General features: G+C 54.7%; 1 protein-coding gene and 2 long non-coding RNA genes across 3 annotated transcripts; 2 read left to right on the top strand and 1 right to left on the bottom strand.

The window, feature by feature from the left end:
• Window positions 1-6,651: 6,651 nt before the first annotated feature.
• On the top strand, window positions 6,652-36,298 carry MAP2K3 (mitogen-activated protein kinase kinase 3). The gene is made up of 12 exons (XM_082707593.1): window positions 6,652-7,228; window positions 22,612-22,678; window positions 23,094-23,142; window positions 24,158-24,271; window positions 24,475-24,594; window positions 25,905-26,021; window positions 27,246-27,297; window positions 28,694-28,821; window positions 29,324-29,401; window positions 33,665-33,804; window positions 34,475-34,520; window positions 35,166-36,298. Exons 1-12 carry the CDS (start codon window positions 7,180-7,182, stop codon window positions 35,247-35,249), a joined length of 1,044 nt encoding a protein of 347 aa, XP_082563719.1. The 5' UTR covers window positions 6,652-7,179; the 3' UTR covers window positions 35,250-36,298.
• Window positions 36,299-38,840: 2,542 nt separating this feature from the next.
• LOC309852157 lies at window positions 38,841-46,141 on the bottom strand. The gene is made up of 3 exons (XR_014305108.1): window positions 45,927-46,141; window positions 40,477-40,925; window positions 38,841-38,930 (listed from the first exon to the last, which is right to left on the bottom strand). It is a non-coding gene; the product is annotated as an uncharacterized lncRNA (long non-coding RNA).
• A 5,756-nt stretch (window positions 46,142-51,897) lies between these two features.
• On the top strand, window positions 51,898-53,354 carry LOC309851474. The gene is made up of 3 exons (XR_014304796.1): window positions 51,898-52,412; window positions 52,504-52,593; window positions 53,137-53,354. It is a non-coding gene; the product is annotated as an uncharacterized lncRNA (long non-coding RNA).
• Window positions 53,355-60,694: the final 7,340 nt, after the last annotated feature.

Raw genomic sequence — 60,694 nt, 5'->3', positions numbered from 1 at the left:
CTGCAACCCTTTTAGCTCTTTCTTCCTTATTTCTCCATCACATGCTTTGATGGCCATTTCTGCCTTTCTTTTCGGTTTTAGACAGTATCTGATAGCTTCCCAGGCTGGAAGGTGAGGGCTCAGTTCTCTTAGACGCGGACCTCTGTGGCTCTCCTCCCCCAGGAGCCCAATCTCATGGCCCCAAACTGTGGGGCTACATCAGACTTTGGTGTTTACAATATTGTGATCATGGAAATGCTGTTTCCAGCCGAGCTGCGCAGTACTTTATGACTACGTTCTCTATTGTGTGTGTTTTGTTTTGCGGGGGGTTAACTACTGACTTTTGTCCTTTTTGTGTCAAGGTGGGCACTCAGGGGATCCTTCCAAACTGGAGGCTCATGACCTTTGTCTCTGGGAAGTTGGGAGGCATAGTTCACTGCTCCTTTTACAAACTCTTAACTCATTTTGTTTCCATGCCCGCCTGTCCCACCCTCCGGGGGACCTGGTGCCTCCCAGCTGAGTGTTTCTAAGGGTCTGTCAGGTCGGTGGTCTGGCCTGGGGTTGACTCCTCCTCCTCCAGACCTGATTTCACCTTTCTCTACTCTCTAAGTTGGTCACTGTTTGTCTGCTGATTTGCTAGCTTATTGTGTTGTGGATTCCTCTTATCCTATCCTTGTCTTTTTGTCCTTGTGTGTGTCCTAAAGATTTAATTTATTTATGTCATTTTTTAAAATTTATTTTTTTAAAAGATTTTCTTTATTTCTTTCTTTTTTAAGATTTTATTTATTTATTTGACAGAGAGAGATCACAAGTAGGCAGAGAGGCAGGCAGAGAGAGAGAGAGAGGAGGAAGCAGGCTCCCTGCTGAGCAGACTCGATCCCAGGACCCTGAGATCATGACCTGAGCCACCCAGGTGCCCTATTTATGTCACTTTAGAGGGGTTTTGGGAGGGAAGTCCCGTTCGGCTCCCTAAAGATCTATTTCATTTTATTATGTGTTCTAAAGATTTATTTTATTTTATTTATGTCATTTTAGAGGGGTTTGGGGAGGGAAGTCCCATGGTACAATGTCCCCATTCAGTTCAAGGTTACTCCAAGTCCCCTTTACGTTTTCCTCTGAGCACCTATTGTGTACCATGGACTATTTTAGGTCAGCTCCTACCCCCTTTCACATGACTCTTTTTTTTTTTATCCAAATCTGAGCTCAGACAATACTTCCTCCAGGAAGGCCTCCTTGACTACCCTGTTTAATGGTGCCTGTCTGCCACATCACCGTACTTTACTTTTGTTCATAGTCCTGACATTTTCAAAAGTATTCTATGGATTTATTGCCTTCCTTCTCAACCTATCCCAGAGGTTTGCTCCATAAGGCAGAGACCTTGTTCCTCAGTACTTAACATGGAGTCAGGCCAAAGTAGATGCTTAGGAAATAAACGTTGAATGGACGGATGGATTTGAGCTTGGGATCTCCAAGAGGCAAGCTTCAGCATGACCTCAGGAAGAAGCTGGTAATGGTCAGAGTTCCCTGGGAATGGAAGACTCTTCTAGGGAGGGAATGAGACCCTTATCATGGGAAGGATGGAAGTTAAGGCTTGGGGATGACTGAAAGGGTATAGAAGCACCGAAGAGAATGGATGCGGGAATCTCTGAGGCCTTGGCTCCAGGTTACTCTGCTACTTTCTAGGGAAGCCAGGTCACCTTTCAATCCGAAAACAGCTCTTTGCAGGCCGGTATCGGGGTGAGCTCCGGTCATGGAGTCAGCGCGATCTTGACGCACTTCCGCCTCTCTTCTCGGTGGTCTGGCTGGGCGACTTGTTTGTCTCCGTCATTGCACTTGGTGCAAACACCATATGATGGTGATAAGGACAAATCCGAGGTCCTGGATTCGTGATGACAAGCATGAGCCCTTTAGTGAGCTACTTGATATACAGTAGGCTGTTCTGATGATGTGGGTTAACACTCTGGTTTCATTCTTCCTGGCAGTGAGAACTTGGCTTGGGCCTCAGTTTCCTTGTCCGTGAGATGAGGCTCTGACCATGCTGACCTGACTGGGTCATGTGAAGTCTCAGCCTTGGAGTGTGACAGGTGTCAATCAACACCCATCCCTGCCTCTTTGGCAGGCAAGACCATGTGTGAGGACCTGGGGACAGAGAGCCTCTGGACTGGGCCCCTGGGCATGTTCCTGGGGGCAGCCTCAGGGTTTCTGAGCATATCCTTGCAGAATATCGGGCTGGACAGACCCAGGGGCTCCGTCCGAAACAAGGGCTTGGCATTGTTCCAGAAAGCAGTGGCAGGAGTGCAAGGACAGCTTGTTCTGCTCAAGGGAAGGATGTTGCAGATCATTCAATGGAAGCTCTGCAGAAAAAGGCAGGGAAAACTCTGTCTCTGTCTGTCAGTTTCAACAATAGTTCTGCCATGATTCACTGCTTTAGACATCTTTTTGGGCCTCAGTTTTCTTTTCTGTTAAATGGACACAGTAATATTGTTATGCCTCTTGCTGGGCTGTCGTGAGCCTTTCGCCACTCCACAACTGTGGAGTGCTGGGGACACTACAGGGACAAAGTGGTTACCTTCCTCATGCACCTGTATCATAGGGAATCCCCAAGATGATGTGTTTAGAGTAGGTGCCCTGCTTTGTTGGCAGAGTCATCAAGCTTGTATAAATTCACCCTTTATACTTGAGAATGGTGGCAATTTAAGTAAGGCAGGTGAGCCCCTGCCTTTCCTCTTGGTTTTCACCTCTGCACACCACGCCCTTGGAGCCCGAGCCCGAGGAGGAGGCACCCACCGACTGCCGTACTCTTCCCCGCATGCCTTCTGTAGCCTCGGTCCACGGCTTCCTGCCGGTCCAGTGCTGGGCCTGAAGAAACCAGCTCCAGCTCTGGTTTTGCAGGAGTACAGGTTAGACAGAGAGGCAGATAGGGGTGCAGCTGCCGGCAGAGCCGGGGTCCTCCATGAGAGGGCTGGGATGGAAGAATTGGGATTGTTTGTCAGGGAAAGCCTCTGCATTTTATTTCAGAACTGGGCCTTGAAGGAGGATAGGACTGAATCAGGTGGAGAAGGCAGGGAGGGCATTCCCGGCTAAGGGAACGGCCTTTGCAAACAAAGGTTCAGGGAGGAAAGCTTGGGCTGGGAGTGGCTGCAGTGGGATGGCACCTGGGTTAGCTCCCCGCTTAGGGAGCCCTGGCAGGGTTTGGAGCGTGGCCAGTGCTGTATTTTGGAAGGCTCTCTCTGGCTGCAGTGTGGAGGAACTGGGGGCAGGAAGCAGAGAGAGGAGGGGGAAGGAGTAGAGGCGATGGCTGATTCTGCCCAGGCCTAAAGTGTCCCGCTCATGTCCAGCCACCATGCCAGAGATGGTCACCAGAGGGCGTTGTGTGTCAGCAAGCCACGGAGGTCCCTGCCCCTGTCAGGGTGGTGCAAGGACACAGCTGTGCACGTGGACTGAGTCTGTGAATGTCTCTACACCGTCTGCCCATTCCATGTGTGTGTTCCACACTTGTGCACCCTGCTGTGTTCACGTGCACATATGTATTTGGGCTCCGTGGACTTACAATGGTGTGAAACGGGGCTTGTGGGGTTTTGATCATGAAGGTAGGTGTGTTGGAGATGTGCCAGAGGTACATATAGAACAGCCCCCCCACCATCTCCCACTACTCCAGCCACAGTTATTTCACTAGAAACCACCTACCTCAGGGCCTTTGCACATGCTGTTCCCTCTGCCTTCATGCTCTTCCACCACATATCTTCTTGACTCCTTCCTCACCTCCCCAGCTCTGTGCTTAAGTCACCTTCCAGTGAGCCTTTTCTTGACCTCCATCTTTAAAAGTATAGTCCCCACACCCAGACACACTCCCAGTTCCTGTCCATCCTTTGTCCCATAGCACTTACCCTCTGACAGAGTATAACGATGTAATCTACACATTTTGTTTGCCTGGTTTGCCCACCAGACCATCATCTCCCTGAGGGAGATGTGTCTGTCTTGTTCAGTCTTGTACTCTCAGTGCTAGGCACACAGTAAGTGCTCAACAAATAGCTGCTGAATGAATGAATGAGCTTCCCCAATCCTGGATTCTGACCATCCTCTCTTTCCAGTTCTCTGTCCTCCCGGCTCCCTCCCACCTCAGCTCACACCCACATCCAAACTTTGACCACACCCTCTTCCTCCTTGCATCTCAGTTTCCCCCGAGTCTACAGAGAGGGGTATTAACAGGGGTATTAACGGACGTTCCTTCTCAGAGTCCGGGCAAGCTGTGGGGACCCCATCAAACTCCCCTTCTGGTTTCTGAGTGATGATGGAGTTGCTCAGCTGTCCCGTGCTCCAGAGAGGGAGAAGGTGGCCGGCAGAAGCTGCCACACCTCGCTCAGAGGAGAAAGAGAGGCTCCAGGGTGGGGCTTCCTCCCCAGGCAGCAAGGCAGCCCTGCATCCCAGACTGGCCCTCACAGGGGGCTCCTTTTGCACCTCCTGCCCTTTGCAGGGAGACCCTCTCTGCTTTTCTACTGACCAGCTCCTACCGATTCTTCAAGGGCCAGTCTCAAAGTCTCTTCCTCTGAGGAGCCTTCCCTGAGCTCATGCAGGTGGTGTCTGGTTCCTTCCTGAGGCTCTTGCTCATGAATCTATTTATAGCACCCCACATGGAGTTTTGTGATTCTTGGGCTGTCTGTCAGGCTCCCTGCCTAACCGTCAACTCCTCCAACCGAAGGGCCTTGTCTGAGTCACGGGGGTGCCTGGGAGGCTGGCACGAGACTAGAGTCACTCCATTGATGTCTGTGGCATGCTTTTCATGCTTGCTTTGTTCATTCCTCACGTACTTACGAGGCACCTACTACGCACCAGCCCCCGGCTGTGCATCAGGACTGCAGCAGGGACTGAGCTGGCAAGATTCCTGCCCGGGAAGGGCTGACGGTGTAGAGGGAGAGCTGGATAAAAAAACAGAACAGATAGGAAAGGCTTCGGTGGCATGAGTTCTGTGCAGAGAATTAAAACTGATTTGGGGACATGGCCAGGAAGGCCTTTTGGAAGAGTTCATTTAAGTGGAGGCCTGCAGGCTGGAAGGGAACCGCCACAGGAATCCTGGGAGGAAAGGGGTTCCAGGCAGAGGAAACAGTGAGGGCGGAGGGCCCGAGGCAGGATGGGTATTGACACTGTTCAAGGGGCAGCACTGAGACCCTCAAACATAGCAAGGAATGGAGAGGGCAAGGGGGCGTGTGGAAGTGTGGTGGAAGGCCGAGCGGATGGCAAGAGTCTGAGCCTAGAAAACCTGCAGGACCAGGATTACATTCCTGGTTGGGAGGTAGCTGCTACTGGGTGCCCATTTTACAGATGGATAAGCAGCAGGTCCTAAGGTGAAATGACTGGCCCATGGTCACATGCCCCATTGGGAACAGAGCACTCCACCCACCCAGGAGTGGTAAGGCTGAGATGGCTTCCTGGAGGAGGTAGCCTGCAGTGTATTTGCAAATATTTCCTGGGCATTTAGGAAGTGCCAGGCCTAAGCCAGGGACTCCCAAGCCCGAGCTCACGAGCTAATTTCAGAGAGGCCTCATTGTCCCCATGGGACAGGTCAATAAACTGAGGCAAGGAGCTGCTCCATGACTTCTAGTAAGTGGCATTTGAACCCATACCTGCCTGAGTCCATAGATCATGACTTTCCACCCACTGCCTGGAAAGGCTGAGCCAGAGACGCAGGAAGAGAAAAATGATAATATAAATAACATATCCCCCTTTCTTATCTCATCAGGCCCTCTCCATCATTGTGTGGGTGGGGACCTGCAGGCATCACCCCTTTTTACAAATGGGCAAGCAGAGGTCAGCACCCCGCACCAAGCATTTCTAGCAGGAGGTGGAATCTGCTTCCCTCATGTGAGGTCCCTGGCAGACCGCACACTCATGCCTGCCCAGAGGCGAAGGGTTGACCCCTTGACCTTTGTCAGGCCCTTCCCGCCCTCCCTAGCCCGCAGCTTTCCTTCTGAGTCAGCTGATCTCGGGGCCAGATTGGTCAGTGGCTCCTAAAATCCCCCTACCTCCAGGTGGAAGCATAAGAGAGGACTGGCCTATGTGGCCATTATATACTTTAGACAGTCTATATACACAGATGGAGGCCCCACGAGCAGAGGAGAAGATAACCAACGCCCCACCTTACAACCTCCGAGACTCAGTTTCATTGTGTGGGGAAGGAGAGGCAGTAAAGACACCCACCACCACGAACAGCCACGTTTCCTGCTGTCTTACTAGGAGCCACAAAGCTCACCATCGTGACCCACCAGTTCCCGGTGCCCTGCACACGGCGGCGGGCGCTCAGTGGATGTTGCAGAGCATGGAACAAATGTGCGCACGCCGGGCATTGTGCTTAAGGCTTGTACAACGTTTGGTGAGAAGGATGGAACATCTACTAAAGCCCGGGTCCCGACCTCTTGCACAGCGCTGCTGTCACAGTCGCTTTTTCACACAGGCGAAAACTGAGGCTCAGGGGTCATCAAACTTGCCCAAGGTCACCGCTTCTGGAAAGTAGCCACGTAGAGATCTGAACCCAGGTCTCGGCCCCGGGGGCGCGCTGTAACCCCTCCATGGGACCCCGCCTTCCCGCTCGCGCCACCCCAGCATACGTGGGGTTTTCCCAGGTTACGCACCCTAGGCGGGCGCCCCGAGCGCTTTGGAGGGGGGCGCCGCGGGGCTGGGAGAGCGCGGGGGCGGGGCCTTAGTGCTTGACAGGCGTGAGGCGGGCTCCGCGAGTCCCGGGCAGTGGGCGCGGCTTGCGTCTGGACAGGCGGCGGGAGGGACCCGGCTCTCGGCTAGGGGGCACCGAGCCGGAGTGGGCCCGGGTTTCCCGGGTGGAAGGCGGGGCTTGACAGACAGAGGAGGAGCCGGATTTGGGGCCAGCAGGGGCGAGGCCTGTGCTTGACAGGCAGGGCAGGTCGGTGTTTGATAGGCAGGGGACGGGCCCCGGAGACGGACGGGCCAGTCGGCGTGCAGGGGCGGGGCTTACGTCGGCGCCGTCCGGCCGGGGCCCCCGCGGCGCTGCCCAGTCTGGCTCCGGCACCGCCCGTCCTGGACGTGTATTTGCCGCCGCCGCCGCCGCCGCCGCCGCCTCAGCTCCGCCGCCGCGCCCGGGCCCCCTGCCCGCAGCCATGAGCGCTCTCCGCCCGGGTAGAGCCCGCCGACCTCTAGATTAGCTCTGCCGCCGCCCCTGGACCCGCCTGCACCATGGAATCGCCCGCCTCCAGTCAGCCCGCCAGCATGCCCCAGACCAAAGGTAGGAACGCCTGATAGGGAGCGCAGCTTGACCGCCCCCCCCCCCCCCACCGCCGCGCGCCCATTCGGGCCCGGACTGCGGACCCCGACTTCGGTCTGTGTGATCCCATTCCAGGCCGTCCCGGACGGAGGCAGCATTCCGGTCCAGAATCCCTCCCTCTTCGGGTCTCCGTCTCAGCCTAGACCTCACCTGGGACCTCACCTGGACCCCAGCTGAGGCCTTGGAACAGCTCTCGGGCCCGCATTCAGGCTAGGATCTCGTTGTGATGACCCCGCTCCAGAGCAGAAACCTCACTCTGACCTCCTCATTTAGGCCTTAACTGCCCCTAGAACAGGAACTCTCCCAACCTGGTCCCTCAGTTGGATCCAGGTGGGATTCACTCTGATCTGCACCCCGCCCCCACTTCCACTCCCTGGTCCCAGGGCTGTATCCACTCCGAGATTTAAAGGACTCCCCATCCGAGCCCCAGCAGTGCTGCCCTGCTGGGGAATCTCACTGTAACCCCCTCCTACCCCCCCATGTGGGTGCCCTGGCTATACTCCAGCTAAGAACTCGCTCCTCTCCCCCAACTCTGCCCATCCTTGTAGGCCCCTCATTGCTCCTTCCCTGGCGGGCCTGTGGCCTGCAGCCTGGTCCCCAGGAACCTCTCTTGGCCTCCCACCCCACCCTAACACACGGCCCCCCTCTCCATCAGCTTCTCCTTGTCTCGACTTGCAAGCTTCTCTCTGCACTTGGAGAGCTCACTGCCTTTTGCTCTCCTGTATCTCCAGGGTTAATCCGCACCGGGTTTGTCCCTGCTGCCTCTGGGTTCAGGGCCAGCCGCTAGGCCAGGGTGCTGGCTGTGCAATGGGCTCACTCTTGTTTCTCCAAGTAGCCGGCCTTCCTGGAAATTTTTGTGAGGTGGCGGCTGCGGCGGCAAGGCAGCAGGATTTGTCATGCGGGGCGGGGGTGGGGGGGGTGAAACTTGGAGGGTGAAAGGGGGATTTTGTGTGTGTGTGTGTGTGTGTGTGTGTGTGCGCGCGCGCGCGCGCACGGAAGAGGGAAGGATGTTTTTGGCATGTTCAAGCCTCAGCAGGCTAGGCTGTGTGAGATTTCCAAACCGGACATAGCTGTAATGAATGGGCTGCCTCGTTGCTCTCTAAATCTGCTGCTGCCTCACGCTGGCAGCAGGTATCTCTGGACCTCAGTTTCCTTGTCTGTAAAATGGGAGTAATCACACACCCCTTGTGTCGTTTTCTGGGTGTGATACGATGCAGCAAATCCTGAAGAGCTTCCAGCAGGCATGGGTGAGGAGGGGAGGAGTGCAGCAGGGCACCTGGCACACAGTAGGTGCTGAGGCAGGCACAGTTGCCCACACCTTGTTACCGTTTTCCTTGTTGGGAAGGCCTCAGCATGTGGGGTCAAGGCCTTGCCTCTGTCTGGGTTGCAGCTGCATATAGTGAGGTGGAGAAAGGTAACAGATGTAACTCAGTGGGCCTCTGCTCAGGAGCTTTTTCTCTGGAGGAGCCCAGGCACCAGGAGGGCCTGTGGGGTCCTGGGGAGGGTGTGGGTCCATCTCTGCCCCTGTGGCCAGCAGCTGCGGTGGCTGGGGGCCAGAGCCCGGCCGGCCCGGTGGGCAGGGTAATTACGTCTTACGTAAGTGGGAGGCCGGATCCCTGACCATTGCCCAACCACTGTGAGTAACTCAGGAGGCACTCAAGGGGGGAGGCGGCTAGGGAGGGACTTGCACTGCACAGACCTCGTGGAGCTTGGGAGCTGGGAAATCATATGCTTCTCCATTCTGGAGAACCAGGAAATCAGACACTTCTTTTCTCCAGCTTGGGGTCTGTGCCTGGCTTGGTCAGTGCTGTGGGACTTAGGACAGGTCCCTCAGCTTCATTGGGCCACAGTGTTTTCACGGGCAGAAGGAAGAGGATGGAAGTGGTGTTTGTCTTCGAATGCTCCTTCAGCTTTTCCAGGCAGGCAATACCTCACCCAATAAAAGTTGGAGTTGTAGAGTTGTGAAGGGAGAGGGGTCCTAGGTGTGAAGGGAAAAGGGAATTTGGGGAGGCACTGTTTGATTCCCATGTGCTGTGTGACTTGAGTCCTGGTGTTGCAGTCTCTGAGCCTCTGCAGAGAGAGAACCAAGGTGAATTTCCAGTTTGTGGGTCCAGGTAATAGATGGTGTTGGTGGGTTAGATGGAGGTTCAGGAGCCTCTGCAAGGCTCAGGGACCTCGTCTGCCTCTTTGGGGTCTGTGGAAGGATATGGTGGGGAGCCATAATACCTCCTCATTAAAATCCCGAGACTTGTCACTTATCAAGCTTTTTTTCATGTTCCATGTTCTCTCCCATTCATTCCTCCCAGCCCCATTTATAGATGGGGAAACTGAGGCTCAGAGGTGGTTAGTGCCTTGCTTAGGGCTCATACAGTTGTGACAGGTGCAGCTAGGGCTCTGTCCACGACTGTATATCTCCAGAGGTCTCCCCAGTGCTCCTTTATGTTCCATTCTTTGCTGAGTTGGTGGGACCCACCCTCCCTGCACCCCATCATCCTAGCTGTTGGGACGCTCCGTTATGCCTTGAATCTGGGTCCTCTCCAGGGCTAGCCTGACCTGGCGCAGGGCCTGAGCTGGAGGTGATGCCTCTTGTGTGCACAGCCCTTTACAGTTGGGACATTTTATATTCATTCAGCCTGACCCATCTGACGGATGAAAAACTGGGGCCAGACAGGGGGAGTGGCTGGACTGAGTCCACAGAGCTGGGATTCTTAGCGGGGGCCCTCCCCATCCTGGGCCCAGCATCATGCTCTTCTCCACCTTCTCAGAGGAATCTGAACAAAACAGGGCGTGGTTGGTACTTGACCTTACCTTTGAGCTTCAGCTTTGAGCTTCCTGCCTCACAGCTGGTGTCCTGCTCTGTGCTCCATGCCACAGGCCTGGGGAGTTTTCCATGAATCTTTGAGGCCCCAGGTCCCTCAGCCCTGCAGGTTTTCCCCCAGCCTCCTTGCCCACATGCCATCTTTGGAGTCAGAGGCCAATGGCAGCTGGCGCTGGGGCCAGTGGTCAGGGGCACATTTGCTCGGCGTGGTTTGGGTCTGCTGCTTCAAGCCACATGTGTCCTTGGGGGTACCGTATGCATCCTGTCACCGCCCTCAGTGCACTGTGAGTGCCGTCCATGCAAACGTGTCATGGTTGATCTTCACATGGCTCCCGCTGCCCAGTGGGGACACTGAGGCTTCAGGAGCATTGTCTGTATCCTGGCCCTGCCTGCCGTGACTACTGTCCCCCCCTCAACCCCCCGTCCAGTCCCGTTCCTGCTGTCGGAAAGACTGGAGGGTGACACCTTGGGGACTTCCCCCACCCCTGATGTGACGCACAGGAAACTCTCTATCAGCCAGCCCATGGCTCCAGGCCTGAAAGGAGCAAAGTTCTCAGTTGCCTGTGTGGGGAGAAGGCTGGGGCAGCAGGAGGCTTCCGGTGGGTGAGTCAGCGGGCACTGGGTGCTGACTCACCCGCCGGGCATGCCAGCCCAACTGGCTGCTGCTTAAAGGGGCGATGCCTGCTGACTGGTGGGTTGGGAGGGGGGCTGTGAGCCCCGGCCTTGCAGGTCAGCATAGAGTCCTCAGATGGGCATCAGAGGTGGCCCCCTTCCTGGACCTCAGACTAGGTTGGGACCTCTGGGCAGGCCTTCCCCGGCTATGCGCCCGCCCCGCCCAGGAACTTCCTCTGTTAGGCAAGAGCCCTGCTTCCTCTTGTTCACAGAACAGAAGCAGGTGGTGGTGGCCATGCACCGCCCTTGCCTAGGGAATCCTCTGGTCTGCTGGGGGCTCTGGGAGGTTGGGGAGGAGAGGTGGTATGGGGTCGGCCTGAGCTCCTGGGGTGGAGAGGTGACCGTGGTCCAATTTCAGGGCAGGCTCTTTTGCTATGTGATGTTGGCAAAGTTACATTCACTGCGCTCTGTGAATGATTGCAGTGCCCTGGGCATGGCCCACCTATCCCATGAGAGGCCTCAGCTTCCTCATCTGCAGACTGGGAATAGGGACTTTTCCTGCCTGTCTGGCTGGCAGCCACAAGGATGGATGCAGACAGCCTCCTTCCAGTCTTGCTAAGTGTTAGGTAGTAGGCCGGCCAGATTGGCCTCAGTCCCCAAAGAACCTCAGCTAGACAGGAAGGAGGTGCAGGGAGTAGACAGGCCTGTGTTCAAATTTTGACCCCCTTCACTGCTTCCTGACTTCCTCTTGTGCCCTCTCTGACCTTCGGTCTCCTTTTCTGTAACGTGGGAGTGAACACTCCTCCCTTGCAGGGTGGTGGTAGAGATTGGAGACAGTGTCTGTCTAATGTGTGGCATCTGTTATTATGTTCTTATTGTTATGGTCATGGCTGGTTATTTGGCGATGGGTGAGTAAATAGAACCCTGGACTCTGGAGATGGGCTTGTAAGTCCTGTGACACGAGGACTCTGACGCTGGCTGCAGGGTCCTGCAGGGACCTGTAATGCCAGCTACAAGGTACCAGGCTCTTTCTCCACTGGTCCACAGCTGGAGCTGGGGCCTCCCATTGCCTCTTGGGCCTTCCTGGGGAGGCCTGTGGGGAACAGAGGGGACTGGGGCAGGCCTCTTTGCAGGTCTGCTCTCCTGAGCACAGGGGAGTGTGGGGTGGGGAATCAGGAGGACAGGTCAGTCCCTCAGTTGGTAGAACTTCACATGTCAGGTATGGTGCTGGCTGTGGGGATATTGGGGTGAGCAAGGAGCACCCTGACTCTCAAAGAACTCTGCCTAAGGAGCAGGAAGAGGTTTTGGAATCCAGATCCAAGGTCAGGTATGTCCGTGGATGGGGGTCAGGTGAGAGGGAGCAGTTGGGTTGTGGGTCCAGGCTGGGTGCAGGGCCTTGGCAGCCATGCAGAGTATTGTCAGGGTCTCAGGTGGGGTGCTCTGTGTCTCTGTTTGTCCCAGAGGAAGAACGCTGGGGGTGGCACAGAAGACGCCGTGCACAGAGCCCTACCCCCCGGCCAGATGGGGTGATGAGGCAGGCCTTGAGCTCAGCTCCTGAGGTTGGGGCTTACAGCCCTCTGGGGACCATCCTTCTCCACATGGCCCACATGAGTCAGGCTTGCTTGCCCGGCTGCTTCTGTCCATGCCCTCCCTAGCACTGAGCATGGAAACCCCAAAAAGCTTCATATAAAAGGCATGTAGAACTTACAGGGCTGGGCAGTGGCAGCCTGGTAGGTTGCCTGCAGCTCACAGACAGCAAGCCTGGGAGCTGTGTCCAACTTGGGAGAGGGTCATCAGGCTCACCCTGAAGGGCTATTGTCCCCCTTTCCCTCCTGAGAGGTCCCTGTCACCTCTCCCTGCCCCGAGGGTCCCTTTCTGGGGTGTCACGGCTGATCTGGCATTCCAGGGGCTGTCCTGGCTTCTCTGCCCTTCTCCCAACTGGTGCCCTGCTCCTGGGCGGCTCAGCATTGACCCTGTTGACGCCTCCGGGCTGAACCCCAACCTGGCAGGTGGGGTCTTCCATTCGTTTTAAACTTTTCAATTGAAGTATATCACAGACCCCAAAAACATATATAAAATGTACCTCTGTATTTTAATGAGTAAAAATAAAATGAAATCTGTGTACCCAATACCCAGCTAAAGAAATCGAACATAACTGTACCCCAAAGCCCCTCCCAGAATTGTGCCTCCCTAACAACTGCCCTGACTTTTGTATTAAACTTTTTAAAAAGATTTTATTTGAGATAGGGGGAGTGAGGAGAGTGAGAAAGCACAAGCACAGGGAAGGAGCAAAGGGAGAGGAAGAGGCTGACTCCCTGCCGAGCGGGGAGCTCGATGTGGGATTCGATCCCAGGACCCTGGGACCGTGACCTGAGCTGAAGGCAGATGCTTCACCGACTGAGCCACCCAGGCATCCCTGTATCAATCACTTCTTTATTGTTTTTTGAAATTGAGTTCTAATGTACGAGGGGCATAGTGACGCTCACCATCCTTCAGAAGGGGGTCTACACTGCTGTAGTGGTGGGGAGAGGCTGCAGCCAGCTGGCTGGGTTCATGGCCATCTCCTGCACTCACGAGCTGTGGGGCCTCAGTCTGTATGATGGGAACGATCCTAGAACCTTAACCGCAGGGTTGCGGCGAGGCCTCAGTGCACTGGTGTATGCAAGGGCTGAGTATGGGGCCGGCCCAGAGCTAGTGTGGCTGAGTGTGGACAGCTGTCCTTGTTACTTCATGTGGGTCTGAAACTCCTGGGCTGACTGTGCGGGGCTCAGCCAGTGTAAGGGGAACCTGGTAGCTCTTGACTTTCCTCCTCCGCGTCACTGTGCTATTGCCACCATCTTCTGTGGTGCATCCTCAGGATCACGCAAGCCAGTGGGTGGGAGGTGACCTGGGAGGGGCCTTGGGTGTCAGGGGAGATGTGGAGAGCTGAGGAGCTAAGTAGGGGCTGGCGGTCGGAGGCCTGCCTGAGACTGCTGTGGGTGTGGGGCGGGGGCATGTTCTCTGCCCTCCCTGTCCTTCAGTGTCTGTGTCTTGGTCTTCCACTTCACTTCCTGCCTCCATACTAGTGGCACAGCATGCTCTGGCCCGTCTGCCTGGGGCAGACCCTGGGGTGGTGCGGCGGGGACCCTTGCTGGGTGAGCCTGTGCGCGTTCCCGGGGGGAGGGGCTGCTTCGAGGCCCAGCTCTGTGCCACCTCCCTCTGTGACCTCCTGGGTGAGTGTTCTTATCTGAACGGAGGGAATGAAACACCTCCGCTGTTGAGAGTGGGGAGTGATGCGATCTCTCCAGTTCAGGGACGCCTTGTGTGCTCATTTAATGCTGAATTAGAACCTGAGCTACGTATTGGCCTTTTTACCATCAAGAATACATTTTAGGTCTTCTACACAGTGAACCCATGTTTTATAAGATTTTGTTTCGATGCCAATGATAATAAAAGCAAGAATGGCCTTTGTTAAGGAAAGGGGCTTTTACCATTTTGCAGGAGCAGGCGTGTGGGGCCCGGCAGTGCCTCCTGGTGGCCTGGGTGACCTCCCAGTGGCCCCAAGTGGTGACCTGTGAGAACTTAGCCCACTAGCCTGAGCAAGAGGAGTATCCCATCTCCCCGAGGCCCTGGGAAGGTTAGATGTCACTCCAGGAATATTCCTCCCTAGGCATAGGCTCTTGAAGCCCGGGATCTGCAGTCTGGGGGTTCACTTGGCAGTCTGGGGCCCAACTTGGCAATGGAAGGCCTTGCGGCCAGGGTGGCCACTGATCCGACCCGTTTTGTGCCAGACACTTCCTGCGCAATGTCTCATTCAGCTGTTGTGGTTACCCAACAACATGGGGTGTCGTCAGCTCTCTGTCTGACAAGTATACTCTCCTCGAGGGGGGAGTGACTTGTCCAAGGTCACACAGGTCTGTCTGAGGTCTGTCTTAATAACCCCTGACTCTGGCTCACCTGTCCTGGAGATCAAGGTCATTGAACTCCCCAGGACATCTGGGAGGAAACAGGCTCAGGGAGGAGGTGTGCTTGCCGGTCCGGGTCACACAGCAGCTCCTTCTGCACTCCATAGCCTGTCCTTCTGCACTCACTGCCTATTGGCCTCTACCACCGTGGTGTGGCAGATGGTCTCGTGGCTGCAGATGAGGTATGTGGAGCCAGGATCAGGGGGCCTGAGAGGTTCGGGTCTGTGTTTGAGTGCCGGCATGGGACTCTGCGCAAGTCTCCAGGTCCCTGGCCTGCAAGTCTGCAGTGGTTGGCCTCTGGGGCACCATCCAGGGCTGAGCATCCCCCGGGAAGGATGCCAGCGAGCCTGGCTCCCCGTTTCATAGGGAGGAGGAGCCTGAGGCCCAGACCTGCAGCGGCCCCAGGCACAAGTTTCCACAGGGCTTCTTTCTTCCTTGTTCTTGCATTTAAATTCCTTCCATGGAACTAGCTGACACTGCATGTGGTTAGGAAAATCTCAAAGGTGCAGGAAGGAGGTCTGTTGCTCCTTGGACTCCTCTGTGAAGACACCGATGTTCTCTCTCTCTTGAAATCTGCACGCCACCTCCTGTGTGGAGAGTGCTTAGCATGTCACCCTGCCCAGGAGCCCGCTGGACCCTTGCTGGTTCCCGGGGTGGTCTCTTTGTTTTACAAACCCTGCCTCAGTGCTGTCCTCTGGAGAGTGGAGAGCCTGTTGTCCCCACTGCCTGGGGCTGCTGCAGTGGTCCACGGAGACAGGAGACGGGATCCGAGGCTTAGCACTGGCCAGGCACACGACAGGTGCTCAGAGATGTTGGCGGTGCTATGTTCTCTCTCTCTCTGGCGGGAGTTCCCCGAGGTGGGCTTCCTGGGTCGGTGGGTGCTTCGATAGGGCCGAGGTGTCTTCACGTTGGTGGCCCTGTGAGCTCACACAAGTACCAGCCCCATGGGGCCAGACTCTGTGCCTCGGGGTCCCGCACCCCAGCTAGGAGTGGGCCTCCCACCCCACACCCTCCAGTCGTGTACCCCCCCCCCCCCCGTGCGCTTCTCCCCTGCGCTTGACCCTCTTGGCGCTAGAACTTTCCTCCTCCTCACCCGCTGTGTGTCGGCCTCAGCTCAGATCCCACCTCAGAAAGGTCCCCGTCCCTGGCTTATAAACATTACACCCACGGGCTTTGTCTGTTACTTGCTGTTTGCCTGTGGTCCTGGCTTTCCCGTCAGCCCTGGGTTTGGCCCTGGTGCATTCTTGGCCGTTGGGGCTGGGGGTGCGCTGGGAGCTGTGGAGCAGCATCTCCGGCCCTGGCCCCCTGGGTACCAGTGGCATTGCCAACAGTCATTGTCGCTTGTCCGAGGTGGGAGCCCAACAGTGGTGGGGGGCGGGCAGGGGCCCGGCTGCTCATTGTCCAAGGGGCGTGCACTGGTGGGGGGCGGGCAGGTGCAGAGTCCTCCCCTCCTGCTCTGTGGATGAGGAAGACCCTGAGAGGTGGAGGGAAGGGGGTTGTCAAGGGCCTCAGATGCCAGGGCCTGCCCCGGGGGGCCAGCACTCAGCCGGAGAGAGGGCAGGGCCAGGGGGTTGAGGGGCCCCCACCTGTAACCTGTTGCTCACCTGTGGGGTGGAGCCCACAGCGCCCTTGGCAGGTGCCACATGCTTGGTGTTTGGTAAGTAACAGAGCCCTTCATCTGCTCTAGGATCTTGGGGACAGGGCGCCGCAGTGCTAGGGATCCAGCTGGCCCCCTGCCTGGGGGAGGCAGGTCTGTTCTCGCTCCCCACCAACACTTGGTTGCCGTGGCCCCTGAAAGCTTCCCAGAGGCCTCCTGTGGGAGGGATGCCACGGGGTGGAGACTCCAGCCTCAGACATATGTGGGCCTGAGCACCCAGCCCTGCCATTCGGCTCACTGTCTCTGAGCCTCAGTGGTACTGTCTGTGAACTGGGTGCCCTGAGCGCTTCACCTGGACTCGAGCACAGACCAGCAGCTGGGGCTGGTGTAAGGTCTGCAATGATCGGAGATCACTGGGGTCAAGTGGGGGTCTGGGCTTTGGCTCATGAGAACCCCCGACACCAGCTGTGTGTTAGCTGCCTGTGTGGCAGGAGTAGCTGGGACCAGTTGATCTTTTTCTGAGGGACCTGCATAGGATAGAGGCGACGAGCCAAGTGCGGCAGGGGCTGGGAGGGGGCATGGCAGCCTGGGGCCGTCTGGCCTCCCACATCTGCAGGGCTGGCCCAGACACTCAGGGCCTAGGACTTCTCTAGTGGACAGCTTACCAAGCAACCAAAATACCCCAAAGGTGTGTGGGGGGGTAATAAATTGGGAGCAGTTGGTGTTGCTTTTGTCATTGGAAATCAGGGGTTGCGACCCAACATGACGACATGTGGGGGGCTCCCTGTGTGTGTGAAGGCCCCCGCAGCGTCTGTGGTGAGGGACGCACCACCCCTCCCCCTCCCACCGTGGACGGACCCTGAGAGCAGGTGGTACTGTCCAGTCTGTTTCCCCTTTCCCCGAGGCCTCAGGGGAGGGTTGACACAGGGGATGGGGAGACCCCTCTCTCAGGCTTTCTGTTGATGTTTGGTCTTTGGAGCTACACAGACCTGTCTTTGTGTCTGCTCCCTACCAAACACTCACTGTGTCACCGTGGTCAAGCCACACCTCTTCTCTGATCCCCTTGGTACCACAGGTACAAGAAAACACTTTCCTGTACAGAGCGGCTGTCTGGGGCTGAGGGCCTAGTGTTATTTGGGGTCCTCCGGGTTTCCAGATGGCTCCGTCTAATCTTTGCCTGTCAGGCACCACCGCAGCGTGGCCCTGATAACTTCGGAGGACACGCCTGGTAACCCGAGGCTCACCGTGGGCCCATTATCTCCATTGCACAGTTGATCTCTGACACCCAGAGAAGTTAAGGCACTTGCTTGAGGGCATACAGCTAGGAAGAGGCAGAGCTGCAACTTGAACCCAGGCTGCCCGACTCGAGTCGGTGCCCATAAATGTTTTCTTAGCTGCCCCTGAAGTAGTGACTATAGAACCATGACTTGTGAGACGTGACAGAAGCGAAGCCAGTGGGACACAGTGAGAGGCAGGGACAAGGAGCTTAGCTGGAGTGATCAGGAAAGCCGCTTTGACTAGGCGAAAGGTGAGGATCATATACCAACAGGGATGGAGCTGCAGGGAAGAGCGCTCTAGGCAGAGGGAACAGAATGTGCAAAGGCACTGCGATGGAAGAGAAGGCGGCTCATTTAAGGAATGGTGAGTGGGAGGAGATGAGAGCAGGGCCAGGAAGAGGTAGGAGTTGTGGGAGTCCGGGGTGCCTCTCTTTGTGGTCTTTTCCTGTCGGTCAGTAGCCGAATTCCTTATTCTCTGCCTGTGGTGGTGTTGAGAGGTTGGAGAGGGCCGAGGACACACAGAAGCCTGGCACTGTGCCCACCGGTGCCAGAGGCCCCGCAGGCTGAGGCTGGCAGGCTTGTTGTGGTTTGCTGGTGGCTGCCCGTGAACCTTTGTTTGTTGTGGTGACGGTCGTCATATCGGGCCCACACCTGGGCAGCCCTGGGCCGCCTGGCCATCTGGGCCCAGCACTGACGTGAATGGCAGACAGTGGCGGTGGCTGGTGGCCTGTGGCCCATTCCTGAGCTGTCTCCAAGATGGCCTCACCCACTCCCTCTGACAGCTGGGGAGCTGCTGCACGGAGCCCATGTCCCTGGCAGGCAGATAGGTGAGAAGGCCAGGACCCTACTCCTTCTTCCCACCCAGCCCATGTGCTTGGAGCAGCCTGTGTCCTGCCCCAAGCCCAGAAGGAGGAGCATGTGGGAGATCTCATGTACTGGGGGCCTCGTTCCTCTTTCACCCACCTGGCCTGGCCACACGCATAGAGGCTCCCTTGACTACTAGGGAAACTGAGGCCTGGTGAAAAGGGGCCCGTCTCATGACATTTGCAGATCCTAGGGTGGGAGATGGGTGTGCAGGTTAGGGCCAGAGAAAGGTTAGGGAAGGCCAAGAGCAGGTAGTGTGGGGGGATGTGCTGTGAGCCCCAGGAGACCCCCTAGTGGATTGTTTTTTTGTTGTTGGTGGTGGTGTTGTTTTTTAGGGTTTTATTTATTTATTTGACAGAGGGAAGGAGAGAGATCACATGACCACACACGCAGGGGGAGCAGCACAGGGAGAGAGAGAAGCAGGCTGCCTGCTGAGCAGGGAGCCCGATGTGGGGCCCAGTCCCAGGACCCTGGGATCATGACCTGAGCCGAAGACAGACACTTTTAACGACTGAGCCACCCAGGCACTCCTGGATTGTTCATTTTTTAACATAAAATATTTTACTTTCTGGTTACAAAAAGCTTCAAGTGAAGAGTAAAAGCTCCCCATAATTCTCATTACATAGGGTGGCTTTTTTCCAGCTTTGTGCAGACGCTTGTAATAACTGTAGTGACCTGTCGTGGGCCATCGTATAGGGCTACCTGCTGTGCCCCAAGCCTGTGCCAAGCACCTCGTAGATGATCCCACCCTGCAGGGTGGCATGTGCTTACCAGAGTGCTGCTTCGAAGATAGAGGACTTGAGGGGCCGAGAGAAGGGTATCATGCCAGGTCTCATCAGGGGTCGAAGCTGGACTAGCTCAGGCTGCTGCATGTCACATGCAGCGTTAGCAATGCTGGCCTGGCCAGTGGCCTCCTCAGGCCTTGGGGCCTGCAGCCCAGGGCCCCTGTCCCCACCACCAGGGGTCAGTGATGACTTAGTCTGACCCAGGGGCAGCACGGATGTGGCCTTAGGAACCCACGGGCCTGGATACCTTGCCTTTTCTGTTTTCTTCTTGTCATGCAGAATGTGCTGGGCCCTGGGAAACCCAGGGAAGCGTCTGGGTCCCTGTTCAGCAGATGTCACAGAGCTCTCTGTGGGGAGTACAGGAGGCCGGTCCCTCCTCCTACAGGGAGAAGCTCCCAGCAGGAGAGGGCGCCAGGAGTGGCTGACCTGGCCCAGTGCAGTCTCCGAGTCACCAGACCTGGGAGCATCTCCCCCTGAGTCACCATGCAGCATCTTAGTTCCCTCCAGTAAAGTAAGGCTAAGAACTCCCTCCAGGGTTGTTGAAACATCTGGAATAGATGGGAAGGGCCATTTGTGTGGCCAGCAGGCCGTTGCTGGAGGAGAGAGAGACCCACTATGCCCCTGAGAGCTGGCCACGTTGTCTTATCTGTGAAATGGGATGAAAACACCTCACACAAGGTGTTTTCAGAGTGGTGTGGTCGGTTAAGCGTTTGACTCTTGCTTTCAGCTCAGGTCACGATCTTGGGGTTGTGAGATTGAGCCCCAGGTCGATTCTGCGCTCAGTAGTACTTGGGATTCTCTCTCTTTCTCTCTCACTCTGCTTGTCCCCCCTTGTGTGTGCACACTCTCTCTCTTTCAAATAAATAAATCTTTAAAAAATCCAAACGATGGCCACATGCCTCACACGGGAGCTCATGATTACGCAGCTGGTCTGCCCCGGCGCCGGGCGAGCAGTGGTGGCGCCCAGTGGGTATTATGTGTGGAAACTTGTTTTGTGCAGCCCCTGGGTTGTTCCCGGACAGGCCTGGGCTTGGGGGCAAGTCACGCTGATGCCAACAGGGTGCTGTTCTAAGTTCTCTAAAGATCACTACCATGTAGGTAGTGATCATTTGTCTGATTGAGGATACGGGGGCTCAGAGAAGACTGGGGACTTGTCGAAGGTCTCTAAGGGGCAAAGGTGGGATTTGAATTTGGGACAGAGAAAGCGTATGATTTGGCGACAGACGTACTCTAAGAGCTGGGGCCAGCGTGGGGAGAGCAGGGCCCCCACTGGCTCTGGGGTCGAGGACAGTGCCATTGCAGCCCTGACTTGGCAGTGGGCATGGTGGCACCTGGGTCAGGCCCTTGGGCTGCCAAGGGCTAGGCAGACCTCCCTCAGAGCAGGCATCTGGGGCCTTGGGCGGCTTCTGTGGGGAGGAGGTGCCTGCCTACACCAGCCCCAGGGCTCAGCCCACCCACCCCCATGCAGATCCGGGACTCTCTTCCCATCAGGGCTCTTCTGTGGCGAGTCATCTAGCTCTGAGGACCGCTGGGGCCAGGCCTCATCTCCCCAGCAGCAACAACAACCCTATCCCATCCCCTGACGGTGGTGTCAGGCCCTGCCTGGCTGCTGGGTCCAAGTATGTGGGCCTCCAGGCCAGGGGCACATGGGGCACTGAGGCCATGCAGCGGGATGTGGTGGAAGCTGGATGTGAACCCAGTTCAGAGGTGGCTTCCGGGGCTTGTGCTTCCCAGTGTGCCGTGCATGCTCATGGCCGGTGGTGCGGGGCCCCGGGCAGCTCCCACTTCCTTCATCAGGGGCGGTGCGTGAGGTGGGCGGGGAAGGCAGAGCACATAACAGGGCTATGCCTGGGAGGTGGGAAGGACACTCCCGCAGGAGCTGGCAAGTGGTCTGCGTGGTTTGGGGGACTTAGGGTCAAGTGCCACCTCTGCCACCTGCATTCTCAGTGGCCTGGGAAAGTCACTTCCTCCTCTGGACAGTGGAGCTCCAGTCCCAGTGGCTAAGAGCCGGGGCCATGGACTCAAGCCGGCCTCGGTCTTCCCCCGTGGGTCTGGATGTGTCCCGCCCTTGCTCTCCTGCCTGTAAGGTGCCATGGTGGCCTCTCTGGAGGGCGGCCCCCATGGAAGCACCCTCCACTGTGCCCAGCGCCGCCGTGTCCAGCGCTCCGGAATGTGCACTCCGCTAGCACGGCTGCACGCTGGGCTCCTGGCCCCCACTCTCAGCCAGCCCAGGAGCCATGGGCATGCGGTCTTGGAGAGGCGCAGCCCCTCTCCCGTCCTTAGGAGACTGCCTGGTGCCCTGGGAGGGAAGTGCCTTCCGGCGGTGCTCCTGGAAGGGGCAGCAAAGGCGAGGACTTTGGGGGAGGGGGCGGCGAGCAATAGGCAGCAGGCTTCGGTCAGTAGCTCCCCAGCCCGCGTCTGGTCCAGACTTCCCAGCCGCCCCTGAGAGGGGCCTCTGCGTCCCGATGACAGATGGGGAAACGGAAGCTCAGAAGAGGGGCGGGCAGCAGAGCTGGGACCTGAGAGGAGCTCTGTCTGCCTCCCAGGCTTTCCAGCTAGGTTAGCGCCACAAGTGGGAGCAGGAGCTGGGTCAGTTTGCTAGCACCTCGGGCTGGGGGCTGCCAGATGCTTCCTGCCTGATGGTCCCAGAGGCCAGGAGTTCCTCAAGGTGCTAGTGGGCTGGTTCCCTCTGAGGCTGTGACGGAGGGACCCGTTCCAGGCCTTTCTCCTAGCTTCTGGATTCCTTAGGGATTCCCTGGCTTGCAGATGGCCATCTTCCCCTGTGTCTCCTCACATTCTCCTCCATCTGTGCGTATCTGTCTCTGTGTCCAGCTTTCTCCTTTTCTAAAGCCACCAGTCCTGCTGGACTAGAGCCCACCCTCATGACCTCATTTTTAACTTGATCATCCCTGTAAAGAACCCATCTCCAAACAGCCCTGAGGTACCAGGGCTTAGGACTTCAACACATGGGGTTTCTAGGGGCACAGTTCAGTCCTTACCAGGCACTTAGGACGCAGGGCTTTTGCAGGGGGTGGGAGCACAGGCCCTGGCGAGCACTTTGGCTGCTGGGATGTGGCCCTACTCCCTTGGGGGGTGCCCAGTGGTAGCCTGGTGTGTGCCCCAGGGGGGCAGATCTGTGATGGAGTGAGCTTCCTTGGAGGTGTGCTCTGGAGACATCTTGGGCGGCTGTCGGGTGACTGCCTGAGGCCAGCTTCCGGGAGGCCCTGTGGGGCTGGAGCCAGAGATGTCCCTGTGCCCAGAGATGTCCCTGTGCCCAGAGGCACCAGGCCCCTCAGAGCACTGCCCACACTGACTGATCCTCAGCATCTGTAACTGTGCTCGGGGCCTCTGAGGGCAGGGGGCCTGAATCATCTCTGTCCCCAGGTCTGTCCCCAGGGGATGTTGACAGACTGAGCGTTGACCAGGTGCCTCACCTCTTTGTTTTAGGGAAGGCCAAAAGGAAGAAGGACTTACGGATATCCTGCATGTCCAAGCCGCTCGTGCCCAACCCCACGTGAGTCTGTCTCAGTTTCTCCCCTGGCTCAGCCTAGAGAGGCTTCCTGGAAGGGGTCGAAAGGAGGGGAGCAGGCAGGGGACAGCGTGTCCCAGAGAGCACCTCCTATGAACTAGGCCCTGGGGGCGTGGCCACGGGGGCTCACAGGTGTCACACGTCCATTCTGCATCCCCGTCTCGCTCACCTTGGGGATGGAAGGGTGAGGCTCTGGCCATGTCTGTGTGACCACGCCTTGTATGTGACACCGTGGGTGCCTGATGACAGACTGGGTGCCGTGAGGAACACCACGGCCCGCAAGCTGCCTCCCGGGCACAGGACGTGTCTTGGGCTCCTAGGCCAGGCTGGTTTGCTCCTTCTCTCGGGCAAGGATATGCTGCTTTCTGAGGCTCATGGGGTCCTGCTTTTCCCCCCACAGACCCCCCCGGAACCTTGACTCCCGGACCTTCATTACCATCGGAGACAGGGTAGGTGCCGGCTGCACACCTGGGGCGGGGACTTCATGGGTTGGAACCTCAGCGTTTGCATCTGACAAGTGGGCCTAAGCTGACCCTGTAGGGCCACTGGGAGGTGGCTGTGGGCGGTGGGCAGAACTGGGCTTTGGAGAGGAACCTCACTCCCCAGACGTTAGCTCTTTGGCCCTGGGCTGCCCACCCTTAGACCCTCTCACCTGGAATGGGGAGAGTTGGCTTGCCTCATAGGGCTGGAGAGCCAGAGCTGTCATGAAGTTTCCTGATCTCAGAGTTGGGGTCCTGGGGCTACCAGTGCTCATGTCACCTGCGGGAATGGTGCATCAAACATGGGGACTCCTGGCTCTAGCCTCAGAAGCAGCACCAGGTGTGTGCCTTGCACACACACCTGCTGATGGCTTGCTCCCCAGCGATTGAGATCCTGGCTGGAGACTGTGGTTCCCCCACAGGCAGAGACCCACTGTGGAGGCCTCTCCGTGGCTGACAGCCCCCCTCCTCGCACCAAGGCTCATTCCCTCCTGACACTTGTCAGTGGGTGACGTTTAGCTTTCTCATCTGCCGGACAGCAGAGGGCATGAGGGAGAGCAGGAGGCCCAGGGCCATACTGCCTGCTGTGAAAGCAAGAGCTTCGTTCTCTTCTTTCTGTCTCTAGTGCCTGAAACCGGAATGTGCACATAGTGGGGACTCCACAAATACCGGGTGAATGAATGATTCCGTCCCAACCCATGAGTAGGGTGGGGAGGAAGAGGGAAAGGGCCTCTCTGGAGCTCCCTGTGCCAACTGGGGGCGTTTTATAGGCGGTCATATTTATGCCATGCGATCGTCTTGAACGCTGCTGTACCCATTTTACAGAGAGCGGTGTGAGTCTGAGAGGTGGTGTGACTTGGCCCAGGTCACACAGCAGAGGGTGGTTGGTGTAAGATCTGAGCTCAGATCTAACTGACTGGCTGTTTCCTCTCTGCTGCCCCTGCGCTCTCCTGACTTGTGGCCTCTCTTTTTTCTGTCCCCCAAGAACTTCGAGGTGGAGGCCGATGACCTGGTGACCATCTCGGAGCTGGGCCGTGGAGCCTATGGGGTGGTGGAGAAGGTGCGGCATGCCCAGAGTGGCACCATCATGGCCGTCAAGGTATGCAAGGGCTCCACTTCATGCTGCCCCACGCAGCCCGGGAGCTTGGGGACACTTGGGGGGCTTCCTGGAGGAGGCACAGGGGCTGAGCCTATAGATGTATGGCCCATCGGTACCCATTGGAGCGCCTAGTCCTCCTGCGAGGGATAGGGGGTGGTCGCCTTCTGCCGCATGGCCCCTGACCGTAGCCCTCTGTCCTGCAGCGGATCCGGGCCACCGTGAACTCACAGGAGCAGAAGCGTCTGCTCATGGACTTGGACATCAACATGCGCACAGTCGACTGCTTCTACACCGTCACCTTCTACGGGGCCCTCTTCAGAGAGGTGCGGCCGTGGTGCGTGGGTGGGTGGGAGGTGGGGGCTGGGCTGCAGGGAGGAGCACTGGCTGCCCCACCCTACCTTCCCTCTGCACACCTGCCCCCCTCAGTCTGGCTGCCCCACTGTCTGCTGTTGCTCACTCGGGGACCCCAGGAGACGTTTGCCAAGCGCCGCTGTGTGCCAGGTGCTGGGCACCGAGGGAGTGAGACCACACGTGCAGGGTTCTTGAGAGCTTTTTCCCAGGACCCACGCTGCCAGTGACCCTGTTTCCTGCCTCGGTTTCCTTGTCTATGAAATGAGGCCAGTGATTGTATCCACTTCCCAAGGTCACGTGAAGATACAATGATGTGACCCAGGGCCTGGCACTCAGTCGGTCTTGGGGGTCACCTGCTTGCTTCCCTGGCGTCCAGGCTGGCATGGTGGGGTTCTGAGCAGGGGCAGCCAAGGAGGTGTGCAAGGGTCCGGTTCTTGGTCTGTGGGCAGCACTGGTTGTGGGATGAGAGAGCAATCGGGGGTGATGCCAGGGAGTGCGGCTTGCTGCAGCTGAAGGATGGCCTTCTGCTAGATGCTCCTTGAGCATCTACCAGGTCCCAAAGTGTGCCGGGTCCGTGCCTCCTCACCCTTAGCTCATGTGCTAAGCACCTGGTGTGTGCCAGGGGCAGGCTGCCGGTCCCCTTGCTGCGGGGGGGCAAGACACAAACCTGCGCCTCGCTGCATGCTGGGTCAGAGTCGGCAGGGAGGCACCTGGGCCTACAGGTACCCCACGGAGATGCTGTACCCAGCCTTCATAGAAGACTGTCCTGAAGGATGAGCGTTTGTGGCAGAGCTGGCAGTGGGGGAGGCTGGGCTTTGCAGGAGAAGAAGGGAAGCATCCTTCAAGGCTAGAGCTAGGATGACCTGTGCATTTTGGGGGCCGTAGCGGCTGAGGTCAGGTTGGTCTGCAGGGCTGGGGCATGGAGCTGAGCTACAGCTGGCCTGAGAGCCCCCATGTGGAGGGACACAATTGGGTGTGTGTTTTAGTTACTTCTTTCTGGAAACTGCCATGGACTTCAGAATCAGAGGGAGGAGACAGAGGCAGCAGAGCTGGTAAGGCTGGCTGGCGTACAACTCACTAGGGTAGACAAGCAGGGAAGGCGGAGAAGTGGAAGTTGAAAGATTGCAGAATAGGAAGAGCTGAAAGCAGGCAGGTGTGTCTGTGGGGAGGCCTGAGCAGCGCCAGAGGGTCAGGCCCGTGCTGACATGGCCCTAGCGCAGGCTGTCCAGATACCAGCAGCACCTGCGCTGACCCGGGCTCACCTCCAGCTGTCCTTCCACAGGGAGATGTGTGGATCTGCATGGAGCTCATGGACACATCCCTGGACAAGTTCTACCGGAAGGTGCTCGAAAAGAACATGACCATTCCAGAGGACATTCTGGGGGAAATTGCTGTGTCTGTAAGTGACCTTGCTCTTGGGAGGGGTTGGGGGATTCAGGTCCATAGGCAGGGGCCCCAGCCCTGTGCAAGCAGGCACAAAGCCCAGCCTCATGGTGAGAGCTTGGGCAGAGCTGGGTCCCCAGTGGGGCCCTGACCCTGGGCGACTGCCCTCCAGGGACCCAGTTCTCCCAGAGCCTTCTTGCTGAGGAGACCCCAGAGCCTGGGGCTCCCAGAACCACACAGATTTGGCAGATCTTAGGTTTCTAGTTGTTTTTTTGTTTTTTTAAGATTTTATTTGTTTGAGAGAGAGAATGAGAGAGAGCAAGCATGAGAGGGGGAAGGTCGAGGGAGAAGCAGACCCCATGCTGAGCAGGGAGCCCGATGCGGGACTCGATCCCGGGACTCCAGGATCATGACTTGAGTTGAAGGCACTCGCTCAACCAACTGAGCCACCCAGATACCCGGGCTTCTAGTTTTTGTGTACCCACTCCAGAGATTTCTACACCATTTTTTAAAAAAAGACTTAGTACTTAAAACTTCCTTATGCCAGAAATGCCCTAAGACAGCTCACAGAGGTACAAACTAAACTGGGGGGAAGCTTAGCATCCACCGCTTGAGGTCAGGTATGTCTGGAGGGAAGTAGCCAAGCTGGGCTTGAGCGTCTGGCAGCCAAAGGGAAAAAGGAAACGGGATCAGTTATAGTGGCGCCTCTCGGTCCTCACTGCACGTGGGAGCATTGAAAACACACCGTGCCAGAGTACCGAGTTAGGGTCTTTGGGGTGATCGTCAAGGGTTCCCCACTGTGTGTTCTGGAGGGGAGTGGCTCAAGCACATGGGCCTCTGGCTATGCTGGAGGAGAGGAACCAGGGATGCTGAGGAAGAGCTGGGGTTTGCCTAAGAGCCTGCTAGGGGTAGTGACAGCCCCTTGGAGGGGTCACAAGCCTGGGACTCTGCAAGATCTTGGGTACATCATTTTCCTGGTAAAGGCTGGGGCCTGAGACACTGGCCCACTCGGGTGGGAGGGAGAAAAGCAAGAGGCCGGGTCTGTCTGCACCGGGATGGCCACGACACTAGGGTCAAAGCTGGGATGCAGGCAAGAGCCTGGGACAGTGGGCGGGGGAGGGCAGGGGTGCATCTGTGGCAGAGGGAGACAGGTGGACATGAGTAGGGGGTCTTACTGCTGTGTCGTGGTTAACAGAACCAGGAGTAACAGCAGCCTTGTCTTTCCTCCTCCTGCCCCCAGATCGTGAGGGCACTGGAGCATCTGCACAGCAAGCTGTCCGTGATCCACAGAGGTCAGTCTCTGCCGCGGCCCCACCGGGGGTGGGGTGGGGTGGGCGCCTGCGGGCTGCTCAGAGGCACGGGCTTGCCCAGTCCTGCAAGGAGCAGGGACCTCTCTCTCTCCAGATGAGCTGCCTGAGGTGATAGGTAGCGAGGTGCCCTTTGGGATCCCGATTGAGCCTGCTTCCCAGTCCAGGCCACTGTCACTTCTCCAAGCCATTGTCTTCCGGTCCCACCACACTGGACCCAGCTGCATGCCCCCCGTCCACTCCTCCAAGCCCTTAGGTTTGCTGGTGCTTGGAGCAAGAATTGGACTTCCGTCCTGGGAACACTGACGGGATTTGTTTCGACATAGAGTTGACATATCGTGAAATGCACAGATCCGTAGTTAACACCTGATGAGTCTGTTCAGAATTTACGTCCACATAACCTGGCCCTTTTCAAGATGCAGGATGTTTGCACCTTCTACCCCACTCCAGAAAGTTCTCTGGGCCTTTCTTGGTCAGTCCCTGCCCCTGTATCCCCCCTTTGCCTCTCATCCGGTTTCCCCCACAGTACGTGGGTTTTACTTGTTCTTGAACTTCATGTAAATGGATTCGCGTGGCCTTTCTCCAGCCTCTGGCATTCAGCCTAATGTTTGTGAGGCTCAGCGGGGTCGTGTAGGTCGTAGTTCCTTCTTTCTCATTCTGAGTAGTTCACTTACCCGGATGTCCCACTTCTCTCAAAGCTCATTAGACCAAGGCCGCTTCAACTCCTGGCGGTTCCCCCAGCCCCTGTTCCCCCCACCCCCAACCACTGTTGGCAGCTCAGTGTGGAACCTGCTGGTCCTTTTCCTGTGCATTTCTGTGCTTCTGCACGTCGCTATAGGAAAGCATGGAGGTTGCATGTGTGCTGCATGTGCTTTGCTGGAAGATTCCCTGCTGTGTGGCCTGTATCCTACTCAGCATGGACCCCTGACCTGTGTTTATGCTTCTACCCTGTGCCTCCTGGCCGAACCTCCCATTCTCTCAGCGTGGATGCTGGTTGGCTTCTGGGTTCTCCACCGGTCAGTGGCACCACCCCTCGCCAGAGCCCCAGCATGGGAGCACCCCGGAGCTGGAGGTTCTGCCAGGAAACAGGCCAGGTGCCCCCTCTGGACAATGTGTCCCGAGTGCTGATGGTGGGTGCAAAAATGAGGTCCTGGTAGAAACTCCCTTTCTTCCCGCTTGTGACTGGTGGCCAGAGCATGTTCTGGCTGTGCTGCTCCCATCTTTGTGGCCTTGGGCTGGAACAGCACCTCTTGGAGCCTTGTCCCTCATCCACTCCCTGGGCCCTTGTATCATCTGCCCCGTGGGTGGTGGGGGTGTTGGAGGAGCCTGTTGGCCTCCCACAACCCCAGAAGATGAAAAAGGGGTGTTCTATCCCTGGCAGATGTGAAGCCGTCCAATGTCCTCATCAACAAGGAGGGTCACGTGAAGATGTGTGACTTTGGGATTAGTGGCTACTTGGTGGATTCTGTGGCCAAGACGCTGGACGCTGGCTGCAAACCCTACATGGCTGTGAGTGCTCCCCCTAGAGGTTCAGGAGAGAGGTGCCTGCAAGATCAGGGTTGGGTCCTGTCCTCTGTCTGTTGGGGACAGGGCTGTCCTGAGGCCCTGCATTTCCTGCCACAGCAAGGGTGATCTGTTACCCAGCCTGGCCAGCAGCCCCACTTTACCCCTGATATTGGCGGTGTCCCAGATGCCCTTTTAGATGATAAAAGTTTCCGTGACCTGTAGGATTTGTGTAGGTCCCAGCCCTGTCCCACAGGCCTGAGGGTGTCCCCCCTTCCCGGGGCAGGGGTGGCTGTGAGGCATAAGGTTTAGGCCTTTGCCATAAGACCCTAGCCCTCGTTGGCCTCAGTTTTCTCTCTTGCTCTGTGGGGGGTGGGAGAGAAGGATTAGCACTGACCCTTCTGGTTGGGGGTGGGGGGAGGGAGGATCTAGCTGAGGGAGCCTTGGGTGTCCCCTTTCTGGCCCCTCACCATGAGGTGGGTGTTCAGGCCTCACTGGTCCCTTACAGCCTGAGAGAATCAATCCGGAGCTGAACCAGAAGGGCTACAATGTCAAGTCTGATGTCTGGAGCCTCGGCATCACCATGGTAACTGCTTGCAGCTGGGCCCCACCTTTGCTGGTCTGGGGAGGGGGCCTGGGGGTGCCATGGCCCTCCGGGAGCTTTTGATGGGCCCATCCAATAGTTTAGGCCTGGAGAAAAGGGTTGGCTTCACAATCTGAGAAGAGAACATGCCATCAAAAATTATCATATATCTAGGGGAACATCTGCAATGATGTTAGCCCTTTCCAGCGGCGAGTGGTGTCCTTCATGAAAGTTCGCGACAGCTTGTGGAAACCTATCAGACCTTCCCCAGAGCTTGTGGCACTTGTTGAGAAATCACAGCCAATTCTGAATTAAGTGAGCTCCTGGTACACAAATGATTTAAAAAGCAAAATGGCAAAATTCTTAAGAAAATTATTTTCTCACAGCAAGAAGTTTGTTGCTTGTGAGTTCCTGGCGCATTTCCTGGAGTGTGGTGGGATGGGGTGGATGGGTTGTCAGTCCTGGGGCTGTGGGGGTAGGAGGGGTGAGGGCGGGTCCCCAGCCCTTAGCTCAGCTGGGATGGCTACATCTGAGGTCCAGGAGGAGGGCTGGGTCATTGTGCCTCTTGTTCTTTCTAGAACCGCCCAGTGAACGCCTGTTTCTGCCTGAGTCAGGGCTTGGCTCAGGTCTGGGTCAAGGTTTATTTAGATACCAATATAGAAAGCCTATTTTGGTACCCATGTGGAGACCAGAATGCGGGCTCTCCAACCCGGGGTACATGGGAAAACGTTGTCAAAATGGCCCCAGTGTGCACTGAGCTTGCTGGGGGGGTCATCGGCCTCCATCCCCATCCCAACCATTGGCGCTAATGGGAAGTGTCCACAGTGTGGTTGTTTCCATGGTCATCACCCTCCCTGTCCCAGGCCCCTTGGGCCTCCAGGTGTTGGGGGCGGGGCACAATCAGTAATCCAAAACCAAACCAGTATAACACCTAGTGGGAAGGGGTGTGGAGGGAGAGACTCAGGGGCGGCAGAAGAGCAGCACAAGCTTCTGAAGCAGTAGGGGAGGGCCCTGCAGGACTTTGGGGGCAAAGGCCCTAAGGTGGGGGGTGCTGCCTGGAGTGAGCCTGGAGGGTCAGATTCAAGAGGAGGTCAGAGAAGGGGTGCGGGGCAGTTTAGGGTCAACGTAGATGTTTTGGATCTTACTGATAATGGGTTTCATTATCCTCACTGCCCTCCTCATTGTGTGACTGTCACCCTGTAAGCAGTGCCTGTACACACTGACTGGGAAGGGACCCAAAGCAAAATCATATTGTCAGAGACACGGAATTGGGAGATACCTTCCATTTTTTCCATTGAGTACTGCAGACTCAATCCTTTTTCAAGTAAATGGTTTTTTTTTTGAAGCAGAGAGGAATGTTTGAAGGCTAGAGGTGCACGGTCTACCTGCAGATAAGAGTCTCCCAACTCCTCAGTTAAAAAATCAGAGCAAATTCTGGCTGTATTTCCAGATGACACAGGGCTGGTTGGATGTTAGAGACCCCCCACTCATGCCCGCTTGACACATATACACCCCTGCACCCCTCCATCTCTTCCTCCCATCCATCTGTCTGTCATGACTGGGGACCCACCACATCCCAGTGACGGTCTCAGGTGTTGGTGGAAGTCGGGCAGGGTGTGCTAAGTGTGTATTTCAGGTAGCAGGAGCTGCGTCACTAAGTGCTCCAGAACCTAGTGCCAGAAACCGGCGACAGTTCCTTGTTTCCCAGGCTTCTGCAGTGTGGGCTGGACTAGCTGGGCAGTGCTTCCATGCCGTCTGGCTCTGGCTGGGGTCAGGGCTGGGCTGGAAAGTCCGGGAAGGCTTAGCAGATGTAGGGCCACTACGTGACTGCCTCGGCCATTTGCTTGCTGGGTTCCAGGGTAGCTGATGTCCCCTGCGATGGCTGGCTTCCTTGAAAGAGAGACTCTGTCCTGCCTGTCCCAGGATGGGCACTGTGTCGCTTTTGCCTCATTCTGTTGCTCAGAGCGTCCCAGGCCAGGCCAGGGTCAAGGGGAAGTAGAGTCCATGTCGGGAGGGGGGACTAGCTTGCACAAATGGGAGAAGCTGCACGGGTAGCTTAGGAACCTGGCTGCCCCAGTAGAGGTTAGGTTTGTCCCCAGAAGTTATGAAAGTCATAGAAACACCATCTAAAAATAGTAAAAACAAAAACAAAAACAAGACAAAAAATAAAAAAAGACGAGAGGTAAAAAAAAGACAAAGTAAAAAACAAAAACGAAATGAAACAAAAAAGACCAAAAAAAGAAAAAAGACGAAAGTAAAAAAATCATCAAGGAGACATAGCCCCTTCTCCCTGCTGTCCACTGCCAACATTGTGCATTTCCTTCTAGATGTTTTCTCTGGTTTTTATTTTGCTTTTTTCCGTTAGCACGACATCACTCGTGTTTCCCGGAGTTGTGAGGACCCCCCGTGGGCATCCCCTTGAGAGACCCCACACCATCTGCCCCCATCTCCCCAGCCAGTGTCGAATGGGGGCTGTTTCACTGGTTTCCGGATTTCTCTTTCCTTTCAAAGTCCCTGGGTGACCCCGGGGGAGGGACTAGCAAAACCCTGGGTGCCAGGCCTGCTCCGTAGGGGGTGTCCCTCCAGGCCTCGGAGCCCACCCTGGGTAGCCATCTGCGGGCACGTGGGCACAGCCACGGAACCTACAGACGTGGGATGAGATTGGGAAGGCTCTTGGCCGTAACAGGTGTTGAGCAAGTGCTGAGCAGATGAACAGTGAATGGGGTATCACGGAGTGTGGCCCTTGTGGTCATGGTCTCGGTTAGGGTCAGCCGCCCTGCAGCAGGCCAGTCCCCGGGGCCGTTTTGACTGCCTCTTAATACTCTGTTACAAATCACACCACACCATGCATTTTGTGCCCAGAGGCTGTTTTGTTTTGTTTTGCATATTTTGAACTCTAGAAAAAATTACGGGGGGTGGGAAAAAGGGTTAGGAGGTGAAGAGTCTGGACGGTTTTCTGTTTTTCTAATTATAACTCTGGCAGACCACTGGATCCTTCCGTGGAAAACCACACAGGACCCTCACTTCTGCTACTTGGAATCGGTGAACGTTCTAGGAAAAAGCACCCTGAATTAGTCCTGTGAAAGTCTTACCAGCTCACAACCCTGCCTGCTGCGGTTTGCAGACCCTCCATCTGTGGGGTGTGTTTATGTCTTGGCTGGAAAAGGGCCTTTAGCCTAATGGGAAGGCCCTTTCTTAGCACAATAATTAGTGAGCTGTTCAGGCAGCAGTTGCCAACACGAAGCATTTGTTTGAGCTGAGGTCTCTTGTGTTCATTATGGTGATTATGGCCTGTCAGTGAGAAGTCTCTGTGCTATTCCAGGCGGGGGCCTGGGCTGACCTGATTTTTTTTTTTTTTTTAATTCGGCAGTCAAAATCAGAACCCAGAGTTTGTCTCAAGATAGCTGGTCTTTTCCACAAATGACTTCCCGCCAACTGCAGGCGAGGCATGTGGCGAGGGGCCTGGCACGGGGACAGAGGCCAGGTGGCTTCTGTGTCACCTGCAGGGAGCTCCGGGTTCAGTAGGACTGACCAGGCCTCCATGGTGGCTGTGTGTTCAGGAGGTCAGCAGGGAGGGGGAAGTCTTCCCGGAGGAGGAGGCCTTGCAGAGGGGTCCTGCAGGACGATGCTGTGAGGGTGGGGTGGGAGCAGCCACACACTTCAGTTGCTGATGGGCCCCGGGGGCTGTGGCCAGAGCTGGTCAGCGCAGGCCTCTCCGTCTACAGCTTTGGGGAGAGACCGGCTTGGGAGGATAATTTCATTTCCCATTTGCCTGCTCTCTCATAACAACAACTGCCCAAATGAAGGGCAGCAGGTCCTTAAGACCCCGTGGAGACTGTCTGGGGGTGGCCTGTGGCGAGCGGCGAGGCCACTGCCTACCCCACGTGCCTTTGCTGACTGCTGCCTTGTGGGAAGGTGTCCCAGGGCTGCAGTGCCTCTGATTCTTCCAGATGAGCTGGAACTTGGGTTTTTACGTAAAGCCTTCTGAATTTAGGTGGTTTCAAAGCCCGATGACAGTCCCACCAGTCACCACCCCGGGCTTGATTTGCTTCATGAGCCGTAGTCTGTGCCGACTGGGTCAGGGGAACCGACTACCGCTGTTCCCCCAGCTTTGATCTTTGTTCTGATGTCATGCGTCTGCCCCTCAACCCTCCTGTGGCCCAGCTTCGGGCGGCAGGCCAGGCCAGGTTCCCTAGGTTCCCCGCACGGCCTGCCTCCAGGGGCCAGGTGTGTGCGCCTCTGACCCGCGCTCCTGCCTCCCCGCAGATCGAGATGGCCATCCTCCGCTTTCCGTATGAATCCTGGGGGACTCCTTTCCAGCAGCTGAAGCAGGTGGTGGAAGAGCCGTCTCCCCAGCTCCCAGCTGACCGTTTCTCTCCCGAGTTTGTGGACTTCACTGCACAGTGGTGAGTCTGCAGCCTCCCAAGTCCTGCCCACATGACATAGCATCAAAATATGCAGGGCAGAAAGAGAGCACAAGGAAGAGCTGGCAAATGATGGTCTTTGGATTTTGAAAGAGATCTGAAAGACCACAAGGTGTTCAGAAGTGAAAGAACATATGGACATATCTTTGTATTGTGGGCAAAGAGATACTCAGAGGAGAATTTGTATCCTTTATTTCTTTTATGGGAAAATAAGAAAGACTGCAGACAAATGAGCTTGGCAGGCAGAGGTCACTGGTCACCTTGCCCCTTCACACCTGGGTGTCCCTGGTCCCTGGAGCCGGGATGAGGAGTTTCCCTCCTGATGAAGGACACCGTGTCTGTGGTTGTTAACGACTGCCTTTCACTGTCGTTTGGTACTGGATCGTTGAGAATTCTCTGGATCACTCTGGAGATAAGAAAACAAATATCCCAAGAGGCAAAGCAACTTGGTCTAAGTCTCTGTAATGTGTACCCCCAGATCCCACTCCATCCTCAGGAGTCCCCCAGAACAGTCCCAGCCCTTCCTCCCAGGGCCCCAGGAGGACATGTGTGTCCTCACTGCCCACTTAAGGGTGAGCCCACCCTGGCTTGGCTGGCCTGGACCTCCCTCCTCCGTGCCAGTCTGGCTTCAGCCTGCCCCGTTCTCTCCTAGCTTGAGGAAGAACCCTGCGGAGCGCATGAGCTACTTGGAGCTGATGGTGAGTGCGGGGCGTCGGCCAGGTGGTGGGGCTGTGCGGGGAGGGCCTCCCTGTGCACAGAGCCCTCAGCACCTCTGGCTTGCCTCCGGCTTGCCTCGTCCTGAATCATTCAGCTACTCAGTTGTGCCTCAGGGTGTGCTCAGACATACCCCTGCTCCCTCCCCATCCTCCACACCAGGCCCCTTGGAGGGGCTCCAGCGGTGCTCTGACAGCTGGTGCTGAGGGCTGGGGTGGGAGATGGTAGGGGGAGGGAAGCCATTTCCTCCGAAGCTATTGGAGAAGGCCTCACAGAGGAGGTGATATTTGAAGTGGGCTTGGAAGGATGAATAAGGACTTCGGTGCTGATGGGAAGGGCATTCCACTTGGCCCTACGCCTGGTAGGGGTGGGGTGGAGGGAGTTCAATGTGGCCAGAGGGTGGCTGCAGGAAGGAGGGCAGGGGGAGGAAGCCAACCCGCTGTGTCTTAGCTAGGAGGGCTTCCTGGAGAGGGAGGTTCTAGAAGGAGGCATAGGAGATCGCCAGGCAGAGAGACGGGCCCTGGGCAGGCGGAACGCATAGGAGCCAGGGGTGCTTTGGGGAGGCAGGGGCATCGCTGCCTGGCCTCCGAGCTCTTACCCATGGTGACTGGCTTCTCTTGTCCCTCCAGGAGCACCCGTTCTTCACATTGCACAAAACCAAGAAGACGGACATTGCTGCCTTCGTGAAGGAGATCCTGGGGGAGGACTCGTAGGGGGCGGGGCCGTGGATTCCCTCTGGCCCTCCAGCGCCCCACACCCCCTCCGCTGGGGCACTGCTTGCCCACACCCATGAGCTAGTGCCACCACAGCCTTGGGTGTTTGGGGGAAGACTCAAGGGGGTTGCTCTTGCCGGACTTGGCAACAAGCCGTTGGCCCCAAGTGCCAAAGAACCAGACCATCGGGGCCTTCAGCCAGGCCCATGTGGGCCCCACCAGTGCCTCTGCCCCTGCTGCTCCACGGACCCCAAGTCTCCAGCCCCTAAGATCCTGGACTTGGACGGGTCTGGATGGCTTCCGTGAGACCCTACTGCCCCTTGCGGAGAGGGCAGCCAGTGCCTGAGTACGGGAAACTGCCTGGGCCCAGCCCTGGATGCCACCCAAGTTGTATATTTTTTTTTAATCTCTTGACTGAATGGACTTTGCACACTTTGGCCTAGGGTGGCCACACCTCTGTCCTGGGAGCGGTGTCGGGGGACACGGTCGGGGGATGAGCCACGTGAATCCTCCTGCACCCCCACGAGTGAGACAACAGAGCCATGTGAGCCTTCAGCCCAGCACTGGCAAATGGGGCCTCTAAGGGCACATGGGCTCAACCCAGCCCCTGGCCACTGCCTCGGGAGGGGGGGTTGTTTCACTTTTTTTTTTAACTTATCCTCTTGATTTTTTTTTTTTTCTTTTGCTTTGTGGGTTTGGCTCTTTTATTTTTCTTGCATGGTGTGGAGCCGATCACTTTTCTCCCACCCCTTAGGGACCAGCAGGTGGAGACCCCCTCTCTGCTCAGTCTGGGGTCTAGGGGGATGGGCCCAAGGTCTCTGCTCAGAGAGGTGCTAGGGGAGCTGTCCAGCTCACTCTCCTTGGGGACCGGCTCAACAGGGGCTGTGGATTTGCTTTTGGTGTTGTTTTAAAAAAAAAAAAAAAAGGAAAAAAGAAAATATATTTTTTTGAAGAAAGGACTGTGCCCAGGGTCTTATCCCTGATGGGTTGGGGCAGTTACCTGATTGTTGTTTTAATTTAAAAAAAAAAAAAAAGAAAAGTGGGACAAAGATTGTGTGAGACTGTGTGTCAGAGCGGCGAGCCCCACTCTTTGGTGAAGGTCGTGTAGGATGTGCTCTTACCCCTGGGCCAAGGCCAGAGCAGCATGATCAGGGGAGGTGGGGGTTGGGGGAGCTGCTGCTGAACCCCTCAGGCCCTGCCTTGAACAGACCCTCCCTCGCACATGTGAGGGCACTGCAGCTCGCAGTGGAGGCTGCAGGCCCGGTGCTGGTCCCTGGGCAGAGCAGCAGACACAGCCCACTGGAGGACTGCCTGCGCAGCGCCCCCCGGTGAAGACCGCACTGCCCGGTGCACAGAGGGATGAACATGTGCCAAGCACTGGCCCCCAGCCTCGCCATAGCCACCTCATCCAGGCTGTTAAGTAATTGTTTCCGGTTATGTTGTCATCCCCACTTTACAGATGAGAAAACAGGCCAAAAAGCTGAAGTAACTTGCTCAAAGCCACACATCTTGGAAGGTGGAGAGCCTGAGGCCTGGGTCCCCTGAGAGAGCTCTGAGGAGAGTCGTGGGGGAGCTCAAGGAAGGTTCCTTGCCAGGGTCCAGAGTGGCTCTATGATCCTGTGATCTGTTAGGCCTGGGCTAGGGCTGATACCCTCCTCCAACAGATGAAAGCAGAAGGGAATTTATTTTTGCTCATGTAATTACTGGCTTCAGGCATGGTTCGATCCAGGGGTCTGGCTAATATCCTGAAGAACTTGTGTCCAGCTTACCTTGGTGTCCTCTGTCTGGTTTCACACTTCCCTCATGCGGACCAAGTCAGCAGCCAGTGTCTCCCACAAGCTTAGGGCTGCAGCAGAAGTCTCAGGGCTGACTCTCCTAGCTAGGAAGGGGTCACATGCTCATCCTGCCAGTCGCAGGCCAGGAGGATCAAACTGGGGAGAGTCAGCCTACTACATCTTGAGGCCTGAGAGCAGGGCCTCCCTAGTCCTCCATGGGAAATTGGGCCATGTTCCCTGAAGGAGGCACTGATACCTTTGTTGGGTACATCTCTGTGCACACTCCTCTCAGCCTCAGTTCAGCCAGAAGTGAAGTCTGGTTTTTACCCCAAGTTGGTCTTCAGTCTGGGACAGGCTTCTGCCTATGAACCCTTCCCCCAGCACAGCACTGAATCATTTCGAGGCACTTTGTGCCCCTCCCTACTTCCCTCATGAAGGCAGCTTCTCACCTCTGGCCTCTGCCCGACTGTGGCCTCTGCCTGGTGTGCCCCTCCCCATCTTCCTGTAGCTGTGTTCCAGGTCTGCTGTGTCCACCTGCACAGCCACCGCCTTGTGGGTCTGCGGTGTCCCTGCCTCAGAGAGCCCTCCCCCATCTGGTCCAGCCGGGCTACCTCATCTTTATCAGCGTTATCTGGGTAGATCTGCCACTGTTGTGTCCCCATGCTGACATCTAGCAAGCATTCAGTCAACGTTCGTTGAATGAAAACGCGAATGAATGAATACACGAAGGGAAGGATGAGGGCGTGAATGAATTCTGAAGCCTTGTGTGTAGGTGCGCGCGTGGACGTATGCGCGTGCGCGGATCGGCTCGCAGGCGCGTGCGCGCTCGTGTATGTATGTGTGCGCGCACAGGACAGGCAGGACCCGAGTCCCAGGGGCGCGGCCCCAGTCGTTCCTCCTGCCGCCACCAGGAGGCGGCAGAGCCCCGACTTTGACCTCGTGTCCCCGGAGCCCCGCCCAGCCTCCGAGCTCCCTGCCCACCCACTCTGCTCCCCACCCCTCACCCGCACTCGATGCTCTCCAGCGGAGCGACCGGGTGGGTCGGGACCGGCTGGGGACCCACGCTGGGGCTCCGAACCTCTCCGCCCAGTTCTCGGTCTCTGCACCCTAGGCCCGCTTGTGCTCAGCCAGTCCTCTCCTTGTGTGCGCGGGCCGAGTTGGGAGCTCCGGCTGATGCAGAGTGAAAGGGCAAAGGCCTGACTCATCTACAGAACCTCATGGGTGCACAGCCGCCCCCCACCCCCAGCTGGCAGATCGCTCTTCAGTTTACAAAGAGCAACACAGTTTACAAAGGACTTTGCACTTTGCAAAGCTCGGGGCTCTTTACAGCACAGTGTGCAAAGTAATTTACGTTTGCAGAGCCCTGTACTGAATTATAAAGCACTTTGTAGTTTCCCAAGTAGTTTACAGTTTGCCAAGTGGTGGCCCCATTAGGAAGCACTTTAGGATTTGCAGGCAGATTCCTCTGCACATAGTTCAAACAGAGGTTGTTTACAGATTCCTTTACTATTTATAGAACCCTTCAGATTTTACAAAGGGTGTGCATGCATCCAAGTGGGGGGTGCCAGTGTGCAGATAATTTGACATTTACAAAGGACATGCTAAAGCCCCAGGCCGTTGACAGTTCATATAACCTATGACCTCTGTGAAGGCTTCCTGCGTGCTCCTCACTGAAAGTGGCCGGGTCTTCTCTTCCCTATCCCCAGGTTGTGAGGTAGAAGTCAGAGGCCCTTTGCCAGTGCTGGTTGTCTTCATTCCTCTCCAGGCAGCACAGTCTGGTTGGGGATGGGGTGCCCATCCCTGGGGCTAAGGAGTCTCTCTGGACCGATAGATGGATGGCAGAGGCACGTGGACTTTCTGTTGCAATGACAGTAGTGAGAGCATCCTCATCAGGCAGCATTCAGGCCTGGTCAGGAGTGGGAAGGCAGCCTTAGCGGGAAGATGAGAGAACTCTCTCCCCTCCGGAGGCCAGGGAAAGGCCAGGGAAGGTAGCCTCCCTTGTTAAATATCAGCCCAGTCCCTTGTCTCCTCAGAACTATGCTGTGGATCCCACCTCCACTCGTCCAAGCCTCCTGATGACCCACAGCGCCCACACCAGCTGCTGGCCATCTCACCACTCTCCCACTTCTTATCTGCGCTTCAGACATACAGTGCTCAACCACGCTAACCCCACCTCAGGGCCTTTGCACTGGCTGTTGTCTCTGCCCAGAACACTCTCCCAAGATGTCCTCCCGGCTGGCTCAGATGTTTACATGCAGCCTCATGACAAAGGCCTCCCAGACTCCCCGAGACTCTATCCCTCACCCTAGCATATTTTCTTCCCACTGCACCAGGAGCTCTCATATGGGTGCCCGGAATGGAGGGGGCCCTGGCACTGACAGGAGGTGACAGGTGCAGGGAAGGTGCCCTCTGACTTCAAGCTGAACCTAGAACCAAGGCAGCGGGGCCCCGGGAGCCCAGCTCCATCAGAACTGTGCCAAGGTTTGGGCGGTGGCTGGGGGAGGTGCTGCGGTTCTATTTATTTTGGGGCATCAGTCCTGGGAGGGCTCTCCAGGAGCAAGGTAACACTTTAATGCGCTGTGTGGAGCGGTGCACCTCCGAGAATGGGAGCAAACAGCTCAAGGCCACACAGCGAGCAGCACCAAAGCTGGGAGCTCAGCGCTCCGTTGGCGTGTCCCGCGCAGCAGCCATCCACAGCCTGGCTGGGGCTCTGAGGGCAGGGCTCCCTGCGATGCTGCGGACTGGAGCACAGCCCTCCCGAGAGAGAACCGTGATTAAGGCTTACTCCCCCGCTCCAGTTCTGAAGCCTGTTTGGGTAACTCTGGCCCCAGGGGAGGGCGGGGAGGGGGTGGCTGGCAAATGGCTCCCAGTCCCGGGCTTTATCTTGGGTCTGCTCCACTGCTGCCTGTGGCAGGGGTGATGACGGAGCCCCCAGGGCGGCTGTCTTTCCTCTTCCGGCAGGGACCTAGCATCTGGCCCGGCCCTCCTGGGCTGGACTGATCCCTTCCCCGCCAAGCCCTCCCACCCGGAGTCTGTGGCCTCTGCTTGGACACCTCCCCCGACGGGGAGCTCATTCTCCTTTAGACTTCCTAGAGGGATCAGAGGTTCTCCTTGTCCTGGTTCTACTCCCTGAGGCCTGTGACGTGAGGGCCTCATGTGTAAACCCTGGCACGCTGTAAGTGTTCATTTCTTTGCCTCTTGTGAAAGCCATTCGGAACCCTTTTGGAAACCAGGTGGGAGGGTCTAAATATACATCCGCTGTGCTATGTTTATCGTGGCTCGTGCATCCTCACACCCGGGGACTCGGGGTCTCCTGGAGGTTACAAAGGCCCAGGGAGGGTCTGGCCCTGCCCGCAGCACCCCCTCCCCCAGACAGTGAAGCAGAACTGGGTGAACCCAGAAACCCGGGCGTCTTGCCCCGCCTCCCACCCCCAGCCCAAGCTTTGCCCTACCCCGAATGAGCCACCTGCCAAGCCAGGTTTAGCTGCCTCCACCCCCTCCAGGCTTGCTGAAGCTGTGGGCTGCTCTATTCTTGTCCTGGGCCAGCCTTGCTGTGGGAGACTGGGGTGGAATGATGCTTGGGGTGCACCAGCCCAGGAAGTCCTTCCTTTCCGTGGCTCTCCATTGCCCAGGGCAGGGGGAGAGGGGCAGGCAAAGGACACCGAGTGGGTACTCTCCACGGCAGAACCTTATCTGGATTGCTCACTGTGGGGCTTGGCCACGGAAGGTGTTATCTGAGCGCCCACTGTATGCCAGGGAGCCTTCCAGAGCTGGAGCTCCAGCGGGGCCGAGGCTGACCGGGGCCTGCCCTCAGTGAGGTCAGCGAGGGCACCGGAGCAGGAAGGAGAGAACTCACAGATGCTTAAAGCAGCATTTCCCACTTCTTTTCCATTATTGCTCCCTGAGGAGAAACACCACAATAAATTAATTAATTACATCATTTATGTTCATTAAACTTAATTATAATTAAGTAGTTTTGATTCATGAGGTGAATTATTTAAATTTACTTTCTCCTGAACAAGAGATAACTTGAGAGAACTAAGGAACACGATTTTGTCACGTGGGGTCACAGATTATTGTACCATCGAGACTCTTTTACTCCCCCAAGAGCCAACTTTTGCCAAATGTATGGCTAAGAGTACTATAAACCACACTCAGTGTTATGACAGAAAAGGGGACAGGTGGGAGTGGGACCCTTATGGGTCCTGGCCATGGGAGAACCCACAGCCTCAGAAGACTCCATGTAAGGGGACCAGCAGGAGGAGGAGGAAAGAAGTAGGTGAGGAGTGGAAAGAGCATGCCAGGAACAGCCTGTGCAAAGGTCCTGAGATGGGAGGGGACTTGGTGCCACTGAAGAGAATCAAGGATTGGGGCAGATCCTGTGGTGTCCTGTAGGACATGTCAAAGACTCCAGATTTCATTTTCACAGCATACTGGGAGTCGCTGGAGGGTTTTAAGCAGAGGAGAGATGCAGTCAGACTTACACTGAGAACAATAGTAACACCTTTCTGAGATGTCATCATCTCTGCTATGTAATGCCTTTTGATATCCAAGCCCTGCTCCATGCCCCGACCTCCCTGAAGGTTTACCTACCCTCCATCCCCACTCTTGGGTCAGACAGCCCTCCCTGGACTCTGTCACCCCAGGCTGTGTGGCCTTGAATATGTCACAGTACCTCTCTGAGACTCAGTGTCCTCTGGCCACTGTTCTTGCTGACATGGTTTCCGTGAGACCCTGGAGGCCCATTAAGGGCCTGGCGCACAGTGGGTGCTCAGTCCCTCTGGTCCCTCTGGTTCCTGCTCTTAGCCGCCCCTCTTGTGCTGTTCCAGGTCCAGCCACGGAATGCAGAGCACCAGGCACTGTGTTCCTTGGGCTCCAGATTCATTCTCCTTCTCATAGTTGCCTTTAAACCCAAACTTCATTCCCCGTAGTCCCGCCAGGATGGCAGAGCTAGGGTTGCGTTTTAAACCTTGGTCTCATTCTCTGTCCTGGGTCTGGAACATTTCACAGGCTGTGACGGTGGATGGGGACAGACCTCCCTTCTGGGCTTCCGGGGGCCTCCTGAGTGCAGCAGTGCAGAGCCTGACCAGGTGTCTGACCTGATGTTAGAGCCTCCTTGGTCCCTCCCATCTATGGACAACTTTCAGCAAATCACCACTTCTCAGGGCTGTGTTGTTGGTTGTGCGATGGAGCAGAAAGGCAGCCTGCCTCCTTGTATGATCTCTGTGAGTGTTGAAGAGGAGAGCGTGGAGGAGGGGCAGGCTTCAGTGCTGGGCCTTTTGGTTGGGGAGCAAGGGCCAGGATCACTGGAGCAGGCCCTCCCTTGCATTTCCTGCTCATTTTGGGCTTTCTGCCGGAAATTCCCTTCAGAATTCTTGGTTGCAAGCAACAGAAATGTGATTGTTGACCCGAGGTAAAGGGGGGATTCTTGACTCAGTCTTAGGACTTACTGAGTGGAAGGGAGAAGATACAGGGGCCCGGGGCCTCCATGCCAGCCTCGTCAGGACTCTGTGGTGACCCTTGTCCAAAATTAAGCTTCCAAGTCCCAGGCAGGGGTGGTCTAATGACCAAACCAAAGTCTGGTCCTTTCAGACTCTGCAGGAGGACACAGAACACTGCTGGCTTGGGATGCTCTGCAGGAGCTGCTCCTGTTCAGAAGAGGTTTGGATGCCAGATGGCCAGCCCACCCAGATGCAGATACTCACTACGCCTTACCTCTTCAGCCTGTGAACTCCTATTCATCCACCAAAACCCACTTCCTCCAGCTCTGCCTTTGTGTGGTTTTCCTGTATTTGTCACTCATTTCTTGTGGTTCCTATGGCCCCTTGCTTCCCTCTACCCAAACCCAATCACACTGGGTGGCCGTGCCCATGTCCATGCCTGCTTACAGCACCAGACTTCACTCCCTTGAAGCAGAGGCTGACCTGACAGTTAGTGATCACTTACCCTCTGCCACACACTGTTCCATGCACTGTGCACGGTTTACCGCATTGAATTTTCACAACAGCCCTTGGAAGTGGGTTCTGTTGCCTTTACCATTCTACAGAGGATGACACCGAGGCACAGAAGATGCTAGGCAATTTGTTGAAGATCTCATGGTGGGTGAAAGGCAGGCTTGGGGTCCCAGCCCAGGTAGCCTGGGGTCCAAGGCCTGGGAGGGTCCAGCTCTCATTCAGGACGGTATCTGGCCGCCACTTGGGTGCTCTTCCCCTCTCAGGCATTTGAGGACCTCCCTTCCCCCCAGACTGGGTTAATGGAGCCCAGTAAATACAATGCCAGTTTCTAAATGAAAAGCTCCGTGTCATTCAATTCTTCAAGTTGTAAGAATAAAGAAAGCACATAGTTCTCCAAACATTGGCAAGCACTATTTTCAGAACTAAGAGGGAGAAAGAGCTGGAAAGAGTGGGAAGATCCTGCAGCTTGGGTCACAGGGACCTGGGTGGCAGTGCCTCCCAGCAGCGTGGCCAGGAGCAGCCCCTCGCGTCTCCATGGGATGAGGCCGTCACCTGCCTGCAGCCACGGCTGTTGTGCCCCGCCTCGCCCCCGGCTCCGCAGCTCTGCCCAGGGCACGATACAGGCCAGTGCTGTCCCGGGCCTCCCCAGCTGGACAGAGCTCCAGGAGCCCCTGGAGGCACTGTGGTGAGAACACACCCCGTAGTGGCTCCTTCTGGCTTGGGTCTCATTTCCCTGTGGCTATTTCCCAGGATTCCTTGGGAATCCTTGCTCCCAAAGAATTCCTTGTTCCGTGTCCACTACTGGGTGGACCTAAGGAGAGGGGGTGCCCCCGTGAAGTACACTGAGGGACACAGAAGCTAACAGAGGCCGGGGCTTTAGTCCATAGAAGTGCTCAGTGAATGAAACCCCAAGTCCTTCCATTGTCCCTACCCACTGTGAGGCCATCCTGCCCCCAGAAGCTCTCGTGGCTCTTCACAGGGCCTGGAGTCTACTTCTCCAGGTTCTCACAGCTTTGGGCTTTTCTGTAGCATTGCTCCTCCCTTCAGCCACCCACCTCAGTCCCCGCATTTCAGCTGGGCGGCCTCGGGCAAGTCGCTGCCCCTCTTGGATTCGCCACATTCTGAGGCCCACATGCTGGCACCTACTGCTTTCTCTGGGAAAAATGCTGGCATGGTTTCCTGGGCAACTGAATTATGTGGTTCCTGTCATCTGCCGGAACTCGCGGCCAGGGGTCCTAGGGGAGTATCTTTGGGGTTGTTGGTGTTCATCTCCGCTGAGGCCACTGGATGAGGAGGCCGGGGGAAGAGGTCGACAGGGTGGGAATCACAGAGGTTCTGGAAGGCTTCACCTCCCCATGCGTGGAGCACACTGTTGGCGTCTGACCAGAGCCTGCAGACCTCCTTATGGGAACCATGTACCCAATCCTCTCTGTGGGGTCTGGGCTCTGGGCTCTCTGGCTGACCACCCACATCTCCGGCCTGTTTCAGACAATGGCCCGTGGGCCTTCTTTGCCCCATACAACGAAGTGGAAGTACGTGAGAGTCGATGCCCTCCTCCCTGGGCCACCTCAGCCAATCTTCTGCAGCAGGAAAGCGCACTCCCGAGCTCCCCGGGATCAGGCTCCGGCCAGGACAGAAATGCTCCCTTGCTGGGCTTCTCCTGCTTGCTCCCGTTTCCCTCACTCTCTTACTGGCTTCTCGGAGCACTTCCTTCATGGAGCACCTGCCGCAGAGTCCTTGTCTCGGAATCCGTCTCCAGGAGAAGCTGTCATAAGAGAGCTCGCTGGCGTGGTTGTCTTGGGGGCACGTAATAGAGCAAGTGTATCAGGTAGGATCCAGGTTTGGCTGCTTATTAACAACAACGATAGCCAAACCAAACTGATGGTGGTTGAAACCAGACAGATGATTATCTTCCTCTCCTATAACAGCTCGAGGGACAGTGAACTGTGGCACAGAGGCGGCTTCATGGAGTCAGGGCCTGGGTTCCTTCCACCTTGCTGCTCTGCTCTTCCAGTGGTGTTTGCTGCCTTTGTCCTTATGACCCAGGATGGTAACTATGCTCCAAGCCCACATTCTGGGTGGCAGGGATGGGGAAGAGACGAAGAGGTGGCAAATCCCTTCCCTGGAATGGCATAACCTGGAAATGGTACAGCATTGATTCACATCCCATTGGCCATATTTCAGTCACATGGTCATCTGTTGTTGCAAGGGATGCTGGGAAATGTAGTTTTTGTACAGGCAACCAGAGCCCTACCTAGACCCCCAGGGATCTATGACTGTAGAAGGACAGGGAGTAGAGATGAGGGAAATCTATCAAGTCCCACCACAAATAAGGGCACAAATAGTACTTTGAAGCTGGCACAACGTTCATCTTTCAGTGAGAATGGCCTTAAAGAAAATATGCTGAGGATTGTGTGGATGTGCGAATGGGACCTGTCAGGGAAGGCGGCATGGCCCTGGGTGGTGGGCTGTAGGATACTGTAAGGCTTTCTGGAGACGTGCGGTGCACCAGGGCCTCCTAGGGTCAGGAGTTGCAGAGGAAGAGACAAGAAGTGGCCAGAGGGGAGCTGCCAGTAGTGAGGAAACCCTCAAGCTTCTCCACTTTTCAGTTATGCTGTGACACGCATGGGAGCCTGGGGTGGGGGGTTGCTGATGGAGGGAAAGGAAATGGTGTCCATGAAAGTCTCACCAGATAGGCAGTGGGGATGGCTGCAAGAGACAAAGCTAGACTGATAGTGAGAGAGACACAGGGCACTGGAACAAGTTGGGTCTAAGGGAGCCGTTGGCCTCCAGAGGGTTTCCAGAGGAGCTCTAAGAAAACCAAGTCTCCCTTATCAGGAGCAAAGGCATTTAAAATTAAAATATGATGGGCTGTTCTGTGAGGCTGTTCGCTGGGTTCTATTCATTTTCCATGAATGTTTGCAAAACTAGAATCATGACAGACTTACCCACGTGCATCCTTGGTTCACTCAGCATTCAGTCAGAGGCTTTCAGACCAATAATCACCATTTTGAGGGTTTCCTAGCATTCCATCGTCATGATGTACTGTCCTTTCCTGAGACAATCCCCTTTCGTTGGACGTGGCTTCTGACTCCAAGGGTCTGCTCCAAGAGACTAATGCTGGCGTGGACATCCTTGAGCCGGCAGCTTGGTTGGCGGTTCAGAGTTTAGATGATTTCCCTGGGCACGATTCCCAGAAGAGAAGTGGGGCAAAGGAGAAGCACATTTGCCTGTAAGGGCCCCGGTGTGTGCAGCCAAATGGCTTCCTGGCCTGGTTCTGCCAAGTTACCCGCACACCTGCGGAGCCCGAGAGAAAGCTTCGCCTCCTGGGAAGGGTGTGCTGCTTTGGTTTAATTTTCCTTTCCCGGATTTTTGAAGTGCTGTGTGTTCATTGTACACATTTCAGAAGCTATTGAACAATTTAAAAAAGAAAACTTGCTTATAATCCTGTCTGCCAGAACAATTTATGATTCGTATTTTTTAGAATTTATTTCTTTTGAGACATACTTGACACAGAACACTGTGTGAGTTTCCATATACAGTTAGCATTTTGATGTATATATTTCCAGCCTTTTTTTCTATATAAAATTTTTTATGGTACAAAAATTTGCACACATAAGCCTTCTATTTTTTAAAAAAGATTCTATTTATTTATTTGAGAGAGAGCGAGAGAGCACAAGCAGGGGGAATAGCAGAAGGAGAGGGAGAAGCAGGCTCCCCGCTGAGCAGGGTGCCTGATCCCAGGACCCTGGGATCATGAGCTGAGCCAAAGGCAGACGCCTCACCGACAGCTACCCAGGCGCCCCCACACAGAGGCTTTTATTATGAAAAGTTCAAACATAGATAAAATTAGAGCAAGTAATGAGCAACTGAGTACCGAACACCCAGTTTCAAGAGTGCTTAGTGCACGCCGGTCTTGTCTCTAACGTGGTACCTTTCTACCTCCCAAATTATAGGGGCAGTCACCCTATTCATCCTAGACATCATATAAGTTCATCCCCAAATATTCCAGAGTGTCTTTATGAACAATTAGTCCCTAAATAATAGTATTAATATTATTATTTAATACCTCACCTGCAACAATCATTGGTTAATATCAGCACATGTCCGGTCTCTGTTCAAACTTAAAATCGTCTCAGACATGTCAAAATGCATCAAAGCCTGGTTGAATCGGGATCTGAATGAGGTCCCCACATCACACGGGCTGACGGATCTCCCAAGTCTGTTTCATCCCCAGCTTGCCCTGCCGTGTGTTTTTCCTGGTAATTCATTTGTCGAAGAACCTGGATTGAAAGGCTTGCAGAGTTTGTGTACTTCCTGCAGATTGGGAGCTGGATCTGGACACTCAGACTCAGGTTGGATTTTTTTTGGCAAGAGCTCTTGGTAGAGAGCTCTGTGTTCCTTTTGCAGGAGGCATTGCGTCCCGCTGGCTCTGGGGTGAGAGCAGCTGCTGACGGTCAGTGACGGATTGCTAATGGATTAGTGGTTGCTAACTGGTGAGCTCTCACTCTGTTGTGACTACTTCATTTATTTCTATGTTACTATGGAGAGAAACTCAGCTTCCTCTACTATTTGACTCCCTGGTGGTACGGTTTATAAAGGAAAGGTAGAGTACATGCTTGCGTATCCCCTGCCATAGTTAATCACTCTGGTCTTTTAGTGGTGGCCCAGTAGGGATTACAAACATAATTATGAGCTCATGGGTTCAAAGATACTTCATATGTTTCAATAGATTGTGATAATGACCCTTACTGAGGGTTTCTCCCCTGTAGGTTGTCATTAAAACAATATATGGTTTAATCTTAGTGGCAGTTGGAAAACATGGCCAGAAATTTTGGGACATTCATGCCATTGAGAGGTGTGGTCTCTGTGTTCCCCCTTGGCTCTGGGTGACTTGCGACTGCTTCAGACCTCGGCAGAGTGGGGGACAAGTGATGTCCAGATCTTCTGAGCTGGGTTGTACAAGGCCAGTGAGTTGTATACCCAACTCACTCAACACCCTGTTGCTACGATCCCTCGCTGCTTCCAGACCCTTGGCTGGAGAGGCCACGTGTAGCCCAGCGACCCACAGTCCCCACCATGCTCAGCCTCCCAGCTGCTCCACCAAACCCCAGTCACGTGGGCGAAAGCGTCCTGGATCTTCCCGACCAGCTCACCTCCAATTGGATGCCAATGAGTGAGCTGTACCAGCCTCGGGGGGGGGGGGGGAGGAGGGAAGCACGAGCCACCCAGCCCACTCGCCCTCAATTCCTGACCCACGAAATCATGTAATAATGAAACGACTGTCTAGGCCTAACGTAGGGGTGGTCATGGAACAATGGATAATTGGAACACTCTTCCTTTTGTCTCTCTCACATAAACCAGCTCCTATCTGCTCGTATAGTCCTCTGGATTAGATCAATGGCCGTACCACACTCTCCCCCACCTCACAGGCCCTCACTAGACTACATGTTCTGGCCAGCACTCCAGAGAGATTTCGAGCATAGTATTGGAGTTTCCTTTCTTAGCCAACCTAAAAACCTTTTTTCTATTAATAGGTGAGCTAAGACCATATAATCAATACGTTTAGCCTCCGTTCTGTCATATTGTTTTATGATACATTTAGACCAGTGTGAGTTTTTTTTTTTTTTAAACAAATTGTCTTTCAGTATGATTTTTATTTCTGCCTCTCTTTGGTTTTATCTTTTCGGTCCTTGGAAAGTTCCCGTATCTGCTCCCGTTGTCACCTTTATTACTCAGCTCTGTACGAAATACTTTCCGTCCCCTCTATTTTGTCTCTTGGTTCTCCACTACGAGCGATACCGAAACCTGCTCTGATCCTCCTCCCACAGCATCTGATCTGAATTACTACCTTGTACAGGCTGACATGAACCGCAGGACAGTTGGCGAGCTCATGCCAGCTTTTACGCGCTCTTGTCGTGCTCCCTCAAATATCTGCTGGCTGCATTGCTTCAGACCATCCTGGAGCTCTTAGAACCATTTTTCGGTCTTCGCTGTCCAAGGAACCACGTGGTCTGTCTGTGTACAACTCGCACGACTTTTGTTCGTGTCTGTCTGGTCATTTCAGTTGTCTGAGCTTCTTTCCTGGGAGCATCCTCAGAAAGTGTCCACAGGAACAGTAGCCTTGGGTCTTTGCTTGTTGGTGACCATTTCTAACCTTTATATTTGGGAATCAGTTTACCTGGATCTACCCTCCTTGGCTCATGCTCTGGTCCCCTCCTTGTAAACAAGCCTTCTAGTTGCTTCTGGCAGGAAGTGTTGAAGGAGGTCAATCTGATGACCTGAACTTCCTGCCAAGTGACTGTGTCTTCCTTTTGCCTGGATTCCCAGAGGCATCCGTACAATATGTCTCTCTGGTGGATACTCTGGACCAATCTTCCTAGGTATCCAGTGTTGTTCAAGGTAGTTATTTCAGGAAAAGGATTTTGTTGCTGCTGTTGGTTTGTTCTTTTGGTTTTGTTTTTTAAATTTTAATGTATGGACATTGAGTTCAGCTTTGATTACTTTCTTCAGCGACTTCTATTATACATATGTTAGCTCTCTCTGCCTGTTCTCCGCATACACACTTTCTCTTGAATTCCAGTTATCACTCCCTTTTTTCCTGACGCCCCACAACTTATCTTCCTTAGGTCAATCTGCTGTGTTTCTCTGCTCTCGTGTTCTTCTCAATTTGGGCTTTTTTCTCTAATGAGGACTTTCTTTTATTTGTAACTTTCACCTCAGTCCTAGCACATCTTTTCTGCGGTCTTTCCATTTTGATTTGTTACTTGTTATTCTTTTGTGTCTTTTATTCCTTTGAAAATTTTTGTTGACTCATTTTTAAACTAGGATATGTTTTTTATGTTCTTGAGTGTGTGTTCTATGGGCACACATTTTGGGGGTGCCCTCATTATCCGTGATGACATTGCCCATTATTCCATTTTCACAAAGATAACTTTGTGTGGAATTAAATGACAATCTTTTTCTGATTTTCATTTTTATATTAAAGGAGTTTTCTGAACTTTCTAAAAGAGGGAGGGGTCAGAATCTGCTTTTAAGCTTCCTAGCTCTAGAGTTCCTTCTTCCGTGTGTCTACAAAATGTTAAAAAAAAAAAAAAGGTCTTGTAACCCCTCTTCCCCTCTATGTAGACCTTCTCTTCCCCCTTTCTCTCTTTCTCTCTCTCACACACACACACACACTCTCTCTCTCTTTTTCTTGCTTCTAGTTTGTGGTTCCTGTTGTCACTGTTATGCCCAATGTGCCTTCTCCTTTCAGCAGATCCTTCTTGGTGTGGTCCTACCCTGAAAGGGACTTTTATCAGTACTGGGAGTTCACAGGACCTGCTCTGCTCCCTTAAGATATTTCTGTGGCCACTTGTGCTCACCCGCTCTAGGGAGTGCATGGTGAGTCTTCCCAGCTTCCACGAGGCATGGGTCACTTCTGATCACTTCCGGGCTGAAGCAGCCAAGACCGTCTCTTTCTGTCTCTTTCATTCACTGCTGTGGTCATCTTGGAAGACACAGCTTCAGCAAAGATGGAAGGGGCTGGACCCCTGAATCCCGAATTCCCCCACCTGACCATATCAGACCAAATGTGAGCAAACAGTAACCTTTAGGGTGGTAAGCCATTGGACTTTGGGGGGTTATTAACACAACCTCTCCGATTATGACTCACACAGAAATTGATATGAGGGAGAAATGCTACCATTGCAAAGGCCTGAAAGAGGGGGCTCTGGTGGGGGGGCAGTGAGTAAGGAGTCTGATATGAGAGACTGGAACGCTGGAGATCTGTGTTAAACATTTCACAAACCTGTCTCCAGTGACAATTTGGAAGGGACAAGGAACTCCTGGACTTATGGTTCCTGGGGGAAGAGGTTGGAACAGAAGATGCAGGTAATGTTTCTTTGCTACTGCTGGCTGCGTTTGGCAAGGATTACGAGGGAGAGATCAGCACAAGAGGAATGGATGGGAATCAGGATAAATCTGAAGTTCAGGACAGAGTCAGACTGATGTAACAATCTGGGTGCTTCTCCAGGCCCAACAGCCAGAGGTGGTGTTTAAAGAGCTTTGGACCTGAAAACCCACAACACCTCTCCTTTGCTTAAGGCGACTGAAGGGCAATATTACAATAGGACGTGGCCTTCCCACCTCTTGTGTCTGACAGAGTCAACCATCCCATTGAGAGAAATAAGGCCAGAGGTGATAAAGCAAAGGCACATGGGTGAGAATTTTTTCTTGTCAAGAAGTTTAGCACATAGAATACACCTGAGGCAGATAGAGCAGATGCCTGCTGGGGTTTTAATTAATTAATTAATGTTAAGAATTAATTAAATTTTTTTAAAAAAAGAGATTATTTATTCATTTTCCAGACAGAGACAGAGACAGAGAGAGCACAAGCAGGGGGCACGGAAGGCACACATAGAGAGAAAAGCAGGGTCCCCACTGTACAGGGAACACGATGTGGGGCTCTATCCCAGGACCCTAGAATCATAACCTGAGCTGAAGGCAGATGCTTAACCGACTGAGCCACCCAGGTGCCCCAAGAAATAAGTTTTTAGAGGGGAGAGAGAATGTGCGTGCACACATATGCACAAGCGAGGGAGGGGAGGGGAAGAGAGAGAATCTCAAGCAGGCTCCGTGCCCAGCATGGATCCCAGTGTGGTCTTGGTCCCGGGACCTTGGGGTCATGACCTGAGCCGAAATCAAGATTCAGATGCTTAACCGACTGAGTCACTCACCCAGGTGTGCCCCACCTACTAGGCTTTAAAGGGAATATAATTAAATTTAATTAATTATCATTTAATTTATATACATTTAGTATAATTAAATTTAAAGGGAATGAAATCCCAGGCCTGGCCTACAAAAGCTTTTGATGATATGACACTTTAGATGGAATGAAATAACGTTTGAGTTTTCACCCCTTCTAGGAGAAAGGAAGCAGACAAGAAAGTGAGAAAGCTCACTCCGGATATGGCCAAGAAGGAAGATAAAATAGAGTTAGGGGGATGGGGGGACAAAGAGCCCCAGAAGGTACAGTGAGGGGCTGTGGAGGAACCTGGACATGGAGATTTTGTCAGAGAGAGGACTCAGGGCTTCAGTCGAGAATCTTCTCACCCGCAAGGTAGGGGCTACACAGTGTGCCTGGCAGGCTCTCAAGGTTGCCATGCTTCCTGAAATTCTCAAAGTGTTTTTCCTTAGAAATTCTAGATGAATTTTGAAATGTCTTGATGGACTCCAAATGGGAATGCTTATTGTGATTATCTGATCCCTATTGCCCTGGGAGGATATTGGGTATATGTGGAAAGGGGTATACGACTTGTGGTTTTAGTTCAAAAGGCTCTGGACAAAGAGGAGCCCCACACAGAGGATGACCAGTGCGTGTTGCTCACAGATCCTACACTGTCGGCTGGAGGCAATGGTGGGGCTGGACATGGGTGTTTTCCCTTAAGGAAGGGGTGCGTGTTCTGTGTAGGGAGGAGGGAGGAAGGGGTAATTGGAAGATTAGGGCAAAAACAACTAGCACTCACTGAAGATCCATGTTTTCAGTCTTCCTTGCCATTGCAGTGGGATCATGTGACTTGTTCTGGCCTCAGACTACTAGCAGATGTGACCTGGGTTAATTTCAGGGTGACACAGGTAAGAACTGCAACTCTCTTTCGACCTCTTTCCCCCGATGATGGTAATTGTGGAAGTCATGTGTCCCAGTGATGGAGCCACAAGATGGCGGCTGGCTGGATGCTGGGTGCACCATGTGGAGGAGACCCGCCTTGCACAGTCCTCCAACGTAGGGGACACTGGGACAGGAGAATGAGGCAAACCTCAGTTTGGTTACGATCGTGGGGAGCTCTTACCACAGTGTATCTTAGTCTCTCCTGAGACTAGAAGCATACTATTTTTTTAGACAAAACTGAAACCCTACCCACCATGCTATTAACAACACACTCAGAAAAACTGGTAAACATCAGCTTTGTTGAGGTATAATTTACAGACAATAAAATATTTGTCTCTAAATATAATAGTTTATAGACACTAAAATCCACCCATTTTAAGTGACATTTTGATGAGTGTGATAAACATAGACAGCTGTGTAACCACCCCCACAATCAAGATGTAGGACACTTCCTTCATCCCCCCAATTTGCTCCTACTAATTTGCAATTGACCTCCATGCTGACCCCAGCTGCTGACAAATGCCGATTTGTCTTCCGTCACTGTAGTTGTGCCTGTCCCAGTCTGCCGTAGAGATGTAATTATACTGTAGCTAGCCTTTGGTGTCTCGACGCATTCATTTAACATGATGTCTCTGAGATTCAGCCAAAAGTCTGTTCCTCGTTACTGTGCACCAGTACTCCATTGTATGGGTACACCGCGTTTATCTGTGCATCACGTGATGGACATTTGGGTTCGTTCCAGTTTTTGACTGTTGAAAATAAAACTCATGAACACGTGTACCCAAGCTTTTGTGGTCATGTTTACATTTCTCTTGGGTAAATGTCTAAGAGTATAATTTCTGTGTTGGATAGAAGACACCGTCCACCGTGTTCCCACTTGGGTGTCCCATTTTGCGTTCCAGTCATCTGTCTATCAGAGTATAACCTGCTTTTTATCTCAACTGGTATCGCCCTGATGAAGGGAGACATTTTTCCGAGACACAACTTCAGTGGTTTTGATAGTTCAAACCATTCCCTGTTGTTTGACATTTAGGTCACTTGCATTTTCCCCCGATTGTAGAAATGAGTGTGAAGGACATCTCGTACATGAATTGTACTGTACATCTCTGCCTGTTCCCTCCGGTGAAACTCCTACATCGGCTACTCCAGGGTAAAGGGTACACACTTGTCTTTAGACTTTGGGTACATACCGCCATATGTCGCCCGCTCACCAACCTGCTCACCATTCAGACCAGCAGTGTGGGAGCATGTTCAGCCCTTTCGTATGTAATCTGAAAGACCCCTTCATATGATGAGGATATTGGTCTTTTCTGTGTCTTCTGTATTGTTAATAAGTGTTCACAGTTTGTGTTTTGCCTTTGTAACTCTGCTCAGGGCATTTTTATCCACAGACATTTTAAACTGTTTTGTCATCCAACATGTCAACTGATTCTTTTGTGATTTCTGTCTTTGGTGTTATGCTTGGAAAGGCCTTCCTCATCTGAAGATGACAAAAATAGTCACCTAGATTTCTTTATTTTTTAAAGAACTTCAATCTTTACATTTAGCACTTTGTGTTTGTATTTTGTAACTGTGAAATTTATGAGGCATACCAAAGAGTCTGTGACACATATGCAAGCTTAACAAATCGTAACAGTAAAAATCCTCACCCCAAAAATATTCGGGGAGAAGAGGAAGTGACAGAAGAGATACAGCATTTGCTTTTTTGTTTCATTTATGTAGCATTCAGATTGAGCAAACCTGAACTCTATATTGTTTAAGCAAAACAATAAGGGAAAGAAAGCAAGGAAATGAACAGCGTTCTAAAGGGCCATTTCTTCTACAGGGGAGGGCGGGGTGACACCAGGTAGGGACACCCAGGGCGTCAGAAGTCTCAGGTGCTGTTTCTTCAGATGGCTGGTGCTCCCACTGGTTCATCTTAGCATTCTGGTTTAAACTGGACACAGTCATTTTATATACCCTTTCGGATATATATTCCATGTCATTTAAACATTTTTTAATCATGACACAATTTACCAAAAATTTAAGTATACAGTTCTGTAGAGTTAGGTATATTCACACTGTTGTGCAACCGATCTCCAGAACTCTTTTCATCCTGCAAAACTGAAACTCTGTCCCCATTAGACAACTCCCCACCCCCTCCTCCCCCCAGCCCCTGGCAACAGCCATTCTATTTTCTGTCTCTATGACTTTGACTACTCTAGGTGCTTTATATAAGTGGAATCATATAATTTGTCTTTTCGTGACTGGCTTATTCCACTTAGTATAATAAGTCCTCAAAGTTCACCCATGTTGTGGCATCAGAAGGATGCTGCATCAGAAGTTGCTTCCTTTCTAAGGTGAAATAATATTCTATCGTATGAATACACCACATTTTATTTATCCATTCATCCGTCAATGGACTCCACATAGAATTTTAAAGAAATAAATACAAATGTCAACTCTTTGCTTCTGCATTTGACTATCATTTACTAGGAATATGTTTGTGTGTATGGTGTGAGGTAGGGGTAGGCAGCCTGCTCTGAATTTCTCGAGTTCTGAGAACTGTGAGAAATGCATTCCTTCATTTTGCAAGCTTTAGTGTAAACTTTACCATGTAGGGATGCTAAAATAAAGCATCTGTTCTTTTATTCATCAAGTATGAATCAAGTACCTGCTACTTGCCAGGAACTCTTGTAGGGCCCGGGGATACCACTCCGTGAAGACGGCTATAGACACTGCCCTCACTCTGCCAGTGCCTGGTACCAAGGGCTGGCAAATAGGGACCAGTGTGGGATCAGAGGAGAGAATGGTCACTTCCAAATTCATGACGGATGTGAAGAGAGGTGTAGAGGGAACAACTTAGCCAGAGGCCTGAAAATATAATGCAACTATCATTTCCTACTTTGTCACCCAGAAAGCGTTTAGTGGCAGGTGACAGGAATCCCCAACGACAGTGGCTCGAATGTTCATATAAAGGGAAGTTTGGAGGCAGCTGGTTCCAGAGCTCAGTGGAGCCCCATATCTTTCCAGCTGCAAGATGGTCACCTTGGCTTTGGCCACTGCAGCCTTTCACGCTAGCCTGCAAAGTCTGGAAGCAAGCGGGTGGCAACCATCTGAAAAGCCTGCTCTTCCTGGGTCTCTCCCTTTGTACCCAGAGGCCCATCCTGCCCAGGCTGCCCGCACACCTCACTGTTGAGAAGTCACGTGACAGCCACAGCCCAACCGCTGGAGATGGGGAGTGGGATTCTGTGGCCAGTTCAGGCCAATCATAAATCATCCTCTAGAGAGCCCTACCGTCCAAGATAGGAGCCACAAGGCACGAGTGGCTCCCCAACACTGGAACTGCATGCAGCTAGGGAGACTGAGGAACTGCATTTTTATTAAATTCAATTTCAGTTAATTGAAATGTAAATGGCTATCGTAATATTAGGACAGCAGAGCCCTGGAGTCTGGGCACTTTGCCCTTGGCTGAAAAAGTCTGGGTTGGTTTATCCGGGGAGGAGGGAGGCAGCTGATGAGAGAGTCACCGAGGGGGTGTGTGTGTTGGGGGAGGCGGGGTAGAGGCGTTATGGAGGCTTGTGTGGCCTCACACACTCCCGATTGTTTTCTCAGGATGGGAGTGAGGGGGACCCCCACCTCATGCGTTGGTGGGCGTGCTGGCCTCACATTTCCAAGAACTTCAGCCCCGCCCGAGCGCTATAGAAGGCACAATTTCCTCTCCAGCGTCTCTGAGGATCCTACGGCTGTGATTTACTGCTTCTACTAAATGTTGCAACTCCTCTTCGGGTCTCTCCAGCTGAGGCCCTGAAGAATATTGAGGAAGTGACACAGCGGCAGAATTCCTAATGTCCTTTATCCTGTCCTGAGTCACACTTCGTAACTTGCCTTTGCCTGGTGGACCAGACAGGACCGGAGGAGCCAACTGCAGACGCGTCATCCAGAGACACGCAGATGTGAGCCACCTTTGGGGAGGGGCATTGCTAGCCCATTTCACAGGTAGGAAAGGTGAGGTCGTCCCTGTGGGCTGGTTGGGCTCACTCAGGCTGTGCACAGTCTCCTCTGTGGCCTCTGGAGTCAGAGCCAGAGGCAGCCACAGGCCTCAGCCCATAACTCAGAGGGAAGTCGATGGAAGCATCGTTTGGGTGTATTTTTAACCTCGCTGGCTGTGAGCGGAGAGGACGGCGCTGCTCCATGACATTAGGGAGGATAAATGGGCGAGGTGGTGGCAGAAGCCATTGGCTGACCAGGCCTTCCCAGGGAGTCAGTGCATGGCAGCGAGCCATGACTTGATGATGGAAAATCGAGGCTTGGAAGGTGATGACATGGCCAAGGTCCCAGGGTGCATGTGTGGGAGTGCGTGTGCGCGGGGCGGACTGTGAGCTGAATATCCGCCAGACTCCAGGGCCCTCCTGCCTCCCAGGGCAGAAGTGCTCGGGCTCCACCTCTGGCCCACGATGAGAGGCTGCCCAGTTACTTTACTTCTTGGTGCCTCAGTCTCCTCATCTCCAAAATGGTGCCGTAGCCCCATGTCCGGGGGTGGGGGTGGGGGGTAAGCTTGCCGCTGCGTGTGGCTGCCACTCACATCCACTGTGACCTGTGTGCAGCCAGATGTGTGCTGAGCGCCCTCCACAGCGGGTTGCAGTTCCAGAACCACAGCCCAGGCCACCGCTGTCAGGAGGTGAGACCCTGGTCCAACGCCTCCCACGCCGGGATGGCACGGGGTAAAGATCCAAGCCCAGGCAGTTTTGCATCACGACCTGAGCTCCTAACCATGACCCTTCAGGTCAGGCTGGTTCTAGAGCAACTTTCCTGGCACTGCTGTTTCCCTCGGGCCTGGCTCCTGGCTCCTGCTGAGTGTGTCCCCCCTGCTCCCCAAACTCACTGGTCTCAGCCTCCGCTCCGTGGCCTCCACTCCTGCTTGCAGTCTCGGGGGCTTCTCAGTTAAGCCGTCCAGTCACTGATTCAATAACCTCTTCGGCACATCTCCTCCGGCCCTGCTGAGAACAGACCGTGGACACGGCACTGAGCCCCGCCTGTCCCGGGGAGTGGACAGACATCGAAGACATAAATAGTCATCATGACACAGCCCTACAGACGTGCACATGGGGTGGGAAGAGGGTAGGGGCGGCTCTCTGGCCTGCGGCCGAGATGTGCGGGAGGTCTCTCAGAGGAGGCGACACTGTGTCCGAGCTTCAGGAATGAGAAGGAGTGGGGCACACGACGAGCTCAGGGCCCATGATCCCGGCAGGGCCATGGGCACCGGCCTGCGGGGAGGTGAGGTACAAGCAGGGTCTCCTGGAGGCCCAGAGAGAAACAAGTGTGGCTGAGTGAGACAGGCCACCCTTGCTCCAGCCCAGCCAGTCCCAGCCCTGGCCATGTTTGGGGGTCATGGGCGTGGGGAGAGGGCAAGGCTTGTTACAGTACACATTCCAGAGCCCCATCCCAGTGGAGGTGGATTTGAGGTCCGAGGTGGGGCCCACGGTCCAGGAGTTTTTACGACTCCCATCCCCCTGGACTCAACCAGAGACTCCCACCCACAGCAGGGTTTGAGAGGGTAGCAAGAGACACTGTGCCTCAGAAACATGTTTTCGGGGATGAGTGCCATGAGAGGTGGTGCCTGAGTTTGATTTCCTGGTGACCGACTTTAATTTGGGTGCAGGCAAATCTAGCTATGGTCAAGGAACACGGGTCCTGCCCTCCAGAGACTCCCACAGTGGCAGGAGAGATGGTGCTGAACTGATGGTTTTAGGTCAGCGCTGGGGACCAAGGGGTCACAGAGAGGTGGATCCTACCAGAAACCACAGGCTGGCAAGCAGGGCCCAGACAGAAATGCACGTGTCTGGGCCTTGAGGACTGCACACGAGTCTGCCACGTTCCAGCAAGGAAAGAGGAAAGAGCATGCCAGGCAGAAGGAAGGGCAGTTGCAAAGATGTGCTGGGTGTAGCCACCGCGGACCGTGTCCCTGGGCTGCCAGCACACGGGGCAGTCCCTGCCAGCCCGCGGGGAGCCACGCCGTTCCTGGGTCCTTCTCCTCTCCTCCTGTCTGCCACCATTCAGAGCACAGCTGACTTCCCAGAGGACAAGCCCCCTCCTTGCGGCCCCCAAGTCAATAGGGAGGAGGCTGATGCTAGCTCTTTTATTCTCTCTGGCGGGGGCCGCTACCCACTCAGTCAATGAGCAGCCGGTGCAAAATTGTCAGGAGCAATGAGAAGGCACGAGCTTGATCTTCCACAATGCATCTTTATTAATAATGCTTTTAATGATGCAACCCAAACGGCTGGCAGGAGCGGTCGTGGCCGCCCGTCCCCTGGGCGTGCCTTCTCATCCACCCCTGCTGCCTCCCTGACTCTCTCTCCAGAGGAGAGTGGGCAGTGCGTCCCTTTGCAGACGGAGGGCAGGCCTGCGGCTGTGGCCCAGTAGACCACGATGAAGCAGGGCCGAGGAGTGTTGCCACCCGCTGGGACACCTTGACAAATGCCTCTTACACTCACAGGTGCAAAACAACCATCATTTTATTTAGCTGACAATTCTGTGGATTGATGGTCGGGTTGGGCTCCATTGTGCTCCGCTGGGTTTCTCACTGCATGCGACCTCACCTCGGACAGCTAGGCCTCCCTCCCCAAAAAGTCCCAGCCTCCAGCTGGCCAGCCCTGCCTCGCCCTTATGGTGGAAGGGTCTCCAATCCAGCTTGGAAGCTGCAGGGCCTCCCGAGATCTTGGCCAAGACCAGGTCTGGCCTCAAGTCTGCCTTACCTTACTGGCACTGCAGCTCCCATGATGCAAGGGGACAGGAGATGGATTCTTTCTCTCCACAGAAGTGGCTGCAAATAATTTGGAGCCATGTGTGCAATTTACACCGGCGAGCAGGAGTCAGGCATTCGGTCAGTTAAGATGGGAGCTTATGGTGGGTATCACTGGAGCCACAAAAAGAAACCGGACTCAGTTTCTGTTCTGCAGCTGCCTCTGGTTTGTCGGAAATCTACGTAGTCAGATTGTGTGTGTGTGGGGGGGCATCCAAGGTGCTTGAAGTCAGTGGAAGGTTTAGCCTAACACAGAAATGAGATCATGGAGGTGGGATGTGGTGTGGGGACGAGAGCTGCCATTGGGTTTGCCTTGATTTACCAGGGTTGCTCTGGGGACTTCTGGGTTGTTTGACGTGTTCCTGCTGAGGTCCACAGCAAGTGAGGTCACATAGGCCGAGGTTGGTCTAGGATCGGAATCGAAGTGTGCCTGGCTTTTTGCACGTGTCCCGGCCCAACTGGCTTTGTTTGACCCAGTGATTCGGTGGCTGAGACATTCCCGGGTAAGCTGGCAAGGCTGGTGTGGATGCAGGTATGGCTGGAGGCAGGAGGCTGGGGATTTGGACACAGAGTCTGGACAGAAAGAGAGCATCCAGGAGTCATACCCTGGGGCACCAGGCAAGCCCTACTTTGGGAACTACCTGCTCCCTCACCCCTGCTCTGCCCCATGTTACGACTAAGCTCTCTGCTTGTCTCACGACCCTCCTTTCCTTTCTGATGTGTTTGTCACGTGCCCAGGGGCATAGGCGGCAATGCATTGCTCCTTTTCACCTGGGAAGGAAGCTTCCCTCTGAGAAGAACTCTGAGCCTGTGGCTCAGGCTGGGGCCTACCCCAGAGAGAGGACTGGATGGGCTGCCGGTGTCTGCTGGGCAGTGGACAGTGGTGACAGCGGCAGCAATATTAGTCACGAGCATTGTCTGCTGAGTGCTGTCTTGGGCTGACCTCATCTCGTTCTCCTGACAACATTCCGGTTAAGTGTCATGAAATGTGTTTTGCAGATGAGGAAAGCAAGGCACAGAGAGAAGTGGCTTGCCCAAGGTCACAGAGTGAGCCAAGGTGGGGACTGGGGAATATCCAGCTCCAGGGCCCGGACTTATTCCCACGAAGCTGACCGGCTGCAGGAGCCAGGACGTTGGGCCCAGGGGATCCCAGCCAGCGGCTCTGTGTGTGTCGCGGCCCTGGGCTTCCGAAGCCAGCTCTGACATGGGGGCAGCGACGGGCCCAAGGTAACACAGCTGTGAAGTGGCAGAGCCAGGCATCAGTCCGGGGCAGGTGGCCCTCGGAG

This window comes from Mustela nivalis (genome assembly GCF_964662115.1).
Source record: "Mustela nivalis genome assembly, chromosome: 17".
In the NCBI taxonomy this organism is placed as follows: Eukaryota; Metazoa; Chordata; class Mammalia; order Carnivora; family Mustelidae; genus Mustela; species Mustela nivalis.
This window is presented reverse-complemented; position numbering and strand designations above follow the sequence as displayed.

Bases quoted from the DNA above. Each gene is read 5' to 3' on its own strand.
- MAP2K3 (XM_082707593.1), top strand. From the start codon at position 7,180: ATGGAATCGCCCGCCTCCAGTCAGCCCGCCAGCATGCCCCAGACCAAA. The intron at 27,298-28,693 runs GTCAGTCTCTGC...TATCCCTGGCAG, and splicing joins GCTGTCCGTGATCCACAGAG to ATGTGAAGCCGTCCAATGTC. The intron at 34,521-35,165 runs GTGAGTGCGGGG...TTGTCCCTCCAG, and splicing joins TGAGCTACTTGGAGCTGATG to GAGCACCCGTTCTTCACATT.